Below are 72089 nucleotides of genomic sequence, written 5' to 3' on the forward strand. Positions count from 1 at the left end.
AGTGAGCCTTTACAGAAGCTTCAAAAGTTGTTTCCAATATTTCAACTCAAGTTTATCCCATTCTTGTGACAGGGTCACTTTTTTGGATTGAGACCCATACAAAAGAATGGGAGTCACTTTTTGCATGTACAATTTAAGCGCCCGTAATATCGTACATTTCCCGTATTTGCTTTGAATTATGATTGATTGTATGATTGCTAGTGCTGCATAGTGAGCTATATCATCAGCATGATCTGACAATAACAACCCCAATTACGTGTAATGTCTACCTTGTTCCAACTCCTTTCCCTGAAGCATCCACCTATTCTTTTTTTTCCGTGCTTAGTGTGACCATCACAGATCATACCCTTTGTTTTCTCTAAATTAACAGAAAGTATATTGTTCTTAGTGTAGATAGCTAATGCTTTAATAATCGCTGTAGGCCTTGGGGAGACTTGGATAGCAATACCAAGTTATCTGTTTATAAGATGGCTGAGAGTGATCTAGAAGCCTACTTTGGAGCAACCAAAATTATTCCTTCAAAAGCCCTCTGTATGTCTGCTTTGACAAAATTAAGGAGTGCTGAGGCAAGTATGCAGCCCTGCCTCAGTCCTCTTTTGGTTTCAATATGAGATGACAAGGTGCCCTCCAGGTCCAACCTGACCCGTATTGAGGTGTTCGTGTGTAGAGCTCTAATTAGATCTACCAAATACTCTGGGCACCCAGATGGAACCAACTTTTCAATCAGCATTTCCCTCGACACTGAGTCAAATGCCGCCCTTAGGTCGACAAAAACCAGATACACTGTTTGCTTCATATGAAGGTAGTGAGACAAAATCGCCTTCAGGGTCAAAAGATGAATTGCTGTTCCCATTCCAGCGATGAACCCAGTTTGGAAAGGATTGCTTTGTGCATGCTGAATTGCCCTTTGATTGAAATTGTGCAATATAAATCTAGAAAAGATTTTTCCTGGAGCATCAAGAAGGGTGATCGGTCTACAATTGGTTGGGCAAGACCGATCGCCCTTCTTGAAGATGGGAATAACAACTAAACGTTTCCACGACTCAGGCAGACGGTTGGATTGCAAACCTTTTTGAAATATCTTGTAGATGATCTGGGACCATATCTGATGGTTCGATTTGAGCATCTCGTTGCTCAAGCATCATGGCCTATGGAATTGCTGGATCTCATTATAAATGACAAAACATTGCCTTCCAAGATCTCCAGATTACTATAACTATAAGATTGTGGGTAATTATATTCTGTGCAGTCCTCTGGTAATTTATACAAGTTAGAAACATTGTCATCCATTGATGTTGTGTAGCACCATTAATCCGCACCGCCAGCTGTCCTGATTGGGAAGCCCTGTTTAGCAACACCCACATTTCTGCCGTGTTTTTTGAAAGATTAGCCTCCAACATGGCCTCTCCATCACTCTGAAGAAGGCACATTTTATAAGAACGTAGCCAATTTTTATATAAGCCTTTGCATAGAATTATGTATACCTTGGAAATATTACCCGGCGCAACTATTCCTTTTAATTGTGTTCTTTCTGCATTTAATTATGTTTGCCAATCTGACAGACATTCATGAATCAAAATGACTTGCACACTGTCAAATTATAAATAAGTTCAACTTTGAGATATTCAAACCTTGTTGTCACCTGGTAGACTAATGTCACTGTAACTGTACTTTTGTCCAGAATTGTCTTTATTGTATGAATGGTTGTTATGAACTTTGAAGTTACATTGTCTAACAGCATTTAATTTAACATGTTGGATGCAAGCATTTTTGTGTATTTCTAGAACACTTAAGTCACTTATCATTGATAATCTGAGATATCTGTATTATACCATGTTGCATTCAGACCTTCCACTTATAACTCTCACCTTTCTCAATAATGCACGTGTTGTTCCCTATTTTTTTCACTTATGGCATATAGCATGCATGTATCATTTTGGAAGGCAAGCTGAAAAACAATGATGTATGTTTGACATTTTACATATTCCTGTATGCATTTATTTATTGCATGTTTAGAATGTGTTAAATTAGGTAATTTTAACACAAGCCCAAAGTGTTGGAGCAGTGTCATCTGTTGACTGTATCTTCCATGTGCTACAATTTCATAATGTGTACAAATATATCAATTGACATAATTAAGCAATGTATTAAAGATTTCTATTGGAACCCAAAGAGTATTTGAATCCCCCAACATTTATTTCATTGTATTGGTATGTCTATTTTGAGATAAGCATTACTATTGGTGTAGGAATGCTTACACAGCTCAATTATTTCCCATGGAATATTTGAGACCAATATTGCCAAAAAATGTATTCTGAATGATGGAAATGCTCTATTCACTGGCGCACCCACTTCCAATGTTGCACCAATGAAAAGTGAGCATCATGTCACAGTCCACCTCATCAAAGGCATCCAAAAACGTGACCACATTATGCCCACTCTCTTCAAAATACATTGGTTGCCCTACAGGCATTAATCCCCTTAAGACAATCTGCATCAATTACAAGGCTGTTAGTTTGCATGATCCAACCTATCTAGCTCTAATGGACAATGCTCCACTAGAAGCTAGGACCTGTCCAGAGCATAGCGGCAAAAAATATAAGAAAGAAAAACAGGGCATGGGCAGTCTTGATATATGGCCCCAGGCTTTGGAACATCATGTCTGTCAACATTAAATTTGCACCATGGTCTTGCAAACTAGAAAGCAGCTCAAGACGCTCGACTTAGCACACAGCATAGACATCCCCACCTCACCCCTGATTACCGCTCATGTTGCTTAATTGTAACACCGCCCTGCGGTAACTTGTGCCCTCTTACCTGTATTTCAAAGTAACCCATTCTTGTACAGCACTCCACTTCTTTTCAACGATAGGTGTGTGCTCAATAAGTAACCTAAATATATAAATATATGCATATATAAATTGTGAACTGGCTTCTTGGCACTGATTCGAGAGGTTGAAATACCAAGAGATGCTTAAGCTGCTTGCTGGTTGTCATACCATCTAGGATAAAGCACAAGTGAATGTGGAGGCCATTGCAGACATTGTGGATCATATAGGAGAATGACCCACTGTGCAAGCAGATTTCACTTGCTATGCTAAACTGGAGGGTGACATTTGAAAATGGAGCTCTTTTTTTCTCCAAGAATTTGATGTGTCATTGACCAAAATGTTTCCACAACATTAAAAATGAGTTGCAGTGAGTGTCTGTTGTTGTACCGCTAAGTCTGTCCATATGATTAAAGGGATACTCATGCCTTCACATTCATGCCCTGTGACATTTCCATGGGCATCTTTGGGTTAAAAATATGTTTTATGCTCTCCCCAGGTCTGCCGTCTTTTTTACCTTGGATGTGTCCCACACACCGGCCTTCCATCCCCACAGTTCTGCAAATCCCCTCCAGCCAAACCTGAGAACTGGCACCAAGTTACCTAATTTCCTTTGGCTCTTGATCCTTCATTGCCACCAAAGCCTCCTGGCATGGAAAAAGTAAAATGACAATGTCCCATTACTATTTACGTCTATGGCCACTTATCAGGAGTAATCCGGTAATACCACTACAATATAGTCAAATATATTCTCAACGTGCATCCTAGAGCAGTATGCCATTAATGAACCCCTTACTCCCTTAAGTTAAGGAAACAGAATTCCTATGTAGAGTCTATTTACCCTGTCCTGAACAAATATATGCCTCATTACAAGTTTGACAGTGCAGGAAAAAGGGGTGGTAATTCTGTTACCACGACTTTTACTGCACCGACAAACTACAAGTTTGCCATGGGGGGGCCTGATTCTCCACCAGCCAAGAGATTTAGGTAAGTCAGTCACTCCACCAGCAAAAACAGCCTGTCATACCGGTGCCGGTCATACCAGCAATCCCCCTACGAAGTCCTATAGGACTCCACGGAATGGGGAATTACCTATCCTTACTGCCACCTGCAATCTGCCGGTAATTTCAGCAGACCAGGTGCCGGTAAAGGTACGTGGCATCCCGCCAGATTTACCGGTGGGATACCACCACACTTATAATGAGGCCCATAGTAAAATAAGTGCGGACCCCTGATGGAGTTGTCTAACCAAGTTCAATATTTTTTTTCCTTTTTTTTAAGACAGCTATCCTATCGTCTTAACTACCAATTATCTGCTTATAAAGTGGGTGAAAGTGCACTTAAGCGTGAACATAACACAACATGTCACTATGAACTTGGCACAAACTTGCCAATGGCATTCCATGACTACATTGCAAGACAGGACCACCGGTTCCAACACTTGCATGCAAAGCTTTAAGAGTTGTAGATCTGATCCTCCTTACCAATGAACTCAAATGATTTAAAAATGTAACTTTGTACAAAAGCACAAACCAGTATTTTAAAAAAACTGTACTGCACATTTCACCCAGTATAGTTTAATTTTGAAATGTTGTTCTTACATTGTTTAAGTAGCAATGCCCCTGTGATACATGCTTGCTATATTCCTGGTAATAGCATGTCCAGACAAGGTCTCTAGGTCCCCTTCAGCACACTGGAGACAGTACCCATCTTTGTGCACAACCATAAACCCCCTTTCCGCAGGTGTAATCAAGGCTACTTTCCATTCGAAGTACTGTAATACAGAAATGAGTTGTGAATGCCTAGGCCTGCAAACATCCGAACTGTGACAGGGCACACAACCAGCACCCCTCAGGTCAACCTGTAGTGCGTAAAGGAGCTATGCACATAGGGGGAAATGCTTCCCCCCGCCCCCAATGTTTTTCTGGTTCTTCTCATACACCTGTTAATGATACTTATCTGTCCACACTCTGAACTAGTTCAGAATATATCAACACATGTTGGGAGCCCGCTGTTTGTAAATTGGTATCTAAAGGTTTGCCATCATACACTCTGCCTCATTATGGAGACATGCCCTACAACTGACTTAGCAACCCCACATAACTGCAGGTCCTAAACACCACTCTGCTTCTCGTAGTTCAGGTAAGCAGGTTGCACTATGTAGCTGAGCATCCCTCCACAATACAGGCGGAGATAAATGACGGTAGGTAACCTTCACTTAGCTCTAATTACCCAATGTGAACATTGATTGTGCATTTGATGGATGGAAAGCATGTATGTTGCACCTTGCAGAATGTTTCTTAGTTTTTTTTTTTTTAAACATGTCTTTTATGCCGTTTTAAGAGCAATAGAAAGAACATATTTTCTTTAAAAGATACAGCCATGCCCTCGTAGGTCTAACACAGCTCCCATGGTGGCTTCCTTTTTACAAGTTAAGTGCTCCAGAACCTGGGCAATGCACAGATTTGGTTAGGTAGTTTTTTGTTTTTCTACGAATAACCTCACACACTTCTGAAGACACGAGTACGGCGGTATGGACTTAACGGCACCGGTAAGGATGCCGGTGCCGTTATACCCTACCGCCGCATTCTGAGGTCCCTTAGCGGGTCCCACTTAGGGCCGCCTGGTTTTACCAGCCGCCCTTAGTGGGACCCGTTAAGGGACCAGGGAGCTAATAATGGGCCCGCAAGTTGCGGGCCCGCTATTAGCTCCTTCCCCATTCCCATTGACCCCTATGGGGGCTCGAATGGGAATGGTTTTCGAAATGGGGACTTACCAGGTCCGCAAGGGTCGGAATGTCCTGGTAATTTCCCATTCCAACACCACAGACCCATACACGGGATTGGAGGCATCCTTGGTGCTATTAGCATCATGGCTACCTCCAAACTCGTAATGCTCCCCATTGACTATATGTTGGTTAAGATGTGCAATGTTCTTGTGTACTTGAAGGAAACAGCCAACTATTATTTTAGTCAATATTGTGTTAATGATGTAATGTTTTATTATTCCACCTATTTAAAAAAAAAAATATTCTTTCAAAGTCAAAATTTGTGATGAAGGTCGGTCCCCCTAAACAAACAATAATCCCTTGCCTATTGTGTTTTTCTCTTTTTATTTTCTTGTTTTCAAATATTTCAAAGCAACAAAGCCCAAATGAATTGTCTGCTTAGGGTAGCAGACTTCATTACTCACTTCAATCGGTTGAAATGTAATATGCAGCTCCTGACCGCAATTAAACCACATATAGAACTTGATATGAATAAGTCAAAGCAGCCAGGGTGAGATCAGCTACCATAACAAAAGTGTTATGCTGTGATTGTTCAACAATGCCATACATAATGGGATGTGGTCTTTACTTTTCCCAGATGTGCTGTAAAAGCCACTTTTGGATTAAAAAATATAGGACAGACACAAACGTATAGCAGTGGAAGAGTGGTTTGCGCTTGCCTGTAAAGGAACCCTTAGTTTACACCTTTTTTTTATTTTGTACTCAGCCAAATATTTCACATTTCAATCAACGTGGGTGTGTTTTAATTTGAAGCAATTAAGGTCATAACAGTTTACATTAAAACAAACAATGGCAGAGAAGCTTGTTTCCTGCTTTCCAAACTGTTCCCTGTTTCTAAAGTAGACTGTCTGATCCTCTACACTGCCAATGCTCTGGTTAAGAAGTTCAGGCATGTGTCTATAAGCTTAAACACAGCACAGAACATCCCTATTAATCTGGGATGGCATAGAACATATACTGCAGGACAGTAGATACATGAATATTTTGGGTATGGTTGAACCTTCTTCTTGGATATTGCAATTTGTGCTTAAGGTCACTCTGTGAAGAGAGTGGACAGAAGTGTTCATTTGTTTGATTGGCTTCAATGGCATATACATGATATGGAAAGTCGAGAATGTAGATGTAGGGTATCAAATTTGCAGAAACAGTAGCATTGCATAGGACCAGGAATCCAAATCACAATGACAAACATTGTACATGGCCCTCTCAGTAAGGTAGGGAGATTTAAAATTAATAATCTGCTTTATATTCAGCCCAATGAAGCTTTACAGAGAGGAGAAGACATGGTAAGCTGATACAGACCGAATTTCAGACCAGACACAGCATTCTACAGTAGGTGCTGGTTGAATGGCAAGTATTTCAGATTGTCCATATAGGCTGAATTACAATAGAATGGATCAAATCAGAGAATTTCAGTAATAACTGGTTTGGTCAAGCCAGGATGAGGAAAGCATTTCTTTTGAATGTGTCACTAGTAGTTTTCACACTCTGTTGTGGCTGACATATGAGCTGCCAAGGAAAGATCTTTCCCAAGTATGGCTAACCTAGTTCGAAACAACTATGGCATAGCATGGACATTGACAAATATGTGTAGGCTGGAGTACTGGATAAAATAGGCTACCATTAAAAGAAATACATGAAATTCACTGATAATGTTGTAGCTCTGTACCATCTGCTATTTCTAAATATTTCGCGTTGAATGCATTGACTACTAATTTCAAACTGTGTTTCTCTTTTAATAAGCTGATTTATTATTATGGTTTGACACTTGTCATGGGTTTCACTCATTTCAATAAACTTCATCAAGGTCAACTACATTATATTGCACTGAGACTTTTCTAACAAACAAAATAAATGATCATCACCATCAATTATCTTAATCAAGCTTATCGTTCATCTATTTATCACATATTGGTCTGCAAACGCTCCAATTCTGAAATCGTATTGCTTGATAAAACTGAATTTAATTTAGTCTGACTGTCAGATGAAAACAAACTACATTCACATTAAGGAAAACGAATAGAGCACATGTGTTAATTCATGACTCTTTGAGCCAAAATTCCAAATATCTGGAGTGCCCCTTGTTAGGGTGCAATGCTAACAACGTAAGTGGTATTACATTGGGTTGCCAACAGTGCTACCGTTACAAACGTGTAATGTGTTACCTTTTTTTCAATACCTGTTACCAATACCAGCTTCGACTCTGTTAACCTCATTTCTAGTCAGTGACCATTGAATATTCTTCTAAGCAGTGGATATTAAGTGACTTGTGCTTATGGTAATGCTATTACGTTTATACCATTATACCCAAGTATAATCTAAAAACAGCAGGGAGCTCAAGCTTCCCTGTACAGGCAGCCATATGTTGGAATGCCCTCCCCATCTCCATCAGAGCCGAACCTTCTTTCTGGACCTTTAGATCTAGGGTAAAAACTTGTCTCCTCTCCCAACAACGGTAGCTCTCTAATTGCATGACAGGCCGCAATGTACCGTTAATTGCCACCTGATCCTCTCTATGTGATCCTCTGGCTGGCACTACAACTCAAACTTTCCACTAGACCTCTTGCAGTAACTGTATATTCTGTAATAATCTATTGTATGCACTGTGATTACACAGCGAACTGCCTCGCCTATGGACTGTTTTTTAAGCACATGTTCTTTGTAAATCTCTTGTTTGTATACTGTAACTACTCGACCAGTTAATTGTTATGTATCTGTAGCTATGCAACCAAGCTAAAGCGCCTTGATACTTGAGGGTTAAGTGCGCTATAGAAATAAAAAAACTAAACTAAACTAAACTTTAATACTATCATGTTCAGACATGCTTGCATTTTTACATTATTTTCGGTTTCACCTGAGTAGCTTCAAGAGTAAACAATGTAAAACAAAGAAGCAAATCACAAACTATTTAAAGAAATCAGTGAAAACACCATGATGAAGACGCTGTATCCCCGTGAGGAATGGTGGTATGATCTGCTCAAACTAAAGTTGTCAAATTCATTTAATCATTCATACATTTTTAATTCCCTGACAATGTTTAGTCCTTGCTCATCAGATTTCATGATCAAAAACCATGTAGCCCCACTCATTCCTTCGAGTGTGCAGTGATTAAATAATTACTTAGTTTTAAACTGGAAGGCGGCATGTTAAGTGGACATGTAGGGCCTTTGCTTCAAACCCATAATTCACAATCTCCTCCTCTCGGATGTGGTCTTATCTGTTCAAGAAGAATGAATATGCATGTTATACATGTTTTCCACATGCCCCAAAGTATATTCAAAGGAAATGTTTGATCTTTACTTTATAATGCACTTATGTTTCTCATGATTCTGTCCTTCAATTGTCTTTCTGTGCTGCCAATATAAAGGCTGTACAGTAAATCACAGACGTGATTCTAAAATGCATAAAGTCAACAGTTTTGTGGTCTTCATTAAACATGCCCACAAGGCAGATTAACTAACATTTGAAAGAGTGTTAACAATTGAGCACGTTCTTAGAGAATACAGAATGGAGCCAATGTCCAATGGCTGGAGCTCAATCATAGCATATGTTGACTAATATATTGATTTATTTCAGGGTCGTTCTCAAGTATCGTCCAAGGTTTTTTTACTAATCATATATATGTCTGTTATTCATTGAATATTCCATGATGAAAGGAATTTCTACTTTTATTATAGTGCTTGACTGTTGCACTTATTAATTACTAAGGTAAAGTTTGATTAGCTTTACTGAGTGGCAGCTTATTCATTCCTTACTGTGTCCACATTTATGGAAGGATTGTTCAAGCAAGTGTAATTCCTCATTATCAGCAATGTTAATGGGTCACCTTAGAGCAATAGACACACCCATGTGGTCATCACAACAGAATGGGACATTGACAAATATGTGTTGTGTATATTTTGATGTATGCTCAATGAAGTTGATATATCATGTGACGTAGCACTGTTGATTAAAAACAATACATGTTTTGATACTGTATCTTTGGATCTATTTTGGGATGAAAAGGGAGGTGTGAGATAATGGTTTAAGAAGCTTAGTGGTAAGGGGAAAGTTGCAGTGGGACAGATGAAAGATGGCTCTACGGGTTTCAGGAACTGAGTTCACCCTTAAAATGGGGAGTTGGACATGATAGTCAGAGGGGCAGTCAGAGGCAGCCTCAGTCTCAGTTAAGAGATGAACATTGTTTCTTACACAATGATCCTGGTACATGGGTGGTGGGGGTGGCTTTGGAGCTTCTGGGTTATTTTTGAAGGCACTAATACATATGTATAGTACATCCTGTTAATTTCTTAGATCCTTAAAAAATGGGGCGCCATTGATAAATGAATGAATCAAACTGTACAGCACACGATATCAAGGTTATCCAACTACAATGGAAACGGAATGAGACTTCCAGAAAAAGAAAGAACACAATATACTCTACCTACTGCATTTAACCCTTCCAGTGCTAATATTGTAGATTAGGACCTGCAATTGGCATTGCTCTTGGCCTTTGGAAGGAGGAGTTTTTTCTTATTGGGTATTGTGGTCTCCATTCAGAGATTGAGGCATTCATTGAAGTGTTGCTGTGTGTATATACTTTAATACTGTAACACTGATGAAATATCTGTGGAGTAATGGGGAAACTGGAGAAATTGTGCTACAAGTTGATATAGTTGGGGTCAATTCATCCTAAAATAATGCTATGTGGAAACATATATGCAGGTAGACTGTGGTAGTACAAATGTTATCATTGTTTCTTAGAAGCTGCAGATAAGGCTTCTAGTTAAACAATCGATAGACATTTTGTCCAGAGTAAGCAATGTGTGCCAGCACACAGTACCCTTTATTGAAGTCCTGAGTAGTGTAGCTCTTGTAATCAGTCTGATGTAACGTGTGGAGGAGGGACATTAAAGAATCTTAAGCTGCGTGCCCAGCTATGGGGGAGGGGTCAACTGGGATGGCAGCATCTGAAGCAAGGAGAACTTTAGGTTACCATTAATGCCCAATTACTGAGAGTGTGTCCAGAGTTCAGTGTTTGTAGTGACACTGTGATTAGATCGTGAGATTTTCCAGTGTATATATGGCTGTCAGAACAGGTACTATGGTAAAAATACAGTACCTCTACTGGCACCACCCTTAAGTGCAGGTGCTACATCAACTTCAACCTCATTCAAGTCACCTTAAAGGCCGACATCCTGCTCCACTAAGTTTCAATGTTTGCACACACATTTACAGGAATGGAGCACAGTATTTATATCTGTCTGCAATAATATTTTTTTCCATAACAATGTCAGTCCTTAAAATAATTAAAATAGTGCCAATGCTGGCAGAGCGTCAAAATTAATATTACAGGTCCTATATTACACAGCTTGTGTTCTGGACTACCAGCGACTCCTTTGGAAACACACCCAGTATCTGCATACACTATCCACGGCCAGACAGAATTTAAAGGCTCTTCAGAGTAAAGCTTGTTTTCCACATCTTTGGCCGTATTGTAGTATTCTGGCTTCTGGATTCCTCCCTAAAAATTTCAATCCTGGATATTCTTTTATGAGATGAGCACAGTCCTTCCTTCATAATAGTAGTGACTATAAACACTGTTTTGTTGGGCAGCTTCCTGAAATTCTCTGTGGATACCGCATGCACTGATGGTGCTGTTTTAAAACAGAAGGAGAGGTTATTTTGGACATTTTCTTGCAATGCCACAATGGCTGTCCACATACATGTTTGCCCTGCAGCCTTTCTTTTATTCTAATTTACAGCCCTGGTATTGCTTGCCATTGCGATCTGTTTGCCTGTAGTCTCTTCTCATTGGCCTTTAGCTATGCCTCGTTGCTAGTGGTCTGGGCCTGTAATTTTCCAGTGCTTACCATCTATTGTGTGACAAGGGAAAAACTGCTGCTTAACTAGATGATTTACTGCTTAGGTTTAGGGCCTTCCTACATCAATTTAAGATGCATAAAATTGAGTCAGATCATGGGAGGGGTTGTATTCTTGATAAAACAGTGTGTCATTGAAGGATGCAGGAAACACACGTTCCTGGTGTTGGAGTTATCCAAAAAATACAGAAATATTAGAACTTAAAGAAGTGGCAAAGATGTGAACTTAACACAAATACGATAGCAAAAAAAACAGCGTACTGCTAACATGAATGAGAGATTGATAAAAATATGTAATGCGTCAGACCAATCAATAATCATAGGTTTGTTCAGAGAAAGGTAATGTTCTGGAACAATAATACAATGGGCTTCATTACAAGGGTGGCTCTCCCGTAATGAAGGTCGCCGGTCCCCTCCACTTCCTTTAACACAAAGCACTTTGGGTGTGATGTCAGAAGGCACAGTCCACATGTTCCAAGAAAAGGGAATGGACCCTTAAAGCATGCTTGTTTTTGTCTGATCACCAGCAGACGTTTTACACATGGAAACTGGTTAAACACATTTTACATTTCACGTAAGTAAAAACAAAACCAATAAATAAAATGCAGTTAATTAAACAATGTGACATAATAAAATTAATTAACAGGAACACATTCATATTACACAAGTATGATACCATTTATAATACAGTGTTCAATAGTTTGTGCTCAGTCAATTTCTGAAATAATGTAATACTGTGCTCTACCACCTTGAAGCATCTCTTCTGCAAGATGGAATTACTAATAAAAGATCTCAGACCAAATAACTAGACAGAATCAAGGAATATGGCAAATACTACTTTATTCTCATTTTAATAAAAACAGGTCAGCTGACAAATATTAGACAGATGCTTACACAGTCGCACGCAAACTTGATTACATAGAGGTCTTATGCCCCGATATGTGTCATTTATGATGTCATCCTAGTGGTAAACTATAAAACCTACAGGCAGGAGGGATTGGTTCGGGGAACATGTCTACATATAGAAAGTATATAAGTTACTATTTCATTGGCGGTATCTCATGCGTAAGACACACCTCGAACTACCTCTAAATACGTATAATACTGTTTTTAGTGGACAGAATGGCAGTGGATTGGTCTATGCACATTGTATAGCAGGTTGCCCCATACACCGACTAATTGGTTGACATCCCACCCAACCTTGGACTTTCGGCTCGCTAGCAGCACATAAGGCAATTCAAACCGAGGTGCTCGAGTCATGCCAGAGTATTTCCCACTTTCCCAATTAGGCCATCATCTCTCATTAGATTGTTCATGAGCCAAAGTTCCTTTCCGTAGTTCACCTTGCCATTGCTCTCTGTTCTAGGACCTTCGGAAGAGTGAAAGCACATCACTTATCTTCATTCAAGGTTTAATGAATAGCCGTTGTTTTCGACTTCTAAATTACGTGAGGATACTGCAAATTTGTCCTTTTCGACCTGCTATTAATGCCCCCTTGGTCTCTAGAGACTTGCTCACTGTACCTTACATAAACTTTATTCACTTTTAATTGTCTAATACTTGGCTCTTGCAAATGTTTTCTTCTCCTTTAATCTTAGAGAAATATGTCTTCCATGGATTACTCATCCGACTTCCTCCCTTTTGCTCTACAGTTATTTCTTGAAATAGAATTGTAGATCCTAGGCCAACATATACGCCCTTTGTTTGTTTTCCAGCATCTCCTGACTCTTCAGCCATGATCTGTGTCTGAGGTAGCTAGAATGGATCTTCACATGAGCCGGCATCAATTTTCCAATAATGGCTGTCCTTGCCACGCTATATATTCCTCTATAGCAAGCTCCATGCATCTTTTCGACTTTGCTTTACTGCGTATTTACACTTATTGATGCACAAGTTACTTCATCTTCTTTTTACATACATGATTACTTTATCATCTCATACACGTTTCTCTTTTGCTACAGTTACATTGTCATCTTTAAGTATTTTCATATCGTTTCAGCATATTCTCATAAATCTTCTTCATTACATCACCCAGACCATGTCAGATGTCATTCAAACATAGTTTCGAATGACAAAAGTTTAGAAAATAATGCATTGAAAAAAAGGAATTTGTTTGTAGGTAAAGATTTTTTTTAACTAAAATGGGTGTTAAGGGGTAAAAGAAATGGGGGGTTGGGAATGGACCCCCCCATTAAAATTCTTTTTTTTAAATGCATTTTTTCGGCACATTTTATTTCAAAACTTTGCCATTCGAAACTATGGCATTCGAAAGTATCACTATAAACCGTGCTCCATAATGTCTAATCGTGACTGCAGACATCCATCCACTCTATCAACGTGAGGGTACGTTCGATATGGTGGTCTGAGTGGATACCTCTCTCATACACTTCATGTAGTATAGGGACAACATAGGGGGTCCCACATGCAGCTCTTCTCCTGCTGTTCCAGTATGACAGTAGTGAGGGGGCAGGAGTTAGGGTATATGCGTCTACCTGCTCCTCTACAATACTGCCATGGAAGATGTTATGAAGGTAAAAAAGAAGCGTTATAAAAATCATAATGGCAGTCTAATCAAAATCATGTCAAGTTGCCTCAAGAATTTTCGGGCTACTATTCTCAAAGCTGGTTCATTTCAATTTGAATGTTGTCAACCACAATTCATTATGGGTGAATCTGCCAAAGGTCACAAATCGCAGATTAGAAGAGCTGGACATTTTATTAATAGATGCTCTAGGGTTTGAATTGAGTCTTTGTTTTTGCAAAGAGTTCAATAGCTAGATATTGTGTTGGATGTGTCACAAATGTATTGAACTGCCAAGTAGGAATTAGGTTTATTCTGAAATGCAAGAATTAGTTCCACAAATAAGAATTGGAGAATTTTCCCAGATGTCGGGCCGAACTTCCAAGGGCTTGTCTACCATCAAATTACTATTTTGGAGCTGAGCTGGCACATTCTCTCAATGGTATTTATCCAATATTACTGCAACAGGGCGTTTTTAATTAAGGTTGGATTCTCGCACAACATTCCAGCCATTTGTTCAATGCTATTAAGATGGACTCACCCATGTCTGCAAATTGTTTCATGGGACCTAGAACCCAGAATTGAGTAACCATTATTCTGCATAGTGTCATTTATGTCAATATAGACAGAGTCAGCCAAGGGGTTCAGTATGTTCCTATAAAAGGGGAGCACCTTCCAGTGGTACCACCCCTTTACATATATTAAACCCAACTCAGATCTTATATCAGAAATCGGTAGACAGTTAGGAACGATTAATACTTTTTTCCACATATCATGAATGCTATCCTTGTAGACATTTACCTTTAAAATAAGAGGTCGCCCACTCCTTATTTGAATCATATCTGGACTGCATCCCTTAAAACACACATCATTTGTATCCTGTTGGGAGAGCAGTCCTTTCCAGAGCCCTCCAATTGTCATGGGGAGATAGGTAGTCCAAGGCAGAGTCAAGCTCTGTCCCATAACCATCCAAGGGAACATTGGGGGTTACCTGCGGCTGGAGCAAGACCTGCCTCTCCGCTAGCCACATTGATACCCATGATCTCTCCATGTTTAAGGACCCCTCCTGGTGTTTTCCAGATCCTTCATGTTTGGTAGTCTGAGAGCAAGTACTACTCTTGCTCCTGTGACCCTGGCGTGGGACTCACCGCTCCTAATACCCAAGTCAGCCAGGATTCCAGCAAATTTGCCATCAAAACATTGCAAGCCATGATTCACCATACTCGTCCCAGTTTGAACAAACAGGACCCTCTGGAGTGGCCTCCGAACCACAGTAGCGTACTTTCGAATAAGTTTGTCACCATACATCATTGCCTCGGCTCGACCAGTGAAGTATTGCTACACCTGCATCGCTCAAACCATTGTTCAATCCTTTAGCTTCTTCATCGCTAATCAAGTCGACAATGGAAGCAACCCTGGTGTACTTCCTGAACTGTGTGCTTCAAGCACTGCATCAAATGCACTTGACTTGTGCATCTTGACATCAACTTGTCCATCGGGCTATCTCAACCCTAAAACCAAACCTGTTGATTTCCATGATCCAGATCACTTGAGCATCACTTTGAACCAGAGCAACCCTCAATTCAACCGCAACTAAACGTCTATGTGGTGTCTGGATTCCTGACACTGCCAAATTCAAGCCTGAAACGAACTGCCAGCACACCACAGGGAAGCCACGTTCACTGTTGCCATTCCACCAAGGCACTGCACAGAATGTATTACCTTTATCGACCCCAGAGACTGGCTAGATCACTTAAATCTCTTTTGCTACAAGACCATATACTTTTTTAAGTAAATTGTTGTTTTATTGCCTTCTCTCCCCCTGTCTCATTACCCAGAGTGCTGCATTTTGCTAGCTTGCATGTTCTTGGTCATGCAGAGGAAAGCATTCACAGCAGTGGAGCAGTGTGGACCATCTTTTCTTCGTGTCTCTTGTGGTGGGGGAGTGGCAACCATTCAAAACACCCCTGCAGCATGGAGCAAGCGGAGCCGCGCAGAGTAAAGCAGTCACGCTGTCAAGGCGAGGAGGGTGAGGAGGAACAGCTGCCTTACATCTACCCCTTGGTCTGTCTGGCTATTGGCTGGGTTTGATATGGTGAGAGAGGAGAGGGAGGCATTCTTGGTGCGATTGGGAGACTCAATACCTCAAATATCTCAATATCTCAAAAGGAGTCTACAAGCCTGTAAAGGTTAACATGAACATGTGAACCAATGATTGTTAAATCAAGAAACTGTTGGGATGCCTTTGGGCCCTTGCACTTGCAGAAACATGAGAGAAGGACTGAGTATGGGAGTTGCCGCCTCTGGAACATTGTGTGTGGTGAGTTCCCCTTCACGCTAACCACGTGCAAAGAGCAGAATGGTGCTCACAGATCTGGCAAGCCTGCACAAAGAAGAGGTCATAGATGGGATTTCCCAGATGGAAGTGATAATCAGTGAGTTACCCGAGACCAAGGAAGGCAAATTATCCAGAAAGACGCTGATACTATTTCATCACGATCACACAAACTAGTAGAAGTAGAGTGAAGAGTGCCCGGGTGGCAAATTCTTCTCTATCGATAGATGCTAGAATGGAGGTTGGGACAGAGGCCATCTACCTGCCCCACCAATCAAGAATAAACTCTTTGTTGAGGTATAACCCGGTTGAGGATGGAGATAAATCTACACCTCTAAGCCCACAGAGCACGACTGGAGCAGCTGCTCTTCTTGTATCTATCAAACCTATCCCTATAGGAGACCAGCCAACTGGCCCCACAAGGAGTACTTTCAATGATCTCTCAAATCAAGACAGGGGGCCTGCAGAGTTAGGTGACACTCCCCATTTGAGGTTCCATTTACAGGATACATCACTATGCTCAGAAGAGGAGTGTGCCTTTCTGGAAGAAATCTTCACTCACCCTGACTCCCCAGAATATGAATGCTTTTTAAATGGGGACCGAACCTCCAATGAGGTTTATGAGGAGGCTGGGACCCCTATTGACTTTGAGATGCAGGCTGACCCCTTATTGATTCTGCATTCTTAATTGGCTGTACGCTTGTCGTGTGACTTTGCTGATATTAAAACGGCAAACGCTTGGCAGAGATGACTGAGTGCTATAACGGCTGACTTAACCCAGAATGCAGCCTACAGAGCGTAGACAGAGAGAGTTACTGCACTAAGTAATAAACTGGCAGCTGTTGTCCCTAGACATCTTGAAAGTATGGTGATGTCTGAGGAAGTACATTTCAAAGAGAGACCAAACTCCTCTCTAACTCAATCAAACCTCTCTGTATCAAGAGGAGCTATACAGAAGAGACACAATCTTCCTTGTAGTATTCATCTGAATTATCAGAGTCTAATGCTGCAAAGCATAGATGCGGAGAAGGGAACTATTAGCTCTCGGAAGCAGCGATAATTCAACTACAAGCAAACATAATGTCTGCCTTGACCATTGCCTTAAATCCCTTCTTGGAACTACGTGAGATCACAAATGAAACTATCCAAGACCAAGCTACCTTATTAGATATGATTCACACTAAGCTAATTTTGGAACCATTCACGATTGAAGTTCAATGTAGATTTGACAAAGAATCTGAGACTTCATCTCATTTGCAAAACAGACTATTGGATCTGGCTAGAGGCGAAGCAAAGTGTTGTTGGCCCTATTCGATCTTTCAACCTACTCGGATGATGATCTCCAGTCTGACACTAATAGGGCACCCTTGGAATCACAATCTGAGACTAACAATGGAGCAAGTGTAGCTCCAGCAGGGGTAGAAGGATTAAAACATAAAAAAGAAGATGGTCATGCAGGAAACCTCAAAAGAAATTCGCCAACCTATCTCTAGTGTCACAAGTCCAGAAGAAAGAAGGTTAGTTGTAGGGAAGAAAGCACACCCTCCCACCAAGGAGTTCAACGATCCAATACATAACATATTTGTATCCGGAGAGGCGAGGACCAGTCTCAACGATGCATATCTGGACCAATCACACCTAACAGTGGTAGTGGAGAGATTGCTGTATCAAAGATGGTCTAATTCTAAATTTAGCCAGTATAATGAAACTCTTGCATTCCACTCCCAAGTTGCGAGAGATCATCTCAGATGACATCAAAATAGTACAATGTGTTAATGAAACTCACCTGGATTGGGTCATATTACATCTGAATTCTAATTTGGTAAAAAAGGCCCTACTGGATGCAATCGGTGATCTTCTGCCCATATGTTTTGAGCTAAGTGAAGAACCAATCTTGAAGCCCGAAGTAATCAGCAAGGATCAGCCTTTAACTAGGAAGATGGAAAAGACTGGGAGGCAAATGAAGGGGCATCAGACAAAGGAAAAAACAGCAACCAACCATCCCCCTCCGAACTTGAGCCACAAAACAATGGACTTGGAAGAGCTCCAAGGGGGAAAACATGCCAGGATGAAAGTAACCTTTGAGGTGACAGAGAGACATGAGAGAGAAAACACAAGGCCTCATTACAAGTGAGGCGGTAAGGGGTTAACAGCGCCGGTAAAGGTGCCGGCACCTTTAACCCCATACCACCTCATTACAAAGTTCCCTCGCAGTACCCGATCTGGACGTCTGGTCAGCCCAGATGTCCTTTGCGGGTCCCTCGAGGGGACCAACATGCTAACAACTGGTCCATCATTAACAGGCCCATTGTTAGCATGCTCCCCATTCCCATTGAGCCCTATACAGGCTCAATGGGAATGGGGATGGTGCGGGTCTGGGTTCCCTGAATGGGGAAATACCGGGCCCTCCAAAGTAGGAATGGCCCGGTATTTCCCCATTCAGGGACCACTGAGTTTGGAGGCAGCCATTTGTCTGCCTCCAAACTCGTAATGAGACCCACAGACTCCCAGAAGAATAACTCAGTAAACGAGCCACAGGAGTTGTCATGATTGGCAGCTTCATTGACATCATCTATAAATCAATAATTTCTGAAGAAGGAGGACGGGACCCGATGCCATATGGGATGTTGTAATACAAGAGGTTTTATACACCTGTATAACCAAGAAGGCAAGGATCTTGCAGCGTACGACATCCTGTGTTTGCAAGAAATCTGGCTTAGACCAATATGTGACGGATACACTGTATTCCTGAACCCAGCCCCAAAGGGGTTGTCGGGGGGAACATATTCTGGGCTAATTACATTGGTGCGAGTGGGTTTGGAGCTGAATGTGGTCGAATAGAGAAACCCCAATCCTTTTATACAGATGTTAGTATTAGCATGGCATAGGCCGCAATCATCTAGGGTCAACACACTAGTGCTGTTTAATGTGTGCTGGAACTCAGCAAAGATAGAGGATAATATTCTCCTCAATTGTTTGACATTCTTGATTGATGACTCCTACATTAACATAAAAAACACTCATTTGATGCTCTGTGGAAATTTAAATATGAAGAGTTTATATAAGTGGGGAGTGGCAATCCCAGAAGATAACTTGGGAACTAGACCTGATATGTGGTGTAGAGAGGTATAATCACAATATGTATTTATGTTAATTGGTCAAACAAAGCGGGACATCCTGGCCAAGTTTACATGGGCCCCGGGAAGCAGAGGGTTTATCTGGACTACTGGTTTGTATCAAGAAATGTGATTGATCTAATCAGCATCCCTAAAAGGGATGCCAATGACACAGTGTGACCAAAACTTGGTAATGGTGACATGGAGCTTCCAAGGGTCAAGCCCAAAAAATAGACAGTGCCCCCCTCTTCAAATCCCCTATGGGGGAATAGGTAGCAGATCACCCCCGCTGAAATTTAGTCTATTGCTGAACAGTACCGTAGAAAGATAAATGGTGAGGAGGTTTTAAAGTACTGTACTTCCTTTCATGCCTTTAGAGAGAGGACACAGGTGGGCCTTATGAGAGAGTTTGATAGACCTCATGTCTATGACAAAGAGGTGGTGGAGGTGAGCAAACAATATCGGGTCGGGCAAACATGAGGAAACTATATAGACCCTTCAGTTGAAGACAGCGCAAAAACGGCCGAAAATCAGAAGACTGCAGTAAACAAACTGGCTGATTTCATCTAAGACCTTACGAGCACAAACAGACGCGGAGCATATCTTCAGATTGGTTCAAAACATACATAATTTGTGGGCTCTTTTGAATCAATAAGGTTTGCATCGACTAGTGGTTCTGACTAATACCGTTTTAGAGAAGGTCTGGATTGCCCACTTCTCTACTCTTTTTGCCAGACAGGAGCTAGAAAGTGTTCATGAAGAAGGCAGAGGTCAGGGACCATGGTCATTTGGGTTTAAAAGGGATGACATCATACCCCTAAAGAAAAAGCTCAGTGCCTCTAGGGCCCCGGGTCCAGATGGTTTCACAAACGCAATCTTAAAAATAAAACTGAGGATTGGGCAGATTTCTGTATGCTTTTGTTTGGTGAATTCTCTGCAATTAGAGAAGTTCCACACTCAGGGAAAACAGCTTTGATAATCCAGATTTTTAAGAAAGGGAACAGAGACGACTCCTGTGACTACTCATTGCTTTTCAGGACATTGTTGGGAAGATGTTTGCCACATTATTATTGGAGCGACTGGGGACATGGACAAGACAATCCGGCCGCCTGGATCCTAGACAGGTGGGCTTTGTGAAAGGCGTGAGCACAAACCTTAACCTCTTCCTACTGAACCTGTTACAACTTGCGGCCAATAGATAAGGAACAAGAGTTTATATGGCCTTTATAGATTTAGAATACACTTTTGACAGCCTCAGCAGGGCAGAGTTGTATTGCAAAATTAGATTGTGGGGATGCCTGGCAGATCTGGTAGAGAAAATGGTGTCCCTGTATACCTCTACATCTATACATCTATACAAGTGAGATTGTCTAAGGATGGGGTGTTCTCCAAAATAATCTATACCTTAAGAGGGTTGTAACAGGGATACCCTCTGTCCCCCGCCTCGTTTATTATTTACTTGTCTGATCTGGGGGAGAGCCAACAAAATGTGAGAGCATTTCCTCAGATGATTCAAGGCATTCCACTTCTGTGGATCCTTTATGCTGAAGATTTGGTCATGGTAGATCAGATGGAAATAGGATTGCAGCGAAGATTACGTTTTGCTATAATCCTACATGGAGGAGAATGGCCTGAGAGTGAAAGTTAAAAAAATTAAAATACGGAACACCTGCAGAAAACCTATGGTCAATGGGCAAGGGGAGCCAAAGACAGAAGGGTAAATGGTACATTAGCAAGCAGAAGGTGGCAAGCAATTACCTACCTGGAGTGTGTGTTAATCAAAAGATCGACAAACTAGGCTGGAAGTTAGTTTTAAGATCAAAAGAGAAAAATCTTGCCAGCTTGGCCGCGTGCTGAAAGGAAGATATGGAAAGTTTATATTAAATCCTCTAATCACCTTCTATATACAGAAGATTTTTTCATATCGTAACTTATGGTGCAGAAACAGCTCTAAATTTATCTTGGCAGTTCTGGGATCTTTTAGAAGGGGATTTTTGGAAAAGGGTACTCGATCTCCCTTAGGGCCTACCAATAGCATCAATCAGATTTCAATTGGGGTTACAGTCCCTCCAATCTATTGTTCTATGAAAATCTTTTGTTGCCTACTGGAAATGTATACTGCAAAAGCATCTCCCTCCTTTTGAGATCGTGAGAAGTGGGGAAAGGAGGCAAAGAGAAGCTCTCTTGGAGACATGGAAAGATTGATGACAAGGCTGGCTAATGTCCTTTGATTTAACTAATTAGGTGCTACTGACTAATCCAGACAAGGTCAAAATTAAGTTCTGTACACAAGACAAGACTGGATTAATACCCAAAGCAAATGAAGCACCTAAACATTATCTCATAATCTGATTTTAGAAAGGTATCTATCTAAATCTCCCTGCTAGACTCCTTTCTTGACCTCCGCTTAAATATAATACCCACTAGAGAGATATTAAGCTCCCGCTGACAAATTCTGATAGAGGAATTTTATTGACGATTTTGCTATGACCAGCGCCTGACTGAGTAAAGGAAACATTTACTGGAATGTAGTGGCCTAACGGATGACCGAAGAACATTTCTTGAGGATATAACTAAGTTTATGAAATCTGTCTCACTAGATGATTGGTTGAATCTGTTCCTAAGTGGAGAGAATATTTGTATGCTCTGTATGAGAATGACATTTTTAAACCAAGTGATTTTCAATTGTGGGGATTAGCCAAAGAAGAGAAAGTGCTTTCAAATGATGAATCTTAATTGGAATTGATGAAATGAACTGGAAATTAACTATGTATTATGAAAAGTGTGTAATAAACTACAACATAAATTAAAAATAACAAAAAATATATATATATATATATATATGTATATATATATATATATATATATATATATATTCTGTGTACTATCTATAGCAGTGTGATTTTGTAGTGTTTTCTATTTAGTTATTAGTGAATGTGTTGTGTTTAATCATCATTGTATAGAATCTTGATTGGACATTCCTTTTTCTGGACTGCTCTACTTTGGTATTTGGGTTGCTATTTTGTCACATTTACACCCCTCGTGTGGGTCTCGTCTTCCCTCAGCCCAACTTACCCCAAAGCAAAGTATGTATATCTCTTTACGGTGCCAGTTCTATCTATATGATTGGGCTCATTCCTGGTTTGTAGAACTGTGAGGGCTGAGTAGGCACTGCAACCTCTACTCTACTTCATTGTACTCCTGCAGGGCAGAAGTTAATTTGTCAAAATCTGAGCAAGCTACCGGTTAAGACAACTCACTGTCACTCTCTCTCAAATCCATTATCTCATGTTCCATGAGAAGTGATGGTGAACTAATCCCTCTCACCTCTTCAATAGGAATGTAAAATATGAACTTTGGCAGAACACTTACTTCAGCTGATAGGCCGTGACTGTGACAGACAATAGGTATTTTTCCATTCGGACATGACTTAGGCCTAGTTTTTAATGTATACTCTACCCTTGAGGTGGACAGGTGTAAGTTAATGCATTCAAGTATATCTCCAGCGAATATGTCTTACTGGTTTGTGAAACAGCAAATAATTGGTTGGATATGGTGCATCATTACAGTGTGCATTTATCATTTGCATTGCATAGTTTCTGCCAAAGCCAGGTCACTCCACATTGCACCTTTTCAGCATACAGAGATCAGCCTTTTAACATGCCCTGCCTCACGGAAACTGCTCTCCTGAACACCCATGAAGACTTGCTCGCTAATCTCGATTCCAACTCTCCTTCCGCTCTCATCCTTCATGAACTTTATTTTATTTTTTTATTTATAGCATTTGGTTGTACGCCCAAACCCTCGGGTATCACGGAATACGTTAAAAGGATACTTAATGCTTAATGTTTACATCTTGGAGTATTTGTGAGCATACAACAGTGTTACAGTACTTGATTTACACAAAAAATACATGGAGTTGCATTTCCACTACAGGGCTTCATATAAAGTACATTTTACATTTTGTATTTACTTTCAAGGGTTGGTGTGTGTGCTGGAAGTTGTGGGGCTAGTTAGAATTTATTAAATAGCCACGTTTTGAGAATGTTCTTAAATTTTGGGAGGGATGGCTCGTTGGTGATGGAGGAAGGGAGTGAGTTCCAGATTCTGGGGGCTGCTACTTGGAAGTTAGAGTTACCTATTCTTGGATTTTTGAAGCGTGGAATACATAAGAGTGTGTCTGTGTTCGATCTGAGTATTCTTATAGGGATTTTGCGTGTAAGGCATTGGTTGAGGTAGCTTGGTGATGTGCCTGCTAAACATTTGTGTACTGTGGTAAGGGTTTTGTGTAGGATCCTGGTTTGTATGGGTAGCCAGTGTGCTTCTCTTCGAAGATGAGTGATGTGGTCTCTCTTTTTTATGCCTAGTGCTGCTCGGAGGGCTTTGTTCTGAATTAATTGCATTTTGTTCAGGTTTCTTTTTTTTTAGGTTCCTAATAGGAGTATCTTGCAGTAGTCGATTTTTGCCAGAATGAGTGCTCTGGCCAAGGTAATGCAATGTTGGGGTGTGAGGAACGGGCTGCTTAGTGCTATGAACTTGGCTGTGTATGCTGTAGATGATGAGAGTGCACTTATGTGTTTGCACATGGTGAGGCTAGAGTCTAGATAGACCCCTAATGTTTTAACTTGTTTGGAAATATTGATTGGTGTGCCGTCGATGACTATGGCTGAGTATTGTGGGTGTAGTTTGCTTAGACGGTCTGGGGAGCCTACTATGAGGATCTCTGTCTTTTCTCCATTGAGGCAGATGCTGTTGGTTGACATCCAGTTCTGGGTGATGGAGTAGATTTTATTGATGGTGATGGTGTCCTGTTCAATGTTGCCTGAAATTGGGATAAGTATTTGCGTGTCATCCGCGAAGTTGGTATATATTACTCCCATGGCATCAAGTGCTGCGAAAAGTAGTTTTATGTATGCGTTGTAAAGTGTTGAGGAGAGACACAAGCCTTGGGGGACTCCTAGTGGGACTGGGATGGGGTCTGCTGCAACATCACCTATTGCTACTCTTGATGTGCGGTCTGCAAGGAATGACTTAATCCAGGCATTGGCCACTTTTGAAAAGTGCAAATTGTTTGCAAGCATAAGACAGAGTTTGTTATGGTCTACTAAATCGAAAGCCGCAGATAGGTCTAGAAGGAGTTAAATACATAATTTCCCTGAGTCCCTAATAGTATCCATCTGTTTTTTTAGGTCCAGTAGTGCGGTCTCCGTGCTATGTCTGGGGCGGAAGCCTGATTGTCTTTCTCCTAGTAGCTGGTTATTTTCGAGGTGGGATTAGACTTGTGTGTATGCAATTTTGTCTATTATTTTGAGGAGGAAAGGTACTGTGGTTATGGGTCTGTAGTTGGTAGGGATGGTCGGGTCTAATGATGGTTTTTTGAGAAGTGGGATGACCCAGGCTTCTTTGATATTGGTTGGGACGGTGTTTGTTTTGAAGGAGGCGTTGACGAAATTGGTGATGATGGGTGCTAGTATGGAGACACAATCCTTGACTAGTTTGGCCGGTAGGCTGTCTCCTTTACAATTTAAGGGTTTGAGAGTGGCTATTGTTTTGAGTACAGATTCAGTGTTCACTGGTTTGAACTGAAATTCAGGAAGGTTTGGGGGTGTTGTGTGCCAATGATAGCGAGACTGATTCCGTGGTCGGAGTTTTCTGTGTGATTCTATTTTATTTTGGAGTGTGTTTATCTTAGATGTTAGGGCAATCTGGATGGTGGTGCACCAGTCCTTATTTTCTTTAGCTAGGCAGGGAGGGCGGATAGGGGTTTCTAATTCTCTGATGATGGAGAATAGCTCTTTACTGTTGGAGGTGGCGTTAGTGATAAGTAGGTTGAGGGAGTTAGTTTTCTCTGTAAATATTTCGGTTTTATAGACTTTGGATGCATGCTCAAGTTCTTTTTTTGAACTCATTAGTAGTGTTTTTCCTCTGGAGATGTTCAAGTGCTCTTTTTTTCTTATAAGTTCTATAAGGTGGTCATTGAACCATGTGTTATTGCGTTTAGGCTTGAGGTTCTTAAGTTTGAGTGGTGCTAGATCATCTACGGCAGTTTTGAGGCATCTGTGGTAATGTGCTGAGATATTATCTGGTTAGAGTCGTCTATGGGGTGAGCATAGAGTAATTTGTCCAGCAAAGGGGTTAAGTTGTCGGTCGTGAGTTTTTTAGAGTTTCTTTCTAGTACAGGGGTAGAAAGTATGATGGTGGGTGTGGTATTCTTAGTGAGTACAATTTTGAATCTTAGACAGAAGTGATCTGTCCATGAGATCTCAAGAATCTCTTCAAGCAGTACTGTGGTATTTAAAGCCATAATCCAATCTAGGATTTGACCTTTTGCGTGTGTTGGGGTGTTGACGATCTGCGAGAATTGCATTTCTAGGAATGCATTGTGGAGGGTATTGGCCTTGGAGTCGGATGTATCATTAGACCATAGATTGACATCTCCTTAGAGTATATATTTGGTGTTCGGCTTGAGAGCATGGGATATGAGGAGAGGAAGGTCGGTGTCTGGGTTACTGGTTGCACTAGGGGTTATGTAGACTATAAGAATGTTGATAGTCAGTGGTTAGTTTGGCAGCTAGGAGTTCGTACCCTGGTAGAGTTTCTGTATTACATTCTCTGAACTGGAGGGAGCATTTTGATATGATGGCAACTCCTCCACCTATGGTGTTTTGGCGATTTGTTCTAAGTATCGTATAGTCTGGTGGAATGGCGATGGTGAGTAATGGGCCTGAGGCTGAATGCAGCCAGGTTTCCGTTAGGACTATGAAGTCAAAGTCATGTTCCAGAATGAGATTGTGTATGTCGATGGCATGTGCTCCCAGTGATCTTACATTGAGCAGGGCACCTTTTAGTGGCAGTGTATTTATGTTGGGGGTGGAGTTTTGAGTTTTGGGTGTATGGGGGTGGTCTTGTGGTGGCAATAGGGCTGATTGAGGGTTTACTTTTTGTTTACGATTAGCTGTAGTGGTGGTTGGTTTGCTAGGATTCGTGATTTTGCTGGCACTAGTGTTTAGATGTGTATCATTGATGTTTGTGTGATGTGTGGCGGGTTAATTGTGGAAGGTCCGGCAGGAGAGTCTTATTTTTCTCCAGATGCCTGGTATGGGCTTGGTGCCACCAGTTTTTGGAGCATATGGTCTGCTAGGTGTTCTGGTGGAGAGTCTGGCTTGACGTAATGTGCCTATGATGGGTGTGGTGATGGATGTTGTGGGTGTGGTAGTGGCAGTGTGTGAGAAGGCTGGTGTGTTCGGTAGGAATGGGGTTGGACATGGTAATGGGTGGTGTCTAGCACAGTATAGGCGCTCTAGGCCTGAGCCTACTTGGATGAAGTTTCCTCTAGAGCATGATGTGGAGTCTAAGGGGTGGGTGAGACTTTCTTTGGAATTGGTCGGAGGGCATGGATCTGAAGCTGTGCTTAGTTTGGTACAGGATAGGGGTCGCTGGTGGGAATTAATTATTGAAAATACCAATATTGCTAGCATGCCTGCCATTGTGGCTGCTATCCTGCTAAATCTGTAATACATTTGTCTAATATTCTATCTTTACGAGGTTGAGTGGACCTGGGTAGTGGGACTCTGGGGTTAGCCGGTGACAGTATTAGGCAGTGGGCAATAGGGTGGGCATGATACAGTTGTTAAACAGTTTGCCAATAGGACAGGTACACTACAGTTGCCGAGCAGTGGGCAATAAGGCAGGCAATGTGCAAATATGAGACACAGGTCATTTGGTATGCAAGATACAATTGTTATTCTATGAACCATTGGGTAGACAGGATGTAGTTGTTAAAGAGTTTGTTACTAGGGTAGGCACACTACAGTTGCCCAGCAATGGGCAATAGGGCAGGTAGTGTGTAAGTATCAAATACAGGTCATTTGGCAAATAATATACAGTTTTTAGGCTATGAGTCACTAGGCTCGTTTCATGCAGTTATCAAGCAGTGGGTGATTAAGGCGGGTAAGAACTATTTCCATGAGAGTCTAATAGGTGAGTTTTTTAGCCAGGAACATAAAAGATGTGCAGAGCGGTACATAAAGTGGATACATTGGAAGTTCGAGATGCACTATTCCGTACTGGTGGGTATGTTGGGCAAGGCTCATAATAACAGCTATGGGCGAGATTGAGGAATAATAATTACATGCTAACAAAATGCTAGATACAATTACGTGTGGGCTAGGCACAAGGTACTCAAGTGGCTCCACTAGGAGTTAGGGACTGCTACACAGTGGCATAAACAACTTAGCATAAGTTTCCTCTGCCTTTGATATGCCTTTGATTAATCAATCATGCCAACCTTATAAATGGGCTCTATGGCATCATAGACATGGCTCTGGACTGGTTGAGCACCTTCCGCTCTCAATGACCTTACCAGGTTCAACTGTGGCCTCTTCTCTCCTCCATCTCACTCCTGTGGTGTCCCTCAGGGCTCCGTCCTCCGCTCATCCTCCTGTAAGGCCAAAAAACCTGGTGTCATCTTCGACCCACTCTCTCCTTCTCTCCTCACTTCACAGACCTTGCCAAGAAGGCCCACATTCAGCTGCACCTACTCACCTACTCAGAGGCATTCTCCCTCTCCTCACCTTCCCCCAGAAACTCAATGTCTTCAGAGCACTTGTCCTCTTAAGTCTGGACAACAGCCTCTTCCTCAATCTGCCTAACTCCTTCCTACGCCGCTTCAACTAATCCAGAACAGGACTGCAAGACCTATTCTTGGTCTCAAGCCCAGGGAATGCAACTCTCCATTCCTAATATCTGTCCATTGGCTCCTGGTTGCTGCAAAGATCAAGTTCAAGACCGTCTGCATTTTACACAAGGCTTTCTGGGGCCTGGGACCCTGCTGAACCCAACTCTCTCTGCCTAAGTACCTTCAGACTTCTAGCTCTAACTCTCTGCAGATCAGATGCTTTTCCGAGCAGAGAGTGGGGGTAGATCTTGCTCCTCCACAGGTGCCTCCCTCTAGAAGGGCCTCCCTGCTCCTCTCGGACTTGAGCTGGATCCCTCTCCCCTACCCTGCTAATGTCCCGGTCTGCTGCTTGACTGGCTGCCTGGTTCCTTCAGATTCTTACAGGGCACCAGGCCCCCCTCATCCAGTCCAACCTGTATTTGGTCTCCCCTGCCTCCCCCCTCAACCTGCACTTGTCCTTCTGGGCACCCTCCCCCACACTAGTCTGGCTGGGCCTGCACCCTTAAGCCCTTCCAGCCCCTAACCTCGCCCTTAGCTCATGGACCTTCCGTCCCCTACACTTGCTACATTCCCCTCACTCTGTCCACCTGGCCTCCCCTGGCACTCGTTTTCTAATGGGCCCTTTTGCCCCGACAAGCACCCCCCTGCCCGCTCCCCTGCACTTCTTGTTACTGCTCTTGGACAATTTGAATGCCACAAGGCCTAGTAGGACCGTTTGTTGGTCCTCCCTGTGCCCTCCTCTTGTCTTTTTGCACTTCAAAACACTTTGTTTATGGGCACATTATAAATACCCAATACATTAAAAATAAAATAAATATTGATAGACCTAAATTTATGGGTATCACTACATATTATCCCCACCAAAGATATTGCATATATATGGTCATCTGGAAAGACCATGGGCGATATTTTAGGGGGGGATCATTTTGGGGGTTTTTGGGAGCAGAGGTTGCGGGGGTGTCCTCCTTTCCTTTAAAAACAATGTAGGGGTTGCGGGGGTGTCCTCAACAGGTTCCATGCCTTAATATCGCTGAAAAAATATGGCGATATTTTTGTATGGCGATATTTTCGAGGGGATATTATCACATGAAACCCATTTATGACCGAAATTGCAATATGAGACTGCAGATCATGTACACACAGCACAGATTGCACACACGTATTTTCCAAAAGTGGGACTACACATGATGTTTGTATTTTTTTAATCAAACACCCTTTGTAATGGCACAAATTGAGTCTGCTCACACGAGCCTACACTTTCCTCTGCATTTATGTATTTATTTATGAATGTGATCATATAAGTTATTGAAGTATTTTGATGGTGTTCCCCTCTTTGACACTGTGGCATAGAGGGAGCCCCTTGCAAACCATGTGGTGAAGGGGGCCCCACCACCCTATATTCTGGCACAGGACCCTATCATCAAGCTCTCATCAAGCTTTATGAATGTGAGGAATTGCCGTCTGGCAAGGGTGTAGAAGCAGGGGCTTTATTATTTTTTATTAATTGATAAAATTATGTCATTAATTCTATCTCTCAAAGGGAAATCTGATCTGATTCTGCTTAAATATGCTTCATGCTAAAAGCTGAGTGTGTACATGTGTCCTGCTGCATCAGTATTCTGATCTGCAGAGCCTTCTTTACTAGTGTCACAGAACTGGTTCAGAGGACACACATGTTAATTTGGCAGCTGCAGTGACAACCGCGTATATGTAGCACTGGAGCTGCCTTTAAGATATGCACCCCTGTATGAAAACTCTAGAATTATGAGTGTATGTCCTGTGGCAGATGCTACTTTACATATAACCAAGACATGAGTTTGAATATGTAGGATGGTATCTCGCATAACTATATCTGCCACAGTGATTTAATATCACACATGTCAGCCATTTGAGCCCAGCTCAGCTGTGAAAGTATTATGTATTGTCTCACCCAGACAGGCTACACTTGCTACTGCTAGCAGGACTGTAGCTTTGTGGATTACATATATATATTACATTTGTGAGGACAGGTATTACCCTCCCCAGTGTGAATATGCAAATCCAACGCTCACACGAAGTCACACGTACAAGATAAAGAAGTAACACAGTAATGCCAAAAGTAATGTGAAGCGTGATGACACAACACACGATGCACGCACATCACACCTATTTTAAACATAGTGCACCACACGTTAGGGAATATGGCACTGCGCAGGAAAGAACACACGCGAAAACACAGAACGCATATGTCTTTTAACTAGGGAACTAGGGACAGAAACACACAGCAGCTATATTGAAAAGTACACGTGCAGCAATAGCAATATTTGTATATTTTGTTTAAACATAACTTAGAAGTGTAAGGAGTTTAAGGGTTAGGTATATTAATGAATAACAGTGTGCCATAGCTTACTAGGCACAGGGCAGACTAGACAGAAGCCATGTTTGAGTTGTTTGAAAGGCCACAGTTCACAGTAGAATGTAAGTTTTGCTGACACTTGCAGATTTGGTGGAATGCTGTGCCTTGTGCTGTCTCCAACAAAAGGTTTCAATCTGCATTGAGGGATTTATCACCATCTACCTTAGTGGATGCCAACCAATGGCATGCCAGAGTTTCTGCAGGTCAGCAGATAATGATGTAATTGAGGGGAGGGATGGTTAAGGGTCATGACATAATGAAGGGGTGTTGAGGGTGATGTTACAGGGAATGTTTTTTATCCAATCAGGACATGTAATATACATGAACCTATAGGGGTCCTGTGCCGGCCCACCAATTATGTATTAGTACATCCCCAAAGTTGTAACGATTGATAAATTAAGCTAATATGAGATTTTCTTGTATACATATTGCAGACCTTCTGAGCAGAGTTCAGAATGTATTACAGGGCCACAAAACTGTTTGTTTTCCCCAGTCGACTGTGTAACATAGCTGCCTTTTTTCTTCTTTTGGACTACTTTTCTATTTTTCTTCGATTACCCCATTTGACTCTTGGTCTACACCAGAGATACAGCCAATCCAAAGGATGCTGTCCTGAGTAGTCAAAGGGTAGATCCATTTGTAACAGATGTAGCCTCAGACCAGGGTGCTTCATATCAAGGACTTTCATTCTATTGAGAATGGAATGGATGGAGTTAGTGTAGACAGCAGGAGCTCTTAAGATCTGGAGTAAGATTCCACCATCTTGTTTCATTCTGCCTCTATTTTTTCTTCCTGTCACCTCCACTTTCAGTAGCACACATCACTTTGGGTGTGATGTCAAAGGGGCAAAGTCCACTTTTTCCAGGAACAGGGATTTTACACCTAAAGCAGGATAGCTTTAGTTCAATCATTGGTTGACTTTTGCCTCTAAATGAAGGTGCCCGGCTCCTTCTTTGATTCACATTTGGACAAACACTTAAGAAAGAATTAATTGGACCTCTGTTGTGAGAGTTGATGTTTTCAAATCACTTCACCAGTGAGGGCCAGGGACCAGTGGGGGGGAACTGCTGTTGGGACAGGGCCTGCTTCTCTTCTAGCTATAATAGTACCTAGGACCACCCTGGTGTTTGGGAGCCCTAGAAAAAAGACCTGAAGATCAGGGTTGGTATTCGCTGCACCCTGAGAGTAAAGATAGCCAGGTTCCATGTGTTCATCTCAAAGAACCAGTCTTACTGCTTTCAAACTGTGTTCATGGTATCTCAAACCACAGAATCTGATGTTGCTGCCTTTGGCATCTTAATGTTCATGGCCTGTATTTTCCCTTGTCTTGAAGTGCTTCGAAACACATTGTGCATAGGCGCTATACAAATAAACTATCCTATCTTATCATATCATATCACTCAACTGAACACTTAGAGCAAGTGTGCTTGTGACTTCAACCAGTGATGCTGCATCATGCCTCACAGAGCCTGTCACCTGCGTGGCGCAAATCAACTGTGTATCGTCGGACCCCGATTAAAGCACCAGTAGTGTCACTTGGTGACTTGAACCAACAGTTACACAAATGACTCTACTCAAGTTGACCTTGAACATGTTGCTTCATCAAACCCCACACTGGAGCCTCAGGATCATCAGTTTGAATGGTTGGCAACCTTCATCCCGAACCATGGGAGTGTTAACTCACTGATCCCACCCAGATGTTACCACACAACATGAACAAGCTTGCCCCCAAACAGATCCTTTTGAGTGTTCCAATCTGCATTGCTTGAACCTTGCCTTCGGAACCTCTCTGAGCCCCTTCATTTGATCCAGCTCAATGCCAGCTCACTACTTTGATCAACATGACTGGCTACACTTGAAATTGGTTTATACCACTCGCACAATAGCTCAAAGACTGAACTCCCAAGAATTGGAACAAGATGTTAATAACTGCAACCTTCCACTCTTGAGCCTTAGAGACTGGTTATGTCACTTTGATTCCTTTTACAGTTAGTATTGCATAGGTGTGTTTGATTAAAGTTTGATTAAATTATATATTTATATAGGACCTTTATCAGACATTCCTTTTGTTTTACTGCTATTATTCGTCGGAATATAGCTTCCTTTGGCACAAAAGGCAAAGGAGGTATATCTCTTCACTCTGCTAGTTTTACCTTTATGATTGTGTTGGCTCATGTTTGTTTAAAGCAAGCGAATACATACTGCAAGATTTGATTGTGCATTTTGAGAAATCAGATTGAATGAATGGGGAAGCTATAGACAAAATGAGACATTTATTATAAGATCACAGCAGTAGGATTACTGTAACAGATCAGTATTGTCTAGTATTGTATGCGCTGGGGACCTGTAATGGAAAATAATTGCAAATTGACTTTGTTAATTACGCTCTGCTAACTGGAACTACAGCTCCCAAGAACACTTGCTGCCTATATTCTTAAACGTCAGATGCTTCAGCACCATTAGTTCAGAGGCAAGCCGGTCTGCGCCAGTCCTCGCTTTTATTGGTAAGTAATGGGCTACTTAAAAAATATGAAACTTGTAACGGATATTGAAAGGCTAACACGCCTGATCAAAATACAACACTGTATCCAATCCTTACAACTTGAAAAGGTTGACTTAGTACCGCTAATAACTTAAGTTCTATAATGCCCCACTCAATTGAGCAAGTACTGGTTAAGGCAGAGGGGGATACAACTGACCAGCTGAAGAAAAATGCAGCAGGTTGAAAATGATCTGTAGAACTAACCACTAATTAAATCAAACCACAAGAAAAGGCCACAAGAACTAAGGAGCAGGTAAATGAAGGAAAAGGTGAACTGACAAAAAAAACGGAGTACCTAATAGCCCAGAGATTGAATTGAGCTTGCTAAACACGAGGTCACTAAATAAACATGCAAAATGCATTACGAATATATCATCGAGGAAAACCTTGACATTCTTTGCCTAACAGAAACATGGCTAGAGGAAACATGTGGACCCACTATCAGCACTGAGGTATTTACAATTTATTGTAAAAACAGAGATCAAGGGCTTGGAGGGGGTTGCTATTATTGCAAGAGATAGTATGCATCTGTTTCTTTCTACAATGGTATGCCAAGGATGTGAAATATTGCATCTCAAACATTCTCCAACCAATAATACCTGCATTAATATCATTGTAGTATATAGACCCCCATCATTAGTATCAGACTTCAATGAGGAAATCATTGAACTCGCAACACAGACACTAAAGAGGAAATCTTCCTGGTCCCCCTCATTCTCTCAGCACTCATCGCCTCCCCTGTCGCGACCCACCACCTCATTCCCCCAATCACCACCATCCCCCCTTGCTTCACCCTTCCTGAAACCCCTCTGCCTCGATTTCTCACCGACCTCAACCGAAACTCCTTAACCCCCACACCCCACCTTCAAATCCCCCATGCCAAACCCAATGACCCGAACACACGCATCCATCCACTCCCACACGAAATCCGCCATATTCCCTAACTTTTCTGCTCGCCCACTTTTCCCATCGATCATCAACCACCGCACAACTCTCGCTCTCCAGTTTCCATCCTCTCCCCACCAACCCCATCGCTGCAGCTCCGACACCAGCCTCACCTACCGAAATGAATTGCATCCTATTTAATGCCCAATCCATAGCAAAAAACAGACACAGCATCTTTGACCTCCTCGCCCTGACAAACCAGACCTGGTTTTCATCACCAAAACTTGGTACTCTGACCACTTCGCCCCTATCGTCAATGAAGCCTCCCTCTGTCTACTCCCTCATCCCACTGAACCGTCACTCTAGAGGAGGGGGGATAGCATTCGTCTACAAGTCTTACTTCCACGCCTCAATCATCGACAACCAACCTTCCATTCCTTCCTGAGAATCACTCCTTGTTAAACTATCCCTTGATATCCCTGATATGAAGACCACTAAACAACTATATAAATACCTAGAATGCAAATGGAGGAAAGACAAAACCCAAGAGAGCAGAGCCAACTTGGCCCGGCACCTTCATCAGTACAAGGCCGAAATTCGGAAAGCAAAAAAAGCCCACTACAACTCCCGAATCCTAAACTGCAAAAACCCTAGCAAAGAACTTCACAAAACCATCACCGAATTCACCAAACCATCATGCACTACCACTGTCCCGACCCCCTCACAACATCTGTGCAACTCACTCTCTCTCCACTTTTATGCCACGGCTCTCGAAAGAATAAAAACACTCTAACCACCAAACTGGCACTCTTACATCCACCAGGCAATCCTGTGTAAAGGAGGTCCCAAATATGGCCTGCACTCCAGCCACCCAGTTCGAAATACCAGAAGCATACTCGCCAAGGTATGTGACATATAAGGAGCAAATGAACCACGTTGGGGCTCTGTCCAGTAGCCATCACAGGGGCATGTATACCTATTGAAGCACCAATAACCAGACAACCGTGGGCTGCAAGGTACCCACTGAGACAACCATACCAGCAGCTGATACGAAATGAGGATTACTTACAAACAGTCCCTGAAGAGACCCAGAGAGCCTTAATGGAGGGCAGATGGTGACAACAAATGAACACAAACAACAAACAAAAAACTGACACACAAGGACTAAAAACAAAGAGTAATGATGTAATGGACATATAAGAAGAAACGATGTTAGCAAACAGAAACGTAACCATGAAGTGAGATGAAAATATGCGACTAACTGAATGCATGCGAATAGGCTTGGAACGCAGGAAGCAAAGAAAAATGGTACTGCTTGCAATGCTTAGTAGAAGAATAGAGCGGCATGCGCCAAGTATATATCTACTTCAATGAAGCACGCTATACAAGTGTGACTCCATTTTGTAAAAGCAGAATTAAGCCCAGGCTGCAAGGGGCTAACAAGGCCAAGGTTCATATTCCAGCCAAAACCGAAGGAAAGAGTGGAATCGAAACTCAGTAAGAAGCATCTCAATGCCTGGGAATTCAAGGCCAACTCCAGGAAGGGAGGAGAGCGGCGACTCTGAAGAATCGAAAATTCAGACCATAGCTACCAGCCAGTGAAGATCGAGATAAGGAGGCCCCATGCAGGTGGCGAGGCTATGGAAGAATCCAATACACGAATAAGAGGGAAAATTAAGCAGATTCACGGTGAACAGACACGTGACCAGCCAAGGGCAAAGAAATACCAACGTCTGATGTCACCCAGAACCCGAGAATGCATAACTTTTCCTTATAAGAACTACAGTTTCGAGGCCATCCCTAGCCAACTAATTGACACATAGCCCTAAAGGTACTGATTGATGGAAGGGAGGCAGGGTGAATTGTGGGGGACTTCGCATCTAGGTGTCCATTCTGCATGCTGCTAATTAAAGTGGAGATTTATGCCTAGGGGTGTAACCCACCCAATCACAATGGACCAAAAAATCTAGGGTCTTATAGCTGGTAGAACCAATAAGGCGTCGTAGTTGTAGTGATGTCTATCAAGAGTGGTGCAGAGGGATGGGCATAGAGACCCACCCGATAAGAGCTATCCAATCTGCATGCTTTGTTACCATATACAGTTATAGCACCAATACGTAAGTTACCTTTCCGACCAACAGAATTGCATGACAAACTCATGAGTTTTGCACGTCAACTGATGATGAATTTTGCGCATGAAAGTTGCTGTCTGAATGAAAAATTTGGGAGTTGAAGCGAGACAGGCGATCACATCATTGATGATTACCATTTGTTTCCCCGTTTTTTGTACTTGTCATTAAACGGACTTCCCTTTGCCAAACTATTGAGTTGTCCTTATTGAAGTGTGTTGGAGTAAGTGAATCCTGCACCCCATTCCTCGCATGGTGCAGCTATCTTGTCTTACAGGTACTAGAGGGTGAGCTCTGACCTATGGGCCCGTCAGAGGATGCTCCGCCCTCCGGTACAGTTGGTAGCGTGACAATGGTTCGACCATCAACTATTGATTAATTACTACTAAGACACCTATAGACCAATGGCACAAAGTAACTCTAGGCCTTTGGCAATATCACAAGTCCTTCACCATTCGGCTGAGTAGACTGAGAAGCTTCCCGTGGACAATGATAGAAGTAAGTCCATCAAATCTGCAGTAGGTCTGAAGGAACCTGCCTTTCCAAACATAACCCTTCTCATTCCCAGGGGCAGCGGATCAGACGAAAAAACCGCAAGAAGCGGGAAAAGCAGAGGCAGTGATCCCGAAATTCCAGAGAGGAAAAGTTGCGAGCGGTGAGTGAAACAATAAATTCATTACTTTGGCAAATGTCTTGTAGGCATTAGAACAAGTAAGGGAAAGGTAACAGAGGGTGGCGGAGAAAAATAAAAATAGTCAGAAGTAGAGAAGACTGTATATATATAAGGGGATAATGACTTGAGTATAATAGATTAAAAAGTTGGTTACCGGGAGGACATCCGAGATAAAAAGTAGGTTACCGGGAGGACGCCGAGATAAAAAGTAGTTTACCGGGAAGACACCCGAGATAAAAAGTTGGTTACCGGGAGGACACCCAAGATAAAAAGTAGGTTACCGGGAGGACACCCGAGAGGAAAAAGTAGAGGATACCAGGAGGGCACCCGAGAGAAAAAGTAAGAGGATTCGCCTTGTTCCTGCGCTTTAATACAGCGGTCAGAAGACACATGAACTCAGAGCCCACATAATAGGGGACGATTAAGCTACGGTGACGATTAAACACAGCACTAATGGGGTTTGTTTAAACCCCATGTCGGGGTATTGATTAGAAGGCAAGTATATTTGTGTCCAGCTGGTGTCCGTCTAGTATGTCAAATGTCTGTCATACGTGTCCTGTTATATGTCAAACGTAAAGAACTGTATCATTGATTGTTTGAAATGAAGTTTGGGCTTTACGCGATTCTGTATCTAAGAGGGAATCACCAATGAATTGATATTCATGAATAAAGTGATGATATAGAACTTTGGCGGGAAAGATTTGATTGGAGCTTGTGTATTTGGTGCTCGCTCATACTGTTGAATGTGAAAATTGCATAAAATAGTGTTGGTAACGAAAGTTGAGAATGGAAGAGGTTACCCCACTTGCCCATTTGTGCAAGCAATTACCCAAGCACTCACTTAAGCTTAAGAAGTATAGCGCAGAGTGGGTTAAGGGTACCGCCCACAAAATGTTTATGCTGTGGTCACAGAACGGGTCTTTATCTAAATTGTTTTACAGCACATGATGACTTGTCTGCATGCCACATACACAGGCAAGACACTAGAGAAACGTCTTGCTGTTCTAGAACTGTTGAAAATGTTTGAACAGCCAAAGGAGGAAGAGCCTCCTGCAGATTGGATACTAAACATATGCACGGAGGGGGGTGACACACTTATGGCACCACCAACCCCGCCTGAGCCAGAGATCGAGGCGAGTAAGTCAGAGGGACTCTACCCGTTAAGAGAGCTTAAGTTAGCTATGGGGTACAGCAACCCCGTGTATGAGTCACCTACGTACAGTAGTGACGAAATCAAGGAGAAGGAGCAGGAAATTAATCTTACCTCCGCAGTCCCGAGGGACAAGGAGAGATACGATGAGGAGAGGAAAGACGAGGCACAGAGTTGTGCACCTCTCATTAAGGAAAGAGAGAGAAAGAAATGGAAGGGAAGCGAAGGCAGAACTGATGAGATAGCATTCGCAAAAGACGAATGGATTGGAGGACAGATATTGCTGAAACTTGATGGTAAAGGAAGTGATGATATAAGGCTGAGAGAGAAGTCTGATGAGGCACAGAGAAAGAAAAAAGAGAAAGAAAAAGAAATGAGGGATGAGAGAATAAAAATGAAAGATAGGCTGAGGCGAGAACAGCTATATTGCGAAGAGCATGGAAAACCGCTCAGTCGCAAACAATGTGTAGCCTATGCACAGTACAGACATAACATGCAAAGGTTGGAAGAAGAGCAAAGAGTATGTGAAAAGAGAATAAGGAGAAGGGAAGATGAGGAAGTTAGAAGGGCAATTGAACGTAGAAATGAGAGAAGAAGAGAAGAAGATAAGACTAGAGAAGAAGCGAGGAAGCGCAAGGAAGTTGATGGTGATATAGAACGCAAGCGTAGACAGAGGGCACGGGATCTTGCATATTTGGAGAGGGAAGTTAAAAAACCCAATCCTGTTGTAGAATGGGAAGACATTGAAGAGTTCTTCCCTGCAAATGATTCAATGTCAGGCACGAATGGGGCAAACATTGACGATGACTTCGAAACCAGAAGCATCGGGGAAACGATTGATAAAATATACAATGAAATTGGGCTGGAACAAATTTCCCAAGAGGGAAGGGAGGATGAGCGCTTGGAAAGCACTCAGCTGTATGACACTGAGGATGTCACCCAAAGTAGTGGGAGCAGGGGACTGTCCCCAGATAGGCTAGAAATTAGTAAGAATGAATAAGATGTAAGGAGTTGTGTGAACTGGGAACAATTAGCGTCCGACTCCGGTGGGAAAATGGAGGACGAGACACACGAAGAAGGGAATACCCCGCGGTCAGAGGGTGGTGCCAGCACCTGCCTATGTAGACAGATTGAGGACATTGCCAGGAAGACAGCGATGCAGGAATGCTACCCCAGTGGTAGACAGGAGAGCTATGGGGAAAGAGAGGGAAGACTGCGCATTTCAGTTCCATGGCCACACATGCATCGAGAGAACTTGAAAAACAAGCTTCCAATGTTGACTTCGGAAGCTGGGAAATGGATACACAAGTTAGAGAAAATGACGGGGTGTCACGTTGGCTATAGGGGACATTAAAGGTCTCCTGATCGCCATACTGGGTGAGAGAGCAGACGATGCATGGAAGTGGGCTGGGTACCCTGGAGTAACCATAATTAACACTACCCATGATGGAGCACCATTCAATAATTGTAGAGCAGCAGTGTGGAAAGCGCTACGAGTGCTGTACCCAATCACTTCTGATATGGGAGCTATAATGACTCGAAAAATGAAAGAGACTGAGGATCCTTTGATTTATATCCAGAATTTTCAAGACGCGTGGGTGCTCGAAACGCATGAATCTTGGACGAAATCTATACCATATATTGTGCCAAGGGTTGCCTGAACCGGTGCAGAAACAGCTCAAGAAATTGGTAGGAGTAGAAGCTAAACTGTGGGCTGAAATACAGTTGACAATTGCACACTACTGTAGATTGTTGCAAAAAAAGAACCGAAAAAAGGAGGCAACTCGTAAAGGTGAGGAAGTGAAGCTGGTGCAAAAGGATCTCTCAAAGTATGCTCTCGAGTGAGCCCTGCTGACAAACCCAGCTGAGCCAAGCGCGTAACAAGTGACCAACCCATTGCAGAATAACCAGGGTACCGTTGGATTTTACCCGAGGTGTAGGGGTTTTAGAGGAAGAGGATGGCAGAGTAATCAGGGAGGGTTTCAGAGTAATTAGTCAGGTTTTCAGAATAATCAAGGTGGCTTTCAGAACACGCAGATGTGCTGTCCAGCTACGCCAGATGGACAGATGGCCCGACCACCGCCAGTGTGTTGGCTGCGTGGAAACACAGGACATGTGGCGCGTGTGCTGAAGCCAAGGAATGTGGCAAAATGGCCAAGGGATGGGATCAGGCATGGTGAGTCAGCCTGCCGTCCTACAACAAGGCGATGCACAGAATCACGCAGTGCAGCAGCAGGTGCCAGGCTTGCAGCAAGGTACACTGCAAGGGGTTCAACCCTCGAATATAGGGAATTTGCCACAGGGGCAATCCCAACAGGGAACCTAGGGTAAATGTCATCATAAGGGGGAAAGAATATTCCTTCTTAGTTGACACGGGTGCAACACGCTCGTGCTTACGAGAAGGCAAGATTTCCTTGTCCGGCCAGGCCATAGACACTCAGAGTTTTACAGGAGTTCACAGCAGAGTTCCCTTTTTGGACAATCTCCCAGTCTCTGTGGGAGAATGTGAGATGAATGTACCCTTGTTATATTCACGCCAGACCCCAGAAAACATTTTGGGTCGAGATTTAATGGCAAAGGGCATAGTATGCTCCACTCCAGGAATGCATTATTGCAACATGTGCGAAATGATCAGAGCGTACTCCGAACGCGTAGGCATGAGAGCTATACCATTAGAACCGGAAGTCTTCACATATGGCATGCGTGTGCTTATGGTGGGATTGCCAGGCCTTGCAGATAGAACTATGAGAACTCCTGATGAGTTTCTATTCAGACCAAGAATACCTATGATTGAAGAAGAGGGACACGTATTTCCCTTATCAATACATATTGCAGCAGTACAAGGGAAGGTAGTAATGGTCGAAGGGTATGATGATGAAGGCAGACAATGGTGTGCAATTATCGCCATTGAAGAAAGGTACCGAGTGACTGACGTCACCGATGATGATCTGTTTGAAGAACACCCTGACTCAGCAGAGACTAGGGTGGAGGTGAGTCTCATATTTTGGGTCAAAATGATCAAACGAGAAGTGCCACAGCGAATGATGTTGACAGTGATCCGCCCCACATACTTTGATGACAATATGGCCCAGGTGCCTGTCTTATTATGGACTACAGGACCCTATGACGTAGGCCTTCTGAAAGGAGCAGGAGAAGTGAAAGTTAAATTGAAACCAGGAGCAATTTTACCAAGGGCACGACAATATCCCATGTCCACAGAAGCGGATGAAGGGATTGCGAAGGGATTGCAAAGACGTCTGCAATACAGTGATTTACCCCATCAAGAAATCAAAGGGAGGGTTGTGGCGTTTTATCCAAGATTTAAGAGCATTAAACAATATTGTTGAAGCCGAGTTCCCTATAGTCCTTAATCCATCTACGATCTTGTGTAACATACCGATCGAGGCAAAATATTCACGGTGATTGGTTTGAAAAATGCTTTTTTCTCAATCCCGCTGCACCGTGACTCACAAGATCTGATGTCCTTCACGTTCAGACAAATGCACCTAAACAGTATGAGGTTGCCGCAGGGGTACTGTGAGTCCACATCCATTTTCAATAGAGTCTTGCAAATGGACCTAGGCAACATTACAGTAGACAGTGTTGTTTTGCAGTATGTGGATGACATTCTGATCTGCAGCACCACTGAAGAACAATGCAGGCGCGATTCTATCCATCTTCTGACTATATCGGCTGAGAAAGGATATAGGGTTGACAAAGAAAAGTTACAATATTGCCAACAAGAGGTGCTGTACATAGGCTAGCTAATCTCGCATGAGGGGAAAAAGGTCACCCCAGAAAGGGCTGAAGCTATCATGAACACGGCTAAGGCCCGCACGATAAAACAAATGCAGAGCTTCCTAGGCCTGTGCAACTATGTTAGGGGTATTCGATTACAGCTCATATACCAAGCCCTTGCTCCAGGCCCTGAAGAAGGCCCGAGCGACAAAAGAAAACAATTGAATGGACTGAAGTGATGGAAGAGGGGTTCGTAGAACTAAAGAGAGCAATTTGTGCAGCTCCAGTTCTCGGGATTCCTAATTATGCAGAGGAATTCTACCTGTTCTCGCACACGAATGGTAAGGTTATGACAACAGTACTCGCTCAAAAAACCTTGTTGGGGTACAAGCTCCTGGCGTATTACAGTGGGAATCTGGACCCAGTAATGAGAGGCCAGTTCCCATGCGAACAAAGCTTAGCTGCCGCAGCGTTCGCCACAGAGAAGGCGACAACCATTGTAATGGGATGCTCCATGACGTTATATGTTGAACACTCATTTTTTGCCATATTAGAGAAACCAAAAGGTACATTGACATCTCAAAGGTCCTCTGCCTATGAGGTGATCATATGAAATCCATCGATCAAAATAGTTCAATGGAAAACCGTGAATCCAGCCACGTTCATAGCAGAGCCAGTCACTGAAGGAGAGACGATACATGACTGCGCAAATTATGATGAATTCTATGATGAAATACCAGGGTAAAGGAAAATGCCCTGGCAGGTGGTGAAATTGATTTCATTGACGGTTCTTCAACCAAGAAGACGGACTAAGTTGGCGTAATAAAACACATAGCAAAAGGAGAATTTCAAGTACTCATCACTGCACAAATACCATCTCGTTATTCAGCACAGGCTGCAGAATTATTGGCGTTGATACTCGCCATTGAGAATCATGCAGACCAGGAAGTAACGGTGTACAGTGACTCCGCCTATGTGACGTCCACAGTGCACGCAGGACTAGCGCGTTGGAAGAGGAGGGGCTACCTCTGAGCTGACGGCACACCAGTGCAGCACGCAGCCTTATTGGACAGGCTGATCAAGGCACTTCAGCTCCCAGTGGACATAGCGGTTGTGAAATGCGCCGCCCATACTCACGGGACAGATTTCGTGTCACATGGAAATCACGCAGCAGACACGGAAGCCAAGCGTATGGCATCAAATAATGAGACAATCATGGAAGTAGAAGTGGCACGCACCCATGAGCGTATGATGATAGCTCGAGCCACACCAGAGGCTTCTAGTAATATGGGGCAAACTCAATTGATGGAACTACAAGGGGAGGCACCACAAGACGAAAATAACCTGTGGAAATGATGAGGGTGTTCTTTGACCCCTCAGATGGATTGTGGAGGCAAGACAGCACTGGTAAACCAGTAATGCCTGTAGCCCTACTAAAGATATCAATAGAACAATTACATTACCTGTTCCAAATGACAAAAGAAAATCTAGCCGCAATGCTCGCAGAAGACTGGTTCATACCGAATTTAGCAGAGCAGGTTGCATTTTTTATAGTGAACTGCATAATTTGGCAACAGTTCACCACTGGGAACACATTAAAAGTAGTGAGAGGAGTCATCTGCCGGCCAAATGGACCATTTCAGCACTTGCACGTCGATTAGGTCGACATGATTCAAGTATGTAATGGGTACAGGTACTTAATTGTAGTGGTGTGTCCATTCACCAGATGGATAGAAGCAGGTCCCTGTACACACCCAGACTCAACCTGTGCTGCCAAATTCCTGGTGAAGGAAGTGTTCCCTAGAAGTGGGGTGTGTGAGGTGATGAGATCAGATAATGGAGCTCATTTTGTAAATACAGTTTTTGAACAGAAGCACAAGTTCTCGTTGGTGTATCATCCAGAGGGAAATGGTATATGCGAGAGGCTCAACAGCTTGTTAAAGGAAAGGATAGCCAAGTTGAAGCTTACTCTAAAAAAGGGATGGCTGCACTGTCTACCACTGGCATTGTATGCACTTTGGAACCAACCAGGCTCCAACCATCATCTCACGCCACACGAGACAGTCACGGGAAGGAGAATGAGGACCCCCCTTACCCCTCGAGATAAAGTTAGATGTGATGCTCAGTCTACCCGAGCTGTCCTGGGAACCGAGTTGTCAGAAATCTGAACTGCATGACATTGAGCCTAGCGGTCATTTCAGACCAACTGCAGCAACGACGAAAAGGGTGCAGCACAACACCAAACCCAGAGGGAGATGCTGGAACAGACACCGCACATGTGCCAATCATCTTCCCTGGTGACACAGTACTGGTGAGAAATCACACAAAGAAAAGGTGGGACGAGCCAAGATTCAACGGCCCGTTCATCGTAGAAGACTGCACTCCCTCAGCCGTGAAACTGCAAGGCAGGAGAGCTTGGATTTTCCTAAATGACATTAAACCTTATGTCGGTAAGATCCCTTTAGCTGCACCCCACTGAGAAGAACCTACAGACAACGGGGAAGAACCTCAGCACGTGCAGACGAGAGCTATGATGAGGAAGAAGGACGCATGAGCAGGAAAGACAAAGAACCCGGATACAAGTTGTGGCTTAAAACCGGACTGTTCCTCCAAGCAAAGGGGGATAAGGGGGATCTGCGTTCTAGTTGCAGGGTGAAGAAGAGAATCGCACATCTAAGCCACAACACACTGATGATACGAACTTTTGAATCAAGCCATATCCAAGCATTATTAGTAAACGAGACTCTGATGAACTAAGCGCAAAAGTTAAGAACATCACACAGTCACCTGAATCAACCACCACCCAGACTTTGTTTTGCAGAACGTATGACATCCCCCAACAGGAATATCACCAGAGATGTGCTGTCCTGTTTTCAGTTAACACTAGAGACATATCCGCTTGTAGGGAGAGTTACTAGCATCATAGACTTTGTCCAAAATCCTGCCAACAAGAAGGTGATCTGGCAACTACTGACTGTCATTGCAGTGGCCTTGATTGTACTGCATGAGTACGATAATATAGACACAGATGCTTCCTCCACAGATGATAATAGATTAACTCACTTATACGCTTTTATTTTGCATCAACGAGGAATGCCCAGGACTCATCGGGAGAACCACGGATCCCCTAACATTCATCAGAGATCCAAGAAACAATGAATACCTGAATCAAGTGTATATCAAGCTAAATTACGTGATTGCAATCCATGCAGCATGAAAGTGCAGAGACTGTTTTCATCAAAAGAACGGCCTGTGATCCAGAACCCAGCCAAGCAGGACAATGTCCCTGGGCCTCATTACGAGTCCGGCGGTAACCGCGGTGGTAAAACCGCCTGGTTACCGCCGGACTCGTATTACCATTCCGCCTCCGTGATTCCCGGAATTACCGGGGCATTACATCCCCGGTTTTCCGGGAATCACGGAGGCATATTGGTGTTAATCCACATTCCCATTGAGTCCTATGGTACTCAATGGGAATGGGGATCATGGAAACACCGGCAGCATCTCGTAATGCTGCCGGTGTTTCCCCGTCTGCCTGCAGGTGGGCGGTGTTAAACCCGCCAGGTCAAAACATCAGATCCCGCCTGCAGGAGTCGGGATCAGGCGGTCCGGAAACAACGGTGGCGGCGGGTTTACCGTCACCGTTATTTCCGGACCACCTGATTTGTAATGAGGCCCCCTGTCTCCTGAGGACAGCCGCCTGGCACATAATGTCCTGTTTTGTCTAGTCACCCACTATCCAGAAATGGTGGGGAGGCCTGCAGATGTTGACGTCATCACCTTCCTCAGAGACCCAGCTAATGTCGCACATATGGGCACACTCCTCCATGGTATCATGCTCCAGGTGGAGCTGTCCAACGTACCTGAGGAGATTCCAGTGAAACTTTCTGCCGTGGGACAGATCGAGGGAACAGAGGCACAGTTCTTCATCTTACCGCCGTGGGACAAATCGAGAAGAGCAAGGAAGAGAACTACACCACTTGTTTTTATTTTAATTTTATTTTTTTCATTTTTATGGTTATTTGACTCCCATTTTTGACTTGATTTTGAACAGCACAATATTTTGCAGTTTTTCTATTTTTTACCATTTTTCCATTTGTTCTACTCATTCCAATTTTTTCCCATCTTTTTCGCATTAAAGCAAGATTCCAGCATGTCTTCCGGACTAAAACAAATTTGGGGGGTGAACTGTGAATTTACTTATTTTGAATATGCTCAATGAATGGGACTCACCAAAGAGGCTAGTCTAATCTTTATCCATAGTCTAGCAAGGGAACTACATCCCGCAACCAGAGATAATCGTTGCCCACAAGACACTTTACGTCCAAGACCTTCTGAAAGACCATAATGGAGTAAATGAAAAGAAGAGATCTTTATAGAACTTTAGCTATTGATATGATTGAAATGGGGGCCCAGAACAGTAGCCTAGTCCTCCTACAAGCGGAGGGGCCGCCTCACTTCCCTGGAAGAAAATGCTGCAAATTGTCTTATCGAACGATAATGGGCATATGTACAGTTATTATTATTGTTTTTCTGTCATTAGCAATCAGAACTACATTCTTTATTGGTCCACGAAGCATTACAATTTCAGTGCACCCACCAGATAATGTATGTACGAATCCCACGAAAGCACCCAGACCCTATATAGTTATTCCAGTTCCAAGAAAAGCTGATGGTAAAGCAAACAAGCTAAAATTAAATGTAATTAACAGTGATTCATACACGTTTCAGGTAGCGAATGAAGAGAAAAGCTGGAGACAGGGTCAGCGCAGAATGAATGAAAATGTAGCACTGACCACTACACGCACACACACACTGAATGCACATGAACAAGGGCCAGTGTCAATGGCTAGAGAACCTCGAACAATGGCAACAGACAGTAAGAGACTTGCTACCGAAGAACCAGTTCCAGAAAATAGTGGAAGTAACCAAGAGGAAGCAAGCGAAAGACCAACTCAAAAAGATATAACCAAAGCACTCAAGAAGACAGAGACTGCTACAAAAGAATTCACTGCAAAGACACAAAAGCTGATTGACCATTTGTTCCCGGTTATAGCTAGAGCGAAGAAACTGCATGAGGAACTGAAAAATAGAACCACATTGACTATCGCAGCAAGCACATCAGCGCCTACAAGCACCAGGCCCACGATGTGGCCTCACGTTGGACAGACGGTACACAGGTGGTGGTTAAAGGAGATCTACGAGAGAATACAAGGGGAGAGGAAGAGAAACACAAAACCTTCTCCCACCACAGCGATACAGGAAATGAAGCCTGCCCCTCCGACAAGCATGATTGAGAGACCCCTAGCATGGAAAAGCAGCACAGACACATTTAAAGATATAGTTATAGCAAACTGCAGAAAGACACTAAGGATCAAGAGAAACCCACATGAAGACAACAATGAACTAAATGATTACCTAGACAGCACAGCACATCTAGGAAATAACATTTGGTACCAACACATGAAGGAGGTCGGAAGAAGAAGCTGAAGGTGAATGCTTTGTCTGTGCACTTCTACCATGCAGCATGGGAAAATCCAAGATCTTTGTGGCCGTAGAAATCGATGTCCCTACAGCACACTGTATGTCACACATAGCAATGTGCAACACCAGAGGAGAGTTTATGTGGAGAGATGCCTCATTGATATGGGCAATTGACAAGTAATACCCCGATGAAGACGTTTACGTCCAGGATATCAAGACAAGAAACAGAGCGCACACTAAGACTCACGTGATCAGGTACGAAAAGTCTGAAGTGAAAGGATCAGGAACAAGTTGGGAAATAAACCCGAGACTGAACATCCAAGGAAAGATTGCAGAAGAGGCTACAATTTGGAAAAACAGAGGCCAAATGCAGATCTGGGGAACAGTGGTTTCCCCAAACGGATGGGAAGAAGGAATTGTAATCTTCCGAGCGTGGATGGTCCTTGGAGCCTGCAAGAAAGCAATAGAGAATTCACAGAGGTTATGCAAACCACTATGGCTGAAATTGGTAAAGCTGCTGACATGGGTCAAAGACAGAGGAGGACCCTTGCCAATAGTACCATTGGAAAATCCGAAACTATGCTTCAGAAACAATGGCACAAGGAAGATCCCAGGAATAATGCAAGGGACCGCAGTAATTATGGACCATTACTGGGCGTGTGGATCCAAAGCATACATAAGACTGCTGAAAAACTGGGGAGGCATATGCACAATAGTGAACGTCCACAATCCTGCACTAGTGATCCCGAAAAGTGACCTGAACATTGTCAGTTTCCCGAAAGCAGATACTCACCTAAGAAAGAGGAGGTCTGTGGAACTGGTATCCCGGATGAAAAGAGAGAACTACTTTTCTGCCAAATCAGAAGAAGCATTCCATGAAATCCCATACGAGCACAGGCTGTTTAGCCTCACCTCAACAGTATTCACAACAATGGTCTTGCCGCACATCCAAATAGGATTGAATGCTAAATGGTTGCAGATAACCAGATGGGAGTTATTGCAGACCATCAACACTACCATAAAAGGATTCAACGCAATCAAAGAAGAACTTAGGACAATCCGATTGATGACCCTCCAGAACAGATATGCACTTGACATTATCACAGCAATGGATGGAGGTGTTTGCGCATAAATCGAGAATCATGTTGCACGTTTATACCTTCACATGATGAAGAAAATGGAACCTTAACAGAAGCCATAAGTTGCTGGCAGATCCGCAGAATCAGATGATCAAGGAAACTGACGAAGTCGATGATGACAGCTGGTTTGGAACACTGTTTCTATGGGTCCCACAATGGATGGCAGACATGTTCAAAATTCTGGGTGCCCTGTTAGTAATGATACCACTGGGATTTTGTGTTATCAAGATAATCATAACACAATGCCAGAAAACTGCGACGAAAGCCATTGGGATGAAAATGATGGTCGATGTCGAACCAGGATGGAAGCCCTAAGACCTAACAGATGAAGAAATAATAAACTTCGTGAAGGCCAGCGAATTTGCGCCAGAAGGAACAGAGTTTGCATACCCCAGAAAACAAAGATGGTATGAAGGGAAATGGATTTACTGTAGCCCAAATGGGCAATGCCAGCTAATGACCTGGAACAGAGACGAACACGTAAAAACAACAGGAAGTTTGAAAGGAGTGATACAAATATGGACTCCAAAGATTCACACGTTCCCACCATCATGTACAAACCCTGATGACGAAGAATTGGATATGAAAGAACCAAGCAAGAATAATCTAAAGGAAGAAGAAAAAGTGGTCGATAAACTGACCAGAGGTGGGTGTGTAGAGGAGGTGCCAAATATGGCCTGCACTCCAGCCACCCAGGTCAAAATACCAGAAGCATACTCGCCAAGGTATGTGACATATAAGGAGCAAATGAACCAACAGAGAGCCACGGTGGGGCTCTGTCCAGTACCCATCATAGGGACACGTATACTTATTGAAGTGCCAATAACCAGACAACCATGGGCTGCAAGGCACCCACTGAGACAACCATACCAGCAGCTGATACGAAATGATGATTACTTACAAACAGTCCCTGAAGAGACCCAGAGAGCCTTAATGGAGGGCAGATGGTGACAACAAATGAACACAAACAACAAAAGAAAAACGGACACACAAGGACTAAAAACAAAGAGTAACGATGTAATGGACATATAAGAAGAAACGATGTTAGCAAACAGAAACGTAACCATGAAGTGAGATGAAAATATGCGACTAACTGAATGCATGCGAATAGGCTTGGAATGCAAGTAGCAAACTGCTTGCAATGCTTAGTAGAAGAATAGAGCGGCATGCACCAAGTATATATCTACCTCAATGAAGCACGCTATACAAGTGCGACTCCATTTTGTAAAAGCAGAATTAAGCCCAGGCTGCAAGGGACTAACAAGGCCAAGATTCATATTTCAGCCAAAACCAAAGGAAATAGCGGAATCAAAACTCAGTAAGAAGCAGCTCAATGCCTGGGAATTAGAGGTCAACTCCAGGAAGGGAGGAGAGCAGCGACTCTGAAGAATCGAAACTTCAGACCATAGCAACCAGCTAGTGAAGGTCGAGATAAGGAGGCTCCATGCAGGTGGCGAGGCTATGGAAGAATCAGATACACGAATAAGAGGGAAAATTAAGCAGATTCACGGTGAACAGACACGTGACCAGCCAAGGGCAAAGAAGTATCAACATCTGATGTCACCCAGAACCCGTGGATGCCATAATTGTTCCTGATAAGAACTACAGTTTCGAGGCCATCCCTAGCCAACTAATTGACACATAGCCCTAAAGATACTGATTGATGGAAGGGAGGCAGGGTGAATCGTGGGGTACTCCACATCTGGGTATCCATTCTGCATGCTGCTAATTAAAGTGGAGATTTATGCCTAGCTGTATAATCCACCCAATCACAATGGACCAAATAATCTAGGGTCCTATAGCTGGTAGAACCAATAAGGCGTCGTAGTTGTAGTGACGTCTATCACAAGTGATGTAGTGGGATGGGCATCCGCATGCTCAGTTACCATATACAGATGTAGCACCTATACTTAAGTTACCTTCCCGACCAATAGAATTGCATGACAAACTTATGAGTTTTGCACATCAACTGATGACGAATTTTGCCCATGAAAGTTGCTGTCTGAATGAAGATTTTGGGAGTTGAAGCGAGACAAGTGATCGCATCATTGATGATTACCATTTGTTCCCCGTTTTTTGTACTTGTCATTAAACGGACTTCCCTTTGCCAAACTATTGAGTTGTCCTTATTGAAGTGTGTTGGAGTAAGTGAATCCTGCACCCCCATTCCTCACATGGTACAGCTATCTTCTTTTACAGGTACTAGAGGGTGAGCTCTGACCTATGGGCCCATCAGAGGATGCTCCACCCTCCTGTACACCCCCACCCATACCGGCCAACCCACCACCTGTGACCACTACGCAACCAACGTTCGACTCCTTTAGTCCAATATCACCCAACCAATTTCTCAAACTTCTCTCTGCCCGCAAACCATTCGGCTCTCCGCTAGACCCTTGTGTGGCCACAACCCTCAAAGAAATGTTTGCCTCCTCCTGCGTAGGAGAACATTGAAAAGATCCATCATAAATGACTCCCTTTCCTCAGGTATTTTTCCCAGCGCATTCAAAATGGTTCATGTCAAACCTCTAATAAAAAAACCTTCCCTCAACCCTCTGGAGCCCAAAAACTACCGCCCCATCTCAAACACCAGGTTCCTTGCCAAACTCATTGACCCAACCGCCTACTCCCAACTAAATGACTTTGTCGAAGACAACAACCTCCTAGACCCCACACAATCAGGTTTCAGAGCCCGACACAGAACTGAAACAACCCTAACCTCAATCTGGGATGACCTTAAAATCACGGCAGACTCAACGCGATGCGCCGCATTAATCCTCCTTGACCACCTCCACTCCCTAGGAATTTGTGGAACTGCTCTCAAATGGATAGCTTCGTTCCTCAAAGATAGGTACCAAATAACGCTACTTTCCACCTATTCCTCCCAGGCCCGACTAGTCGACACGGGAGTTCCACAAGGAGCATGCCTATCGGCCTTCCTGTTCAATCTCTACTTGATCACCCTCCCACCAATAATTCGTTCACACAACATCCTGTGTTACAACTACGCTGATGACACTCAACTAATTCTAAAACTCATGAACTCACAACCCAACTGCTGACCTGACCTCGCTTCCTGTCTCCTCGACATAGAGCTCTGGATGACCAGAAACCACCTCTTGCTAAACCCCTCGAAAACCGAATCATGGTATGTGGCAACTCCGAACTTTTTCCACACCTACTACCCTGGCCATCTGCCATGGGCAACTCACTGACTCCCTCTAATTCAGTAAAAAACCTTGGATGCACCCTTGACTCTGACCTAACACTCTCGCGCCAAGTCAACAAGGTCTCTAAGTCCTGCCACTACCACCTTAAAACTCTTAGGTGCATCTTTCCATACCTCTCCTTTCCCAACAGACTCTCCACTGTCCAATCAATTGTTATATCAAGACTGGACTACGCTAACCCCCTCTACCTCGGAGTCCACGCTTACCAACTGAATAAACTACAAAGAGCACAAAACACTGCAGCCAAACTGCTACTAGCGCTCGGCAAGAGAGACCACATCTCCCCAGCCCTCAAAACTCTGCACTGTCTTCTGGTGGCCCGAAGGGTGACCTTCAAAACCTTATGCATTTCTCACTGAGCACTGCATAAAACCGGACCTCAATATCTTCAAGACAAGCTAAAACCCTATCAGCCTCCAAGTACTCTAAGATCAAGCTCAGCCGGCCTCCTAGTCATACCTAAAACAAACTCAGTCAGGTTAGGCGAATCATCATTCTCAGCCTTGGCCCCCACGCTGTGGAAAGCACTCCCACACCACATCCGCCTAACTGAAGATCTAATGTCTTTCCGCAAATTATTGAAAACTTCCCCTAAAACCAACCCTGTACTCTAACTCAACCTGAATAACAGCATCTCAATGACACCAACTCAACAAACTAGTAGAATAACAATAAGACAAATAACGATACAACATCAAGATCCAAGCGAGAAATCGACAACTAATAACTGCCAATGTAAACTAAAAGGACAAACAGAATAGAATGAGTAAAGTAGATCAATGCACTGAAGTGGATAAAAAGAATAAATCGTACGAAAACAGTAATGAGCTCTAAATTAATGAAATGGATGTAATGATCGCAATGGACAAAATGAACAAAATGGACAAAATGAATAAAGAGAAGAGGATGGAAAGATGAATACAGGAGACTGATGAGTACACAGACAGATGGCATGGAATGTATGAGTGCATGGCATAAATGGAAAGTACAGAATAGACAAATCCAGTAAATGAGACGGATGTAGTGCATGAAACAGATCGAGAGCACAGAATGGATCCAGTACGTATGCCAAGTGACATGGCCTGAAACGATAATGCATGATGAATGAACGAAGTGAGTGGAGCAGATGAAATGGGTAGAATGGATGAAGCGCATGGAACGGAGGAGTTCGCTGAGCGGATTAATGTGTTGTGCAGATGAGTGTGTAGATTGGATGAGTGTGTAGATCGGAAGAGTGTGTAGAGCGGATGAGTATGTAGAATGGATGAGTGTGTAGGGCAGATGAGTGTGTAGAGCGGATGGGTGTGTAGAGCGGTTGAGTGTGTAGAGCGGACGATTGCATAGAGCGTAGAGCGGAAGGGTGCTTAGAGCGGACGCATGCATAGAGCGGATGAGTGTGTAGAATGGATGAGTGTGTAGAGTGGATGACTGTATAGAGCGGATGAGCGTATAGAGCAGATGAGTGCGTAAGACCGGAGGAGTGCGTAGAGCGCAGGAGTGCATAGAGCAGATGAATGTGTAGAGCGAATGAGTGTATAGAGCGGATGAGTGTATAGAGTGGATCAGTGCATAGAGCGATGAGTGTATAGAGCGGATGAGTGTATAGAGCGGATGAGTGTATAGAACGGATGAGTGTATAGACCGAAGGACTGTGCAGAGCAGTTGTGCTCATTAAGCAGATGAGTGCATGGAGCGGGTGGGTTCGTGGAGTGGATGGGTGCGTGGAGCGGGTTGGTACATAGAGCGGAGGTGTGAGTAGAGCGGATGAGTGCGTTGAGCTGTTGGAGGCGTTGAGCAGATGGGTGTGTAAAGCGGATGAGTACGCAGAGCAGAAGGGTGCTTAGAGCGGATGAGCATGTTTAGCGGACGAGTGTGTAGAGCGGACAAGTTTGTAGAATGTACGAGTGTGTAGAGCAGACAAGTGTGTAGAACAGACAAGTGCGTAAGAGCAGATGAGTGTGTAAGAGCGGATGAGTGTGTAAGAGCAGATGAATGCATAGAGCGGATGAGTGCGCAGAGCGGATGTGTGCGCAGAGCGGATGGGTGTTCAGAGCGGATGGGTACGCAGAGAGGAAGAGTGCGCAGAGCGGAAGAGTGCACAGAGCGGATGAATGCGTAGAACAGATGAGTGTATGGAGCGGACAAGTGCATGGAGCGGATGAGTGTATGGAGCGGATGAGTGTGTAGAGCGGGTGAGTGCGTAGAGCGGGTGAGTGCATAGAGCGGGTAAGGGTGTAGAGCGGGCAAGGGCGTGGAATGGACAAATGCGTGGAGTGGATGAATGCATGGACTGGATGAGTAGCTCGAGCGGACGAGTACCTCGAGCGAATGAGTACCTCGAATGGACGAGTGCGTAGAGCGGATGAGTGCGTAAATCGGATGAAACAGGTGAAGTAGGTGGATGGAATGGGTGACATATGTGGATACAATGAGTGATGTATGTGGATAGAACGGGTGACGTATATGGATGGAACTGGGAAGTATGTTGATGGAATGGATGAAGTATGTGGAAGGTACTGGTGTAATATGTGAAAGTTACAGGTGAAATATGTGGAAGGTACGGGCGAAATATGTGGATGGAGTGCATAAAACAACTTAGAATACACAGAAATGATCGGAGTACATGGAACAGATTTGAGTGCATGGAACGGATTCAAGTTCATGGAACGGATCAGAGCGCGTGGTAGGGATCGGAGTGCATGGAGCGGACTGGAGTGCCTGGAGCGGATTGGAGTGCATAGAACTGATTGGAGTGCATGGAACAGACTGAAGCGCATAGAATTGTGCGACATACATTGAAAGGTTTGGAGTGCATAGATCATTTTAAAGAGCATGTAAACCACCATATCACCTCACCACGCTTACTCTCTTCTTTACACCACCATTCAACTAGAACATAGAGATACTATGACACCATTCGGTATAGCTGTTCTCATACCAACATCTGCCTCATACTCCACATCTAACTAAACACTGCTGGTTACACACCCTCCAGCCAGGCGTTCTCCTCAGGCCTAACGCAGCCAGAACTGGTCTGGATAAAACCTGCCAGAACGAACACATACTCTTGATCTCTCAACCACCACACCTACCGCTATGAAGCAGCTTTTACACAAATACCACACCAGCTGCACACATATCCGGTGCTCACACGCACCTTTGACTCTCTCTACTCTCTCTACTGACTTGATCTTTGGTTCCCGAGGGCGTTCAACCTACCAGCACCTTGAGACCGTACATAAGGCGCTATATAAATGCAAAGTAACATAACATAATAAGTAACATAACATAACATAACCTCAAGGGCCCTAATACAGAAACAATTCTCCTGGGGGATTGTAATGGATGGTGTGGTAATAACAAGGATAAAGTTGCTCTTATGCTAGAGAAAGGACTAAATGCCATTGAGTACATAGTTGTAAACAAGAAACCTACCACTGCAAATGGCAACCAATTGGATAGGGTGATATCCTACAATGTAGAGATAACACTACAAAACACTTCACCTTGTATATGGTCAGACCACTTCAAATTGGAATTGTTAATAACCACCCAAATAAATGAATGCCTACAAAGAAAAATGAACACAAAATAATAATCACTAGGAACTCCCAAAAAATCACACCAGAACTATTAGAACAATTTATAGGTCACATCACGTCAAATACATCAGAGAGCGACTTTAACAAACATCTAATACGAATTTATAACATGCACATCAAGAGCTGGCTGACAAGGATGCACCTATGAGGGATAAAGTGGTAAGAACCAATATAAACCATCAGAAATGGTTTACTTCAGAAACAACCCGACTAAAAAGAGAGACGGGAAGATTGGAGAATAGGTGGATCGAACATCCCTCAGAAGCTAACAAGATGAAATGGAAGGAGCTAGAGAATCAATACAAAGAAAACAACAAGGAATTAAATAAATATTACTTTGAGGAGCAGATATCATCTGCCAACTCTACCAATAAATTATTTCAGATCCAGAGGTCTATAGAAAGCCAAAAGCTCTGCCCCCCCCATTTCAATCAAGACTGCGAAGTAGTGTAGGAGGCTTTCAGTAACAAAATTCGGAAAGCCTGAGAGACGATAAGAGCAACCCAAGTGATTCCGTCTGACCAACACAATTTAACAGATATTCAACAAATGCAGAATGAGACAGAAAAATTCACTTTTAAGCCAATCACCACAGACGACAGCATGAAGCAGACATCCTGTGCCGAAAACATCCTACCATCCAAATTGATATTGGAAAATAAGGACATTTTTTGCACATTCTTCACAAGGATGGTGAACGCATCCTTTAGAGACAATAGAATTCCAGAGACTATCAAGACGGTCACAGTTACACCGCTAGTAAAAAAAACAGGTATGAACCAGAAAGACCAGGCAATCTACGCCCAATTACAAATTGAAAATTTCAATTGAAAGTTATGGATAAGGTGGCAACTCAACAGCTACAATCCTTTGTAGAAACCAACAACCTCCTCCATAAACAACAATTAGGTTTTAGAAGGTCACATAGCACTGAGATGGCGTTGCTGGACCTCCAATCACATATGCTCAGCATCATGGACAAGGGTAAAATGGGCATGTTGATGTTGTTGGATCTTTCAGCCGCATTGGATCTGCTAGACCACCAACAGTTCCAACAGACACTGGAATACTCAGGCAACTGTTCTAAAGAAACCCTCAGTTGGGTGATTTCCTTTTTATCGGATCGTAGACCTAAAATCCACTGGGGGGGATCAATTCTCTGACTCAATCCCCATTAGTTGAGGTGTACCTCAGGGGGCTAGTCTATCCCCTCTGTTGTTTAACCTGTACTTGAGGTGTCTCTGCACACTGCTTGAGGAATTCAGAGCTTACTTTACCAATTTTGCCAATGACACTCAGCTAGTGGTAGTGCTGATTGGGTGCTATGACACTGATAACAACAGGGTGACGAACTTGTACAACATCCTTGATGCCTGGATGAAGGACAATTGGTTGTGTCTAAACGGATGTAAGACTAAACTGATGATCTTTGGATCATATCAGGCACGGGCTAAAGTAAGCCAAAAATACACAGAGTTTCAGATCAAAAGCACCCTCATCCAGGTATCAGATAAGGTCAAAACACTGGGGATATACATGGAGGCCTCACTTTGGCGCAGATGCACACGTTAACAATCTAAACCAAAATTGCCAGTATTACCTGAGGCTGTTAAGAAACATCAGACCGTACTTGAGCGAAAAGAATATAACATCGCCAGGGCCACCATTCTTTCCAGGCTAGATTACGGGAACGCCTTCCTACTAGGCGCAAGCAAATGTTGCATAAGCAGATACCAATCTATCCAAAACAATGTTGTTAGAATCGTCAGACAAAAAGAGAGAAGAGATCACATTACAGCTGACAGGATAACCATGCACTGGCTAGCATTAGAAGACAGGATCATCTTCAAAACAATTACCTTAGTACATTGTTGCTTATTTGGGCAGGCCACCGCCTATTCGAAGGAACAAATTGTTCATTATACCCTGAGTCTGTCTCTAAGATTGGAGACAGAAGGACAAATCACATGCATCACAGCTAAAAGAGAGAATGGACTACAAAGATCCTACCCTGTGAGAGTAGCCCAGACATGGAACGGTCTGCTGATCAAACTCAGAGTAGAGGAAAACGACATGAGCTTCAGAAAAAAAGCTAAACACCGCTGTTTTTAAATAAAGTCAGACAGGAGAAACAAATCCTAGTAATCGATTGTCCTGTCGAAATCTGTATGTCTGTGTCTAAATGTATGTGCCCCGATGCCTGTGGGCTGTTATGCGCATTATAAAAACATAAATAAAAACAATAAATAAATAGGAGTGTGAAGGCTGAGTAGAAGCTTTAGCCTCTACTCATCCTTTCACACATGGAGAGCCAAAGTCAATTAATCACAGTCAGACACTTCAGAAAGAAATGGTTTCTTTCTGAAATCAGTTTAGTGCAACAAAATGTATACACTGTACACCATTAACATTATAAAACAACATAACTTCATAACCTACTTAAATATATTATACAAGATGGTTATTACTGAGCCCCTTTAAAACGTATTATCAATCATTCAATACAAAAATGTACACTTCAGTTCTTAAAATACCTAATATAAAATATTACCCTGATCAATATGGTAGATAGGTTGTGATGGGCCACAGGCTAAGAGTATTCTAGAGATTCTCCCAAAAGCCTATTTAATAAATGATAAATTATCATACATAAAATCTACATCAATGGAGTCCATTATTAAAAGCATAACACCAGTGCATTCTATAATACTATTATTGAGAAGGTTCGGCCTCAACCATCTTCTTCTCAGATCAGTATAGATTTCACAGATTAATACAAAATGTAGAAGGTTCTTGTCAGTGTCCATCCCACATTAGCATATGCCACACTTAGATGAATTCTCAAGCTTAGTATGTGCCAAATCTAGACAGAAATGGGATTGTTAGCATAGGCCACACTTAGATAGAATTCCCGAGCTTAGCCCGCGTTGCATCTAGATAGAAATATGACTGTTAGCAAATACCACACATAGATGGAATTTCAGAAATGTGATTGTTAGCATATGTGATTCTTAGCATGCACCACAATTAGAATTATGAACCTAGCTTGCGCAGCATCTAGATAGAAATGTGACTGTTAGCATGTACCGGACCTAGATAGAATTCCACAATTGCAAGGACAGCAATGCCAACTAACCAACCAACTAACAATTCCATCGCTCTGCATACACCTCTCAAACTATAACCAAACACAACCACAAGCCTTAAACGCAGCAATCCGCACAAACTTCACAACAATGCAACAACAAAACAAACCACACATAGACTTGCACAACAGCACACGACGACTACGGACCATAAACACCCCAAACACAGCCTACTGACCCACCGGGCTGAGGCTGCCAACAGCACATCACTGCTCTCTTGCACTTTTCCAGCTTATTCCCACTAACCCACCCCTTCTCCTCCCCTTTTTCAGAGCCGCCAGAGCGCCAGGGGACCACTTCGGTGGTGATAGCGCGCGGTACAAATGTCCTTTAACATTAACATTAACATGTGTATTACCTATCTGTACCCTTACATGTTGTTCTAGTTATCATCTGTAGAAGATTTAATCTAATGATAAGGATAACCCTCCTGTACTGAACTGGTGTTTTCAAACTCTTTCTGAGCACATGTCTTTTTTTTAAATTAACTTTATTTATCTTATTTAAACAAGTACATGGAAGATATAATACAACCAAAATCAACATGAAATATAGTATATCTTAACACATACATCCATTAAAAATCGCCTAACCTCAAGTAATTAATTAAAGAAATACTCATAAAAATGTTCAAAATCCCCAACATATTGACACGAAACAAGACATAAATAACAACAAACACAATAACTAAACAAATAATCATCTACTTACTAACTACAGAAGACAAGACAAACACTAATACAAATATGTATTCACCTAGACTAGCTGATCATACAGGCAATGAACTATTAGCATATAAATCAATAAAAGATTTCCAAATCACATTTCTTGATCAGCCTTTTCTGTTGTTCTTTTGTCATAGAGATAATTAGCTATGTCTCCTTTAGCTGCCATGTTTTCCAATAAAGCGATCCCCTTCGAGTACCATTGGTAGTTCTCTTGTACAGGGGAGCTGGCCATTTCTGTATAAATGACCCCTACATTGGGGTTTGTTTCAGAATTAAGCTGCACTTTAAGGAAAAACAGCAGGAAGCAAATCTATGACTGCCTCCTTAGACTGGTTGCCCCTAACTCTCAAAGTACTGCAATCCCAGGTATCGCTGGAGATGACTCCACTAGCTTCCTTAAAAATGTGTTCTGGATAGTGTCCAGCCTTTTACAGGAGCAGAGTCCCCATGTCCACCAGGGAGCACAGGCAACATGGCTGAATAACTTGTGGTCTCCTTCATCCATCTGACGATGATAGTTCAAATGGATCGCCGCAGATTTTCAATTTGATGTTTGAAGGGTCAATGCTATGAGCTAGAGGTGCCCACAAGCATGTTGAGCTCCACTTCCTGGACTCACTACGTGGTCTGTAGCCAGAGTTATACCTCTAAATTGATGCAGAGCAGCCTCCATGTTGAAAACCAGGCCATGAACAGTGAAGAGACTTTCCAACCTAGCGTTGCTGTAAAGGTCTGACGGGTATAGAGCGGGTGCTTAAGTGCTCCATATCAGGTCAAGATCACAGGACAGAAATGGTGATCCCTGCTGTTGAGATGCTCATAGCCACTGCAGCTGTGGAAACCAGTTTACGGCAGTGAGCGGGTGCAGTGAGAGAAGTCTTGTGAAATTGAACTGTTTGCATCTGTGAGCACAGTGGCCAGGAATTGAGGCTTTGCCGCGTGCAGTGTTTTCAATACGTGAGAAATGTCTTTGCTTTGTTGTGGTTGGACTCTACCAGTGTGGGCTCTCGCTGGTTGAAGTTATTTCACAGCCCCTGTCTGCTGATTAGCATACACTGCGCTCTTGAAGAGAAATGGATGTGCCAACCTTCCTATCAAGCACATTAGTCAGTGTGGGTTGCCCACCTCTCTGAGAGTGTGGAGGTTTGGACCTAGGAGCATGAGCAGTGTCTGCATGCAGTGCCCTCCATGTCCTGTCAGTGGTATTAACACTGCTGTCCTCTGGGATCTAATAGTCCAGGCCTTCTTTTTCAGCAGGGGGCTTACTAGGAACCTTGCATATTGGATGGGCCACAGGATCATTCACATGTGAGCACTTTGTTGAGGGCAAAAGGCTATTGAAAATCGTTTGCTCCTGGGGCCATCAACCATTGACACGCTTTCATGAAACCTTGTTTGTCTGTTTCTCTCCTGCCCGTATGAAACTGAATGTCTGGAACAGCTGGCACCGGAACTCTCCCTGTGTGTGTGACTACACTGCTCCGACGGTGTTCTGCTGTGCAAGGGCTGCTGATGTTCTCATGTGCTGCACTGTTGGCGAGGGCTGAGATCCGTTAACGATTGCACCGAGGTGCCACACAATCGTGCTGTTTCCTGAATCCAAGCCCTATTATCAAAGCTCAATTCAATTCCCATATGAGACTGATGGTCCAGTCTAGCTGTATGCTTATTTAAGGATTAACTGACTTTTTATTATGGTGTGCAACTGCATGAAACAGATTTGAAGGGTAGAGAAGAAAAAAAAAGGAAATAAGAAAGAAAGCTGGTAGAGCGAGGCCCCGTGGGGTGCTTTCACCAGGAGCTGTACCAGCACAGCAGTGGGAGCGCATGGTAGGAGCCACCCCACATTGCTACATGTGTCCCCACAGTGCCCCCAAGGAGATTGATGTATCAGGGTGCCGCCCTGCAATCCCATCTGCCCCTGGAGTAGGGGTGGCCCAATACAAAGCCCAGAGGACTTGGGCTTCAGGATTGGCCCTCATCAGGTGTAACTCACAAGTTACGCTAATCCTGCTCCCCCACCATGATCACCCATGCTCGTACACACCATGGCAAACACCCCTGCCCTCTCCAGCCTTCCTCCATCACTCACCACCAGAACCATTGTCTCCAAACCCACACCAGAAAGCCTTCTGCCCTCTGCCCTCTGCCCCCTGCCCTCTCCAGCCTTCCCCATCACTCACCACCAGGAACCATTGTCTCCAAACCCACACCAGGAGATCCACAGCCCCACCCCATCCATACAAAAAAATTGGCTCCTCCATATGAGCACATGGGCAACCCTAAACCCACACCATCCAGCCCAATAAAAACGTGCTGGCCTACGACACCTACTGATATCACTCCTCTCAAATGTGCCATAATCAACGATAGGTCTGCCCCAGCTCATGCCACTGAGATCTATGACCTCCAACAACCTTGACCTGCTTGCCATATCTGAGACATGGCTCCATCCCGCCGCTGGCCCTGCATTATCCATTGCCATCCCGCCTGATTGCGCCATCCTACGGAACAACAGAATCCTTAACGAGGTGGCGGAGTCGCACTTATCTTCAAAAACACCCTTGGCATCCGAACCATCAACTCAAGCCCTATCCCCAACCTCAAATCACTCACCACCAAGCTCTCAATCTCACCTACATAAACCATAAATCTCCAGCTCATCTACTGATCCCCTGGTCCCATTGCCTCCTTTGAGGAAGATCTCTTGCAAGTCACCAATCCCTCCTTAAAGCCAAGTTCCAAACTCCTCATCTTAGGTGACCTCGATCTGTGCCTCAATGACTCCTCTGACACATGTGCCAAAAGCGTAGCCAGAACTCTCGTTCACACAGGCTTCCTTCACCAAATCACTAACCCTACCAAAATCCATGGCCACACCCATGATTGGATTGCTGATCAACATCTCCTGACCAACCATCTCGACCTGCCCATGGACAGATCACCACACCATCACCTTTGACAAACCGATTGGCAAACATCCCTCCTCCTGCTACCCAATGAAACCTAAAGGCCTAGCATGCTGCACCAAACCTTACCAAGGACCACCTCCCACCTCTCCTCTCAGACCTCAAGGACACAACCAACAGGGCATCCGACCCTGTGGCCCTAGTTGATCTCTACAACGCCACAATTGCCTAAGCAGTTGACATGTACGCCCCTCTCAAACAGCACAAGGCCAAACCCACTCTAAAGAAAAACTCCTGGTTCACCCCTGAGCTCCTTGATTTGCGCACTGCAGAAACAACTTGGAGGAAACACTAACCTTCCTCAGCTAAAAAAGACCAGTTCACAGCACCCGCCAAAGATTACAAAAAGGCCAAAGCCAACAGCTACAACATGAGAATAGAAAGCGCCAAATCTAATTCTTGCGAAATCTTCACAACCTTGGGCAAACTTGAGTCTCCAGTCATCCCTCCCATCGCCCTCACAGTAGATAACACCTGCCCTTACAAGAAAAATGCTCACACTCCAGGAATAAAACTGCTCCAAATAGCAAGTCTTCTGAGGCAAACCACCACCATCCTCTCACAGCAACACTATCCCCATCCTCCACACCATTTGTTTGTCACCATGTCTCGGGACTGGAAGTAGCAGGCATAATCAAACACCTAAAGCAATCCCTCTGCAAAGGCAATGCCTGGCCGGCCCCCATCATCAAAGTCTGTGCAGAGCCACTCACACCATTCATCACAGCCTTAATCAACACCTCCTTCTCCACAAAAACTGTACCAGCATCTCTGAAAGATGCATGGTCCCTCCTGCTGCTAAAAAAAACTCCCTCGACAGCTCCATCCCTACCAACTACCATCCCATCACAACAGTGCCCTTCATCCTAAAGATCCTTGCCCGTGCAGCCTACATCCAGGTACAACAACACCTTGAAACCAACCACATCCTAGGCACCCCCCATCAATCAGGCTTCTGCACAAGGCATGGCATGGAAACTGCCCTGCTTGATCTGAAAAATCATCTAGATGACATCAAACACTCAGTCAAACCTGCCATGCTCCTCATGCTGGATCTCACATCCACTTTTGACCTTTTTGAGCATCAGCTTCTCTGCGATCACCTCACCACTACAGCACACGTCTCTCCTGCAGCCACTGACTGGACAAGATCCTTCCTGGCAGACAGATCCTCTCGAATCCTCATAGAGGATCATGCCACCTCACTCAATCCAGTTACCTGCAGCGTCCCCAAAGGTTCTTGCCTTTTCCCGACTCTGCATAACATTTATACAAAACCCTTTTTTTGATCACCTGGATGTCCTCGGCATCTCCAACACAAGCTATTCCGTTGACACCCAAATTCTCCTCCCCCTCTCAGGCTCTAACCACCAAGGCACTGCAACCATCAACTCAGTCTACAACAACGTCTAAAACTGGATGGTAACACACATGCTATGCCTAAACGGCAATAAAACTGAGATTCTCATTTCTGGCTCCCCCACCACTCTCTGCAACTTGGATCCGCCCTGCAAATACTTCAACACCAATGGCAACCTAATCCTCATCGAACCTACTGCCAAAACTCTGGGTTTCCTTCTGGACGCCTCACTCAACCTCTCTTGTCAGGTTAACACCATCTCCTCCGCTGCCACCCACACAGCCAAACTAATCAACGCCAGTAACCCTTTCCTTTCCGTACCCAATCACCTCACAATTGCCAGAGCCATCAGCGGGGCCAAATTGGACCACTATAATGCCTTCTTTGCTAGCACCTCAGAACGCAATCTGAAAAAGCTACAAAGCATGCAGAACAATGCCCTCTGAGCTGCCCTCGACCTTACCAAACATGCCCACATTTTAGAAGCCAGAAAAGATGCCCACTGGCTACCGATCAGAGATCGAGTCAAGTTCGAAATCCTCTCCATCGTTCACAAGTAACTCACTGAAACTGCACCGGCCTACCTTTATCAGCGCGTGGAAAATCATTGAAGGCCCTTAAAGCTTGCTTCTTCCTGCTTTGCTGTTGTATTTATATGGGTGTAATTATATAGGGGTTCCAACTCCCGAACCTGTGTGAGTTAAACACCTCAATGTTCTCCTTGTTAATGTACAATGTGTCCTGTATCCTTCCTTTTCCAAATACCATGATGTTGGTTTTTGATATATGTAATGTCCGATCGTGGTCCCTAGTAAATGCATCTGCATATAGGAGACTCTGCTGAAGTCCCCCTTCTTTGAGGTTGAACAATGCAGTATCATCAGAGTAGAGTAGGGCACTGATCTTAATTCCATTAAGTTGGGGGAATAACTTTGAAAATGTGGTATGTGGGGTAACATCCGATTAAAACGGTAAATAAGAGTGGGGCTAGCGGGCACACTGTGTGACCCCTCTGTTAGTGCAAATGTCCTCAAAGTACTCATTTACCCTGGAAAAATGTATTGCTATTGAAGTGTCAGCATGGACTAGCTGAATCAGCTGCAGCAGCCAGGCAAAGATGCCCATTTGGTCTAACTTCTTTCATATCAGATTCCTATCTATTGAATTGAAGTCCTTGGAAAGCTCAAGAAAAGAAATGTATACCTTGCTGTCTCTGATCTCAGCATATTTCTCCACTATAGTATGCCGCAAGAGGCGAAATTCAAACGAGAGGGTAATTCTGCACAGAGCATTGTCATTCAGCAGATTAGCACACACTCCCATGGTTTCTGCATCCTGAAGGATATAAGACAAATCATCTTTCTCTGCTCTCCTCATGGCCTGGTGTGGCACGAGTCCGGTCTTTATCTGGGGACTTAGCTCCTTGAGATCCTGGATCTTCCACTCAACTACTAGCAGGTTGTGATCACTCACTCCCCCTCTCAATAATCGTAAAATGTTTTACCTTTTGAAAAGACAAACAATCAGCAATACCATAATCCATTATTGATTTCCTACTGCCAGATTGGAATGGAAATTTATGACGCATATCCCCTCTACACCTGCTGTTTAGTTCGACTAAAAGACGGCGCTTCAGAAAGTGATCCTACACCTTTTGTATTAGACTGAGCTAAGAATGTTCCTCTTCAGTATGCCACACAGTTCCACTATCGATTTTATTTTCTTATTGTATACAATAATTCCCTATTCGTCTATTAAAATCCCCTAAAATTAGTTTGCTTGCCTCTGGTGCTTCAGCTAGGGCTATAGAGAAGGGAATTCACTCCTTAAAGATGCTTATAGCATTTAATTTTGGTGGCACGTATGCATTTATTAATAACGGATTTCGTTTAAATCTGGGATCTGCATTTAGGATTACGATAGTTAGTAATTCAGCATCCAACTGCATTTGTTGCACAGCAAATCTCGGGTTGGTTCTTGGGTTGGTGCTCTGCACCAGAGTGACCAAACCCTTTCATCAGCGACCCTTTGGAGAACTAACTGGGTTTACTGTGAAAACCTCAAATCCAATGAACAAATCCCATAAAATGAAGTCATCCCCCAACAGGTCTCATGGAGACAGATAATGTCATATGTGGGTAGTCATTGTATCCACCCCACATCATATCTTTTGTTCTTCGGCCCTGCAATGTTCGAACTGATTTGACTTTTCACATAATACAAAAATACTTCAAACTTCATACAAATAATTTAAACAAAACATTCCATAACATAAAAACATATAACATATAAACATATCCACTTCCAACCAACCTGTCGTCAGGAATGTTCATTATACAATTCAAGCATTTTTAGCACCTTCATAAATTCAATAGATTAGAAGACTTCATGCCCAGATGACAGTCGATACCAAAATTCCCTTGTCTCTAAACATAGCTGGCTATTCACAATTCGCAATTTGCAAAAAACGACTGTGTAATCAAATCTCTAGTCCCTCGACATTCAATCACAATGTGAAACAATGATTGCCGGGTGTTGATTTTACATATCGGACAGAAATTTATCATCGTTCTTATCCTCGATTTACTTGACAGAATTTCTCCACTTGGCAATAGGTTTAACCAGAACCTCAGCAGAGCATCTCTTCCTCTACTATCCCGAAACCTTTACAAATACCCTGGTGAACCCACAGAGATTTGTCCAGGATAGAGAGGCTACCATGAAGTTTTAACCGGCACATCTCCTCAATAGTACATATCCAGTCCATTTCATTTAAGGCTTGCTTTCATCTGATCACATTAATTATTAAATCATCCACTGTTCTAGAAATAGGAATCAGAAAAGAGGCCACCTTTTTAGTCAATCTTTTCATGAAGACATTCAATTGTTTAAGTTCTTCTTGATGCAAATCTGTACTTTTCTTGTGGTGATGTAATGACCCTGTATAATTAGAGTAGTTTCCACTCCATACTTACCCGGAGTAATTTTAATCCCAGCTCATAACGGAGTGAGACTATTGGAATGGACAATGGTAAAGCCAAGTCCTTCTTCCATAACCTTTCCTCCAAATAATCCCAATCAAATCCCACACCATGCCATGCCATATAACAGGGTGCAAATGACTTTGCCCTTGTAGAATTTTATCAGCAGGGACAGTGAGAATCTACGGAAATTAGCCCTGATGTTCTTCATTTGAGCGGCCAATTGTTCTATTTTAGCTCTCAACCTGTCCTCTACTGAACCTAAATGTGCATATGCTCTCAATCTTAATCCATGGTTTCCAAAATGGTTTAATAATTTTAGATCACCCACCTATATGTATTTCCATTGTTCTTCTGAGTGCCAAGCTTCATTATATAGTTCTTTTCAGGGTTAATTTCGAGTTCATTAGCCAATGCATACTCACTCATGGCCCCCAGCCATTAATGAATTCCTGGTGGGTAAAATCAATAAGTATGACTTCATTGGTTTAGACATGTCAACTCACCTTCCGCTAACCAATCCTAGGACTTGCAAATGCATGTTTACTCAGTGTGTTTTTTTAGATCTGCCAAATATAGATTGACGTTTGCATCCCTGCCTCACTCCCCATTTCTTTTGGTATTAGTCGAGTGAGATGGCACTGTCCATCCAATCTAGCCTGAATATTGGTGTCTCGGTGCAAGAATATCAGTATTGCCAGAAGTAGTGGAGAGATAAAACCCGCTCTTAGTTTTTCCCACACCTGGTTCCTATTCATGGTGTCAAAGGCTTTAGTCAGGTTTATTAAAGCCACATAGAGTGGGGGATTACCTGACCGCCATGCATTGTCCCTGATCATGTTCACTATCAACCCATGTAGGGTCGTTGACATGTCACCCCTAAAGCCATTCTGTGCTTTATCCAGAATTCCCTTAGTCTCTGCCCAACTTTTCCAATTCCCGCAAAACTGTACATTAAAAAATGTCACTGTCTGCGTCAAGAAGGGGGATTGGGCGGTAGTTGTTATGATCTGCTCGATTGCCCTTCTTGAAGATAAGAACTATTACGGCAGACTTCCAGCTTTCAGGACATTGTGTCCTCTCAATGGAACTCTTAAAGAGGAGATACAAAATTGTGCTTCAGCCCTCTAAACCAGCCTTTAGAATAGAATTAGAAAAGCCATGTGTACATGCTGCACTCGAGCTCGATGATTCCTTTAGCAAGTTTCCCACTACATCCAGTGATACGCAATGAGCCCAAGGAGCATATGGCAATGTCATATCCCCATTACATGAGATTTTACTAAATAAGGACCCACAATTAGAACACCACAGCTCTTCTGACACACAGTTGCTTTGGCCCAAAGATTGCAAAACTTCCCCACCATGTACTAGGGACCAAAAATCACGGCTGTTATTTGTAACAAAGGTTTCCAGCATTACCTCCCTTCGTCATTGGCGTCTAAGATATCTATTAGACCTGTTCCAGTTTTGATAAACAGCTAAAAAAGCTTTTTTCTCCTTTTGCAACTAGTCCTTTTTGATAGCATTTTTCCTCAGATGTCTCAATGTTGTCCTTACTTCTTTCTTACGCTTCCAGGTTGCTTAATCAAGATTTATGGCTGGTCTCTTTTATTTGCCCACCCAATTGAGTTTTATCCAGATCCCACAGAAAGTGTCTGAAATCGCCTGGCTGACAAGCTGATCTTAATTCCTCACATGATTTAATATTTAAGGAGTCTTTCAGATATTTATTCAGACCTTCACCTTTCTCTTTGAACTTAACCAGGTGATTTCCCCCCTCATTAACCATTAGATTTATAAGCTAACGACTGCTATTGGATGAATCCCTACAGCATCCTGAGGTTCAGCATAGTGTGATCCCTTTTCTGAGGTGGCGTTATCCATATCCCAGTACCACACTGACAGAGATCTCTTAACAAAATTATGTAATCAATACCAGATTTTGCCTGATTTCCTACCCATGTATATCCGTGTTGCAGATCTCCCACCACATTCCCATTACACACGATCAAGTCCCATTCATCAAAGAAACTAAGCCACTGCCTGTCCTTTTCCCCACACAGCTTATACCTATTAGGTTATATTTCGAGTCCAGAAAATATGAATTTAAATCACCTGCTGTTATTATACTCATACCTTCACCCTGACTGACAGCATTTGATAGAATATCAGAAACAGACTCCAGGAACTCATCTAGCTTGGAACAGGTGGTGTTATAGTAAAGTTGCAATACTATCAGGCTTTTCTTGACTTATTAACATAGTAATCCATTTTGATTACAAGAATTCCATACTCAGAATTTGCTATAGTTGTTACTTTTGTAATCTTAGAATTTCTTGAGGCAATAATCAGACAACCAGATGATCCCCCATCATTATTATTAAATGCCAGTTGACATATTGTAGTGAAGCCATCAAGCTTGACTTCTGAAAGCAGCAAAGTTTCTGGTAGTAGTATTATATCATTTCATTCCAGCTCAATACATTGAGTGCATTGTTTACTAAAGCAGAACTTCTTTGTCATCAAGCTACTGAAAGACGTGAGTCAAGATCCCCAACAGCAATCCCCACATCCTACTCTTGAAACTCCCCGTTTCATCACTCCCATTTGCTTGTGTTAACACAGGGATTTCCCTGTTGGACTTTCTGCCTGTTTCTGGTTGAATCCCACCCAATATTCCCTTAACCACATTTTTCCTCTCTTTGAGTTTTGTAGAGGAGATCTTAAAACCATTTTTCAAAAAAGCACCTGCCGCTGACACTAAAGCATTCAACCACAATTGCGACTGATCACCCACTTCCACTATATTAGTTACATATTCATAGCGGAAGTATATATTTTCTATATCATATGTAGATAGTAATACTCTGGAACGTCCCTCACGATTTTCAAAATCTACAGTGTTTGACATATTCTCCATCCAAATGTGAGGACGCTCAAAAAATGAGTTAAAGAAATCCTCTTTACTTGAGGCTTCCTTTTCTTTTTTTTTCTTTTCTTTTTCTAATTGGTCCATAGCAGTCCTTGCTGTATCATTATCTTGCAAATCATTGTAATTGCAACATTTGAATGGAAAGTTTATCTTGCCTGAGGCTGTGGGAGCACTAAAGGCAATGTTTGGACTCGGGGCAAATGGCTGGTAGTAACCAGGTTTACTTTTGGTTCATTTTTCCATTTTTAGAAGTATCGGTGCCCAATGTTCTACCTGTTTTTTGGATTTTATTTGATGTTTCTTTCCTTTGCAGGACATGATGTAAATCTAATCTAGCTGTCTCCAATCTGCCTGTGTTAGTACATTTGCACAGGACTTCGTTTTTTTTGGGCATAATTATTTATTTTTCCCTCTCTCCGGGGCCGTTTGATGACCTGGAGCTCCTCAGTTCCATGTGCTTGACTTTGCATTGAAAAGTCCTGGTTTCCAAACCCCATACAGTCGATTATCTCCACACTCTCCCTTAATACACTACATATGCTTATCACCTGTTAATGGCTCTGCTCATTCATTCCGTCTCTCACTTCATTAAGAGATTGTTTCTCTTCTGATCTCACATCCTTGGATGCATCTTTAAATCTTTACTTCCTCAAGCGCTGAACATTTATCCACTGTTTATTGCCTCTTTATTGCTTGTTTTTCTTTATTCTTCCATTTCATGGCAGAATATCTTCCTGGCTTTTACTGCCCACTACTTCAGACTCCTGATCACAGTCAATCAAGCCAGTACCCACCCTGGCCACTGAAGCCACTTCCCCACTATTATGCAATTGTTCTGTTTGGGGATCTTAGTAGCCCCACCTTATTTTGTCCACTTTTCTTTCTCTAAAATATTATTCATCACATTTCCAAAGGCATCCTCAATAGATTTATTAACTATAGCATTGATCGACTCTGTGTTTGAGTCATTTTGAGAATACATAATGATATACTAGCGTATTTGATAGACTTTCTACTTTCTGATTTAGAGCCTTTAAAGAAATAGGTGTTTTTGTTTGATAGGGAACATTCTTGCTACATTGCTTTTCAATCAAATCCCATACCATTTCAATTGCCAGCTTAATTTCTCTGGTTTTCAAAACAGTTGTCGAGAGAGTGTCTTTTATGTTTTCATATAAATTAACAAATGAACTCAATACTACATTCAATTCTGATATCGATGGTTCTGACAGCTTTACTGTTTCATCCATGTCTTAGTGTTTCATGGAGGTTACCCCGAATCGGACTATACTACCCTCTACTGTGTCAAATGTCAAGTGTTCTGTTAAGATTGAAGCTTGATCGCCCACCATGTCTATTCCGACCTCATCCACAGACTTGATTACACTGAGAGCAACAGTGATGATGGAATTCTGACCTTCCAAAATGTCTAATTATCTTTCCACTATTGAGAGGGCTTCCAAAATACTTCTATCAGGCACTCCTAAGGTGGGATTGATTTCTATTTGCTTTAGACCTTGTTCCCAGCTTTAGGAAAACATTGTTGAAATATCTTCTGCGATTTATTACCCACAATATAGGGTTTATCCTCCATGCCAAGAGGGAGAGAATTTGGCTGAGTAAACATGGGCTCTAGTTACACCCACATTCAGCGAATTAGAGATATTTGTATATGTTGAAAGTGGGTAAGCATTCAGCTCCAACTCCAAGTTTGTACATGGGTTTATCATTACTTTCTCTGAGGCAGCGTTGACTAAGACTGCTCCCCTGGGTGTAGTTGAAGAGTGTGGGAATTCGGTTTCCACTACTCTGAATGTTATTTAATATGTTCAGCTTACTCTCCCCCATCTGCTCTGAGCAATTGTCTTGAATTGCTGAGGCAGAAGAGACATTATTCAACGTCAATGGCTCTGAGGTTGTACCCAGGTCTCCTCTTTTTAAAGTTTGGTAGCCCCCCTCCATCAATACGGGCTCTGTCAAGGCATGCACTGGGTTCTGGTTCTCTGGTTTCTACAGATGATTGCTCATACCATTGAGGGTGCTCTTTGATGTGTCAGATGGCTTATCCATTTGATCTTGCTTATGCTTCACGTTAATATTGTTTAAGTTCTTCAAGCCTTTAAGAGATTGTTTTGAGTGTTTAAATCTTCTTACTCCACTAGATACATGGTCCCACTCCCTCCCACTGCATATCTTGGAAATACATTAGAACCTCCTTGCTACATCTATACCGTAACCATGAGTAGAGGAAAGGAAAAAGGAAAAACGAAAGAAGGTATGGAGAAAAGGAGAAAGTGCACAAGAACAAATTCGGGACGTAGCACTCTGCTGGTGTTTAACAAATGCCAGCAAGTCTCACTGAAATTGTAGATTAAACATTAAGATAAAAGTATCAAACAAGAATACCAACAGAGTAGTGAAGCCCCAGGGGCTCAAAGGTAAACACATACGCAGTCACCCTCAATTCCGTACTGTGCCACGCTATACTGTGTTCCACTGCTCCAGTTCAAACACACAGTACTTCAGTTGATTGATAGTTTTACAATCTCAGGACTTAACTAATAATAGTAATCATGCCCCCTTCGCGCTTTACAGCTAGTTTTTTATAATTGCAGGAGAAAGTCTTCAGATCAGCCAAGCCGAGGAAAAACCATACTGGCCCTCCGACCCCCTGACCTGCCAGACTGCTAAACCGCTCACTTACACTCACTTGCTGTGAGCGTGCATGCATTACCATGTGGGGGCCAGTTAAGAAGTCTTTCAAAGTTTTAGTTGTCCACTGCAGATGCCTGTTTCAAAAATACTGCAACAGAATCCAAATGCCAAGACACTGCAGCCATACCGCTCACTTACACTCACTTGATGTGAGCGCGCGGCCAC

Source organism: Ambystoma mexicanum, chromosome 2q, assembly GCF_040938575.1.
Source record: "Ambystoma mexicanum isolate Mex_15411 chromosome 2q, UKY_AmexF1_1, whole genome shotgun sequence".
Taxonomy (NCBI): Eukaryota; Metazoa; Chordata; class Amphibia; order Caudata; family Ambystomatidae; genus Ambystoma; species Ambystoma mexicanum.